Source organism: Gossypium hirsutum, chromosome A01 (assembly GCF_007990345.1).
Source record: "Gossypium hirsutum isolate 1008001.06 chromosome A01, Gossypium_hirsutum_v2.1, whole genome shotgun sequence".
Taxonomy (NCBI): domain Eukaryota; kingdom Viridiplantae; phylum Streptophyta; class Magnoliopsida; order Malvales; family Malvaceae; genus Gossypium; species Gossypium hirsutum.
The window spans coordinates 114738768-114810456 of NC_053424.1; the positions used below are offsets into that span (position 1 = coordinate 114738768).

General features: G+C 32.2%; 5 protein-coding genes and 1 pseudogene across 18 annotated transcripts in view; 4 read left to right on the forward strand and 2 right to left on the reverse strand.

The window, feature by feature from the left end:
- The window catches only part of LOC107922480 (target of rapamycin complex subunit LST8-1), a 5097-nt gene extending 2591 nt beyond the window's left edge, over nucleotides 1-2506 (forward strand). For 3 of the 11 annotated variants that reach the window (XM_016852544.2, XM_041114282.1, XM_041114285.1), the window contains exons 6-11: nucleotides 1-46; nucleotides 732-848; nucleotides 939-1033; nucleotides 1155-1234; nucleotides 1350-1409; nucleotides 2228-2506. The exon at nucleotides 1-46 is cut by the window's left edge and continues 32 nt beyond it. In XM_016852544.2, the coding sequence (XP_016708033.2) occupies nucleotides 1-46; nucleotides 732-848; nucleotides 939-1033; nucleotides 1155-1234; nucleotides 1350-1409; nucleotides 2228-2355 (526 nt within the window). In that variant the 3' untranslated portion in view covers nucleotides 2356-2506. Of the gene's footprint in view, nucleotides 47-731; nucleotides 849-938; nucleotides 1034-1154; nucleotides 1235-1313; nucleotides 1410-1797 lie in introns of all 11 variants that reach the window. The other 8 variants (XM_041114265.1, XM_041114269.1, XM_041114270.1 and 5 more) reach the window with 3 other exon arrangements.
- A 1729-nt stretch (nucleotides 2507-4235) lies between these two features.
- Nucleotides 4236-16042, reverse strand: LOC107922390 (1-acyl-sn-glycerol-3-phosphate acyltransferase 2). Of its 2 annotated transcripts, XM_016852407.2 has the most exons (11): nucleotides 15627-16039; nucleotides 14914-15036; nucleotides 14148-14187; nucleotides 13807-13880; nucleotides 13616-13675; nucleotides 11503-11580; nucleotides 11165-11323; nucleotides 10601-10726; nucleotides 10055-10147; nucleotides 4818-4904; nucleotides 4236-4695 (listed from the first exon to the last, which is right to left on the reverse strand). In XM_016852407.2, exons 1-11 carry the CDS (start codon nucleotides 15705-15707, stop codon nucleotides 4471-4473), a joined length of 1146 nt encoding a protein of 381 aa, XP_016707896.1. In that variant the 5' UTR covers nucleotides 15708-16039; the 3' UTR covers nucleotides 4236-4470. The 2 variants fall into 2 exon arrangements, with proteins under 2 accessions (XP_016707896.1, XP_016707897.1); XM_016852408.2 differs by lacking the exon at nucleotides 10055-10147 and having other exon boundaries at nucleotides 15627-16042.
- An 8002-nt stretch (nucleotides 16043-24044) lies between these two features.
- Nucleotides 24045-37680, reverse strand: LOC107922276 (uncharacterized). The gene is made up of 24 exons (XM_016852236.2): nucleotides 37264-37680; nucleotides 37071-37171; nucleotides 36614-36824; nucleotides 35841-35922; nucleotides 34223-34508; nucleotides 32901-32999; nucleotides 32665-32799; nucleotides 32207-32380; nucleotides 31804-32006; nucleotides 31569-31712; nucleotides 31404-31492; nucleotides 30619-30766; nucleotides 30342-30394; nucleotides 29858-29913; nucleotides 28227-28390; nucleotides 26967-27157; nucleotides 26651-26708; nucleotides 26495-26567; nucleotides 26273-26374; nucleotides 26051-26147; nucleotides 25806-25934; nucleotides 25499-25728; nucleotides 25241-25381; nucleotides 24045-24370 (listed from the first exon to the last, which is right to left on the reverse strand). The coding sequence occupies exons 1-24, from the start codon at nucleotides 37436-37438 to the stop codon at nucleotides 24188-24190; spliced, it is 3324 nt and encodes a 1107-aa protein (XP_016707725.2). The 5' UTR covers nucleotides 37439-37680; the 3' UTR covers nucleotides 24045-24187.
- Nucleotides 37681-38580: 900 nt separating this feature from the next.
- On the forward strand, nucleotides 38581-40392 carry LOC107921376 (putative pentatricopeptide repeat-containing protein At5g52630; annotated as a pseudogene).
- A 9458-nt stretch (nucleotides 40393-49850) lies between these two features.
- Nucleotides 49851-53775, forward strand: LOC121203046 (protein DETOXIFICATION 42). 3 transcript variants are annotated; one of them, XM_041114300.1, is made up of 14 exons: nucleotides 49851-50501; nucleotides 50593-50714; nucleotides 51183-51383; nucleotides 51516-51676; nucleotides 51759-51894; nucleotides 52011-52107; nucleotides 52199-52299; nucleotides 52475-52494; nucleotides 52588-52638; nucleotides 52759-52830; nucleotides 52903-53019; nucleotides 53125-53220; nucleotides 53328-53449; nucleotides 53585-53775. In XM_041114300.1, the coding sequence occupies exons 1-14, from the start codon at nucleotides 50425-50427 to the stop codon at nucleotides 53625-53627; spliced, it is 1416 nt and encodes a 471-aa protein (XP_040970234.1). In that variant the 5' UTR covers nucleotides 49851-50424; the 3' UTR covers nucleotides 53628-53775. The 3 variants fall into 3 exon arrangements, with proteins under 3 accessions (XP_040970234.1, XP_040970232.1, XP_040970231.1); XM_041114298.1 differs by having other exon boundaries at nucleotides 51192-51383; nucleotides 52475-52638; XM_041114297.1 differs by having other exon boundaries at nucleotides 49852-50501; nucleotides 52475-52638.
- A 4574-nt stretch (nucleotides 53776-58349) lies between these two features.
- On the forward strand, nucleotides 58350-58670 carry LOC107921761 (uncharacterized). Its single transcript, XM_016851577.1, has one exon. The coding sequence runs from the start codon at nucleotides 58350-58352 to the stop codon at nucleotides 58668-58670; it is 321 nt and encodes a 106-aa protein (XP_016707066.1).
- Nucleotides 58671-71689: the final 13019 nt, after the last annotated feature.

Sequence of the window (71689 nt, forward strand, 5' to 3'; positions counted from 1 at the left end):
CATTCGTGTATGGGATTTGACAGCTAATTCTTGCAGCTGTGAATTGGTATTGTGTTCTTTCTTCTATCTTCATTGTACTGTTTATTTCTTCTTATTTGATTTACCGTTTTCAATGAAGAACTTATATGTGAGATGTCTCTTGCATCAACATGAACTTTGTGCCTTTGTGGGCATCTACATTGGTATTTCTGTACCATATTTAAAAAATTGACTTTTGTAGAGGATTATTTTATTTCGTTTTTCATTGACAAAATTATCATAAAGTTAGAATATATCCATGCATTTATTAAAGATAACTGTTTTAAAGCTCTATGGATGAGCGTGGAAGCACTTGTAGCTAGATATTGTGGTCATCATATGAAGGAAAATAATTTATTGGATTTTAGACTGCAGTTTAGTAACTTGGACTAAGGAAATTGGTTGTTTTCTTTGTTGGGGCTGTTCATATGATATCCTACACTTAAACAGTTTGCATGTACTCCAAGCTAGCCAGAGAATCGACAGTACTTATTCCTGCCTCTTATATCCTTCAGAAATGCCTTGAATATTTATGCTTAGGCCTTGAATAATTGCATTGTCTGCTTCTTTCCTCATCCTCTCATCTACTTCTCTACTCCTCAATCTCCTTCCCCCCTCCCCCACCCCCCACAAAAAAAAAAAAAAAAGACTCGTTGATGAACCTGAGAACATGTATATTAAACTGTCAATTATTATCAATTTTGTAAATCTAGGTGCCCGAGGTTGATACAGCTGTGAGGTCTCTTACAGTCATGTGGGATGGAAGCTTGGTAGTTGCTGCAAATAATCACGGTACCTGTTATGTTTGGCGCCTATTAAGAGGAAACCAGGTTACAATTTTATCTAAGTTGTGTTATCAATGGTCTTTTATCAACTTATTATGTTTTTCCTTAAGAAGCATTATTTTTTTCTTCTTGCAGACTATGACCAACTTTGAACCACTTCACAAGCTACAAGCACATAATGGATACATACTCAAATGTCTCCTTTCTCCCGAGTTTTGTGAACCCCATAGGTTGTACTGGTTAAGATTAATCTTTTGATTTTTCTGTTCATTTTTTGGCTTCTTTCAGGATCCAATTAATTTTGTTTCTGCATTGTGATGCTAGTGTAATTACTGTTAACATATCATTCAGATATTTGGCTACTGCATCTTCTGACCACACTGTCAAGATATGGAATGTCGATGGCTTCACATTGGAGAAAACATTGATAGGTATGCACTGAAATCTCAACTTTAAGCCATGCTATAATTTCGTCCACATAAATTAGCCCAGCTATAAATTGATTTTCAGAGGTTTTTCTGTGTTTTATGTGTTATTACGTCTCAGGACATCAGCGCTGGGTATGGGACTGTGTTTTCTCTGTGGATGGTGCATATCTCATAACAGGTATTTGGCTTTAATATTTCATGTCTGGATCATACATCAGTTTTTCTAACCATTTCAGTGCCTTTAGTTTATTTCATCCACATTTATTTGGCTGTTCCTGAACACCCGTTACAGAATCACGTAGATTCTAGTATGACTATCATAACTTACTGACCCAAGTCATGATGGCATCTGTCTCCCTATATATTATTATGGCACTGTGGATGTTACATTAACTGTCATGGTTGTCAAAATAGTGATTTCTTTAAAACAACTCACATCTTCAAAATTAACTTATTTAGTTCTAATGTGATTTATTGATTCTAAACAATTGCATGAAGATTTTTGTATTGGATTAGAACTCACGAAACTCCAAGACATGCACCTTTCTTCCTCTCTCACTTTGCAGAAATGGTTAAGCTGCTCCATCCTTGGGTTTCCAAGCCTAATCCATGGTTCCCTTCCAAGATCAAAGAAAAGATATTCATATACCATCTTAGGCTCCCCTCCCCTCCCTGCCTCGCCCCGTTTTGCTCTCTATTTCTGTTCAATTGGAGCCATTTTGGTTGAATTGTGGAACTTTAATGCCATTGGGATCTTTTCATGCATTCATAATTGCGGATCAGGGAATGACAGACATGGACATTGGCCACCCTAAATCCATTATGAGATGGCTGCTACATTGCTCTAAAATGTTGAAGATTTTCTTTCTTCTTCTACTTCATTGCTCTGCTAGGCCTACTCCATAACTGAAAGTTCCTTCTTTCTTTCTAGAAAATGCAATATTTCCTAATTTAATTCGACCCCCAATATAAAGAATTGTGTGATATACCATGCAGCCTCTTCTGATACAACAGCTAAGCTTTGGTCCATGACAAGTGGTGAAGAGATAAAGACATATCAAGGACATCATAAAGCGACTGTCTGCTGTGCACTACATGATGGAGCTGAGCCTTCTCCATCTTAAACCTTGAATGAGGTATTTAACTGTTCACTTAAAGAGATGCGAAGTTTCTGTTCTTATCCTGTTTTGTACAGTGATCTTAACTTCATGGATGGTTACAGTGCCTGCTTTTTTACTTCAAAATTAGCTGTTTGATGATGCTGTATTTTATCTATTTCCATCTCTTTGAGCTTGTGCATTTTCATGAGCTGAAATCTCTCAGTTTTTAATTTAAAAGATTAAAAAAAAAAATTTGTTTAGCTGAAGCTGGTATATCAAATGGCTTTTGTTGCTGTAATGTTAGGTGAGCTGAAATAAATATATCGGGGTTATTCCTTGTGATCACCAAATGGGCATTTTCATTGATTTTGGGGAATATTGAACCACATTGGCCAGATTGGTTGATCTAAAATAGGTGCATATTGGTTCAATCGATTTTTTTTAATTTTTTAATGATTTATTTAATCAGATCAGATAGGGGAATGAATTTTTTAAATTGCCATGCAATTTGAACGAAACAATTGAATGGAATTGGGAATGGATTAGGGAGTAGGGAGTAGGGAGTAATTTGGCTGACCATTACAAGCCAATCAAAGACGTTGATATTTCTCGATACAAAACTTTATATTATTTATATGTATATTTGTTATAAAGCCTTTGATTAATTAGATATCTATTTAATTAAAAAAAGATAATATTTTTATTCTGTAAAGTAAATTGTATTATTTATGTTTTACCATTTTTAAATTGTTTTTCATAAATATATATGTTATATGATTTTATTTTCCATCTGTATTCTGGGTGTCGTAATATAAAATTTATTTTTTCCTTCACGCGCTGAAAACAATAAGCAGGGGTGTAGATACAGGATTGGCATTGGCATTAGTACTTCAAAAATGGTATATATGTCTATTAGTCTCTTTAAAGCTTTCAAGTTAGTTTAATAGCAAATTTACATTTTAACTCTAAAAATTTATTATTCATCTCTAGCCCCTTCTAAAGTAATTTTCTTGGTTTGTCCTTAAAGTTGTCATTTTTTTCCTTATTTGACACATCAGCATTTTTTTGTTCAATTTGGAACTTAAAATTTTCATATGTTATACAAATTAACTCTAAACACTAACAATGTTAGCTTTTTTATGGGGTAGAAATAGTCAAGGTATGACCAACATGTTTAATGATAGGAAATGGTGCATTTATTTGAAGTTTTATTTATTTTACTAATTGGGTAGAAATAGTGAGGTATGATTAACATGTTTAATGACAGGAAATAGTACATTTTTTTGAAGTTTTATTTGTTTTGCTCATTGGGGCTGAGATTATTTTAACTACTAATTCTAGGAATGATGGAAGTGGGACTACATGTTTAAAACATAGTTTCTTCAATTCCACAAAAATAGTTAGTAGCAGAGGAAATCTGTGTTCAAAAATAGATATTGAAGAAAACAAGTTTTAAAAATCCAAAATAAAACAAATTCAGCTTGAGTTAAAAAATCAATATAAAATAAATTAATTAAACAAAAATTAATTAAATGTTTAAAATAAAATAAAAAATAAAAAATCATGTCATCTATCATGGTCATACATTGATTAATCATGTCATCTATCATGGTCATACATTGATTATCTTTATTACCTCATAAAAGAATTAATATTGTTAATATATTGAAGTAATTTCTATAATTTCACAAGTTTAACAATCAAACTAGACAAAAAAAGAGCTTGGGAATCAAATTAAAAAAAGCTGTCTAATTCAAAAATTAAATTGGACCAAGAAAAAAAATACTTAATATCAAATTACAAATACCAAATGTTAATTTTAGTTAGGCTTAAACAAAACACAAAATTATCACCATCACAAAAAGAAAGTATGCGAATATGTCAAAGAATTAACATAACACGAATTACCCTAATTTTATCCTCATGTAAATATTGCTTCTACAGTCATTTTAACTGTCTATTACAGAAAATACCCTAATTTACCACCAAAAAAAGGCAAAGAATTGATAATGCATACGACCTTGTCTTTTCATGACCAAAAAAAAAATGCTTGAAAACATGTCTAAAATGAAAACAGACGAACGCAAATCAAAGTGATACAGACATAAGGTTACTGCCATTCAGAGGAGGGAGCTCGATCTATTGCTGCTGAACTCTCCCTGTCATTCTAGGCTTTCCCGCTGCAACCTTGGCAGGGGTTGAACGCTCGGACTGAGTGAAGAGAATCAATATTTGCATGAGGAAGGTGACGATGGCCAAGATGAATGCTGACAATGCAATACCCCTCCATGAGGATAAAAGCGAAGAACGTTGGAGAAACTTGAGAGCCCCGTAACCCACAATACACGCCCAAGAGCAAACAACCTGACCAAGTCATATTAGTTCCGGAAACAACTCTTAAAAACACCGAAATATCTAGAGAACGGCATGCTAACTGAAGAAAATCAATACAAAGATTAGTTTATTTGAGACAAAAAGAAACTCACCAGAAGAGGCTTAGCTGGCCGACCAATATCCTGCAATGGTTGGTCACTGAAAGTGTCCTCAGCTCTATGTTTGTCCAGCAACTTGTCCTATTTGAGAAATCAAACAGAAACAAAATAATAAGTAGGAAACTAAGGCATCAACTATTGCAAGCACAAGAACGAACATGGTTAATCGTTAGACATAAAAGCACAACGATACACAACCTGGTCAAAGCTTAGAGTAATTCTTCTATTCATTTTTAAGCATACGTTTTGTTGCGGAAGCGACGATAATATTAATAACAATATTATCAGAAATATTTAGATAATTATTATGCCAACAATTATACTAAGAAAATTCCCAGTTAAATTGGAGGGGTCACAAATGGTCCCGCTTAAAACCCAACAACTAGACAGAACTCACTTAGATATTTATAGCAATAATAACTAAATAAATATAACCAACATAAAGCTATTAAATATAAGCAAACAAATAAAAAATAAAATACCAGAGATTTAACAAGGTTCGGCCAATTTAGCTTACGTCCTCGGACACTACCAAATCAATATTTCTTCTAGAAATATTACAAAGGAGAAGATTTTGGGATGATACAACCAAAGGGGGAGGGGTTCTATATATAACAAACCAAACCCCCTCCCTTTCTATCTTTTCCTAATGTGGGATATTGCCAATATTCAACAAATCTCCACCTTGGCGATATTCCACATCTTCGAACATCTTCTCATAACACAAACTTCAATAGTGTCTTCAAATTTGCGCCAACGACGCCATATCAAATGTGTCGGACATTGATCAAGTCTAAACAATGTTCAAACTTGGCCCTTGTAACCACCTTAGTCAGCATATCTGCAGGATTCTCCGTAGTGTGAATCTTTTGGAGAAGTATCTCCTCTTCTTCGAGAATTTCCCGCACAAAGTGATAGCGAACGTCTATGTGCTTCGTTTGTGCATGAAAAACTTGATTCTTTGCTAAATGAATAGCACTCTGACTGTCAGAATATACCTTAAGTTGTTTCTGACCAACTTCCAAGCCTTTAAGCAATCCATGAAGCCAAATTGCTTCCTTCACAGCCTCTGTAATTGCCATATACTCTGCCTCTGTTGTAGACAAAGCCACCGTGGACTGTAAGGTAGATTTCCAACTAACTGGCGCTTTCGCTAAAGTAAACAAATAGCCAGTTGTAGACCGTCGCTTATCCAAATCACCTGCATAATTAGAATCACAATATCCAACTATGCATTGACCAAATGATTCATCCTGCTCGAATGCCAATCCGACATCTATGGTATTTTGGAGATACCGCAGAATCCATTTCACAGCTTGCCAATGACCCCTGCCCGGATCATGCATGTACCTGCTAACAACACTAACAGCCTGTGAAATATCTGGTCTCGTACATACCATTGCATACATCAAGCTTCCAACTGCATTTGCATATGGGACTTTTGCCATGTACTCTCGTTCTTCCTTAGTCGTTGGAGATAACTGGTTACTTAGTTTAAAATGAGGAGCAACTGGGGTACTTACAGGTTTTGTACCTTCAGACATACCGAAACGTTGTAGTACCTTCTCCAAATACTGTTTTTGTGACAGCCAAAGTTTGCCCCTCTTTCTATCCCGAGTTATTTCCATGCCGAGAATCTTCTTAGCTTCCCCTAAATCCTTCATCTCAAACTCTTTACTCAACTGAGCCTTCAGTCTATCAATCTCCATTTGGCTCTTTGCTGCAATCAGCATATCATCAACATACAATAGTAAGTAGATGTAGGAACTATCTTGAAGCTTGCGCAAATACACACAATGATCGTATTTGCTTCTTTTGTACTTCTGGTCCTTCATGAACCTGTCAAATCGTTTGTACCATTGTCTCGGAGATTGTTTCAATCCGTACAACGATTTGCTAAGTTTACACACCCAATTTTCTTTACCAGCAACCCTGTATCCATCTGGCTGAGTCATATAGATTTCCTCCTTCAAATCACCGTGTAGAAACGCGGTCTTCACATCAAGTTGAGCTAGCTCCAAATTCAACTGCGCTACCAAGGCCAACAAAATTCTAATGGAGGAATGTTTAACAACTGGAGAAAATACCTCATTATAGTCAATTCCCTCCTTCTGAGCATAGCCTTTAGCCACTAACCTTGCCTTGTAACGAACATCTTCTTTGTCGGGAAATCCTTCTTTCTTTGCAAATACCCATTTGCAACCAATCGCCTTCTTCCCTTTTGGTAGTTGTGCCAACTTCCACGTCTTGTTTTTCTCTAGAGATTGCATTTCCTCTTCTATTGCACCTAACCATCTATTATTCTCTAAACTCTGAATGGCTTCGGTGTAAGTGGATGGAATATTATCAACAACTAGAAGTGCATAAGCTACCATGTCAGTGAAACGAGCTGGTTTCTGAATTTCTCGTCTCTGCCTTCTGACTGCAATTGGCTCTGATTGCTGTTGAGGTTCTTGGGTAGAAACCTCTTCCTCATCTGACTCTGCATCTACCAATGACGAATCACTAGTGGTACCTTCTGCTGGAATTACCACACTCTGCTCAAACTCCACCTGCTGCGGAGTACTACTCACTCCTTCTGGATTTACCTTATTCAACATGGCAGATTCATGAAAGGTAACATCCCTACTGATTATCGTCTTCTTTGCCTCTAGACACCACAAACGATATCCCTTAACACCAGCATTGAAGCCCATGAATAGAGCCTTCTTTGCTCTTGGATCTAACTTTGATTCTTTCACATGATAATATGCAATAGAACCAAAAATGCGCAAGGTGTCATAATCAGTAGCAGGTTTTCCATACCATTTATCCAAAGGAGTCTTGTCATTTATAGCAGATGATGGCAAATGATTGATGAGATGTTGAGCGTACGTCACAGCCTCAGTCCAAAACTTTCTATCTAATTCAGCATTAGATAACATACATCGAACTTTCTCCACAAGCGTTCGATTCATACGCTCTGCCACCCCATTCTGTTGCGGTGTTCCACCTACGGTGAAGTGCCTTACTATGCCACAATCTTGGCATATCTTCAGGAAAGGATCGCTTTTATATTCTCCACCGTTGTCTGATCGGAGAACCTTAATCTTCCTTCCTGTCTAATTTTCAACTTTAGTTTTCCACTTAAGGAAAACTTCAAGCACCTCATCTTTGTTCTTCATAGGAAACACCCAAACTCGTTTGGAAAAATCATCAATAAAGGTGACAAAATAACGTCTTCCTCCAAGTGATGGAGTCTTGGACGGTCCCCATACATCAGAATGCACATAATCCAGAATACCTTTAGTATTGTGAATCCCAGTGCCAAATTTCACCCTTCTTTGTTTTCCCAGAACACAATGCTCGCAAAATTCAAGTTTGCAAGTCTTTGTACCTTTCAATAATCCTTGCTTGGCTAGAGTTTGCAAGGTTTTTTCACTAGCATGGCCCAAACGCATATGCCACAGCTGTGTTGCCTCAGCGTCCTTCTTGGTACTCGTAATTGCTGCTGCTGTTGTCCCGACCACTGTACTACCTTGGTAGTAATACAGATTGTTCTTTCTTATGCCTTTCAACATCACCAATGCTCCTGAAGTTGCTTTAAGAACTCCATCTCGTATTGTCACAACTAGGCCTTTAGATTCTAACGACCCCAAAGAGATGAGATTCTTCTTCAACTTTGGGACATATCGTACATCCCGCAAAATTCTAGTAGATCCATCATGACTCCTCAGTTTAATTGAACCTATCCCGGCTATTTTACATGTGTTATCATTACCCATGTAAACAACCCCTTCATCTAGTTTTTGAAATTCAAAGAACCATTCCCGAATGGGACACATATGATAGGAACAACCAGAATCCATGATCCACTCATCTGCATATAATGTTGAAGATGTCATACTAAGAGAAAAGTCTGACTCTGCTTCACTATTGCATTCTGCAACATTTGCATCTTGCGGAGTCTTCCCTTTTTTCTTCAATTTTGGACAATCTTTCTTCCAATGTCCTTTTTCTTTGCAAAAAGAACATTCATCTTTGGCAACAGCTCGACCTTTGGACTTTCTTCTCTTCCCCTTAGACTGACTTTGCTGACGACCTCTTGTTACCAATGCTTCCACTGCTGCTTCACCTGAACCTTTCAACTTATCCTTTCGGCGTAGTTCATAGCTATACAATGCAGCAGTTACTTCATTGAAAATTACTTCCGATTTTCCATGAAGTAGAGTAGTTTCAAGGTACTCAAACTCCTCAGGAAGCGATCCCAACAACATTAACGCCAAGTCTTCGTCTTCAAAAGTCACATCCAAATTCAACAAATCAGCCACCAGCTGATTAAAATTGGTAATGTGCTCGTTCATCGTGGTACCAGGAACATAATTGAAACGAAACAGTCTTTTCTTCATATGCAACTTATTTTGACTGTTCTTCTTCAAGAATTTCTCCTCCAATGCTTTCCACAATTTACTTGCAGAAGTCTCTTTACTGAATGTATACTTTTGCTCTCTGGAAAGACATGATCGAATTGTACCACATGTCAATCGGTTGATGGTCTTCCATTCTTTATCATGTGAAAGAATCAAAGTTAGATCCAAGAGCAAAGAAGGCTCTATTCATGGGCTTCAATGCTGGTGTTAAGGGATATCGTTTGTGGTGTCTAGAGGCAAAGAAGACGAAAATCAGTAGGGATGTTACTTTTCATGAATCTGCCATGTTGAATGAGGTAAATCCAGAAGGAGTGAGTAGTACTTCGCAGCAGGTGGAGTGTACTCCGCAGCAGGTGGAGTTTGAGCAGAGTGTGGTAATTCCAGCAGAAGGTACCACTAGTGATTCGTCATTGGCAGATGCAGAGTCAGATGAGGAAGAGGTTTCTACCCAAGAACCTCAACAGAACTCACTTAGATATTTATAGCAATAATAACTAAATAAATATAACCAACATAAAGCTATTAAATATAAGCAAACAAATAAGAAATAAAATACCAGAGATTTAACGAGGTTCGGCCAATTTAGCTTACGTCCTCGGACACTACCAAATCAATATTTCTTCTAGAAATATTACAAAGGAGAAGATTTTGGGATGATACAACCAAAGGGGGAGGGGTTCTATATATAACAAACCAAACCCCCTCCCTTTCTATCTTTTCCTAATGTGGGATATTGCCAATATTCAATACATTTATCTCAAACATGCATGAAAGACCATCTAGAACGGCGTCTTCCTACAACACTAGATGAGTAATACTCACCTTCTCCACAAACAGATCTTTACACCATTGTGCAACAGCCTCATCCATTTCAGGTAGTTCCTTCATGAGGCATCGTTTGATATGTACATGTACCTGTAAACGAGTGAAAGGAATGACATAAACCCAAAAGAAAGATCAATGATACTGGTAGGTTTTAATGATCACAGTTTCGGAATGACATAAATGTTTCAACCAAGGGAAAAGAAAGGGGAAAAGCAAATACTATTTCAGCAAGACCAACAAACTTGTTGGCCTTCACTCCTGGGATTCTAAAAGATCAGATAAAAGAAGTGAAGAAATTAAGAAGCAGGCCCTTCACTTCATGTTGTCATCAGAGATCTTTGACATCACTTTATACCTTTAAACTTGGCCTGAACTTCATGATAATGCAGAATTTAAAAGTGAAATCCTTTGAGGAGACACATCAAATTCTCCCCAAGGACATATCAATATTAGACAAAGAGAAAGCAATGTAAATATTCAAAACTGATACATAATTATGCACAGATAACTAACTTGCTTTACACAGGTTGAACTCTGACTTACCACAGAAGATTGCCCCTTGAAAAGTCTAAGCATTGTAGGTGAATGTGAGCTTTTGGGAATAGCCACTGTAATATCATAAATGGCTGGGACAAATGATCGCATATGACTTACAGCTGAAACAAAACCCTGAAGCAGGACAACGTAATATTGATATTTCAGACATAAGTTCTTCATATGGAATTAGATTTAGTAATGGCCTATAAGATCAGTGGCTATTAACAAAATAAAGAAGTTCAGTATTACAAGCAAAATAAGTAACTCCACGTCCAACATGATTAACTCTCAACTAGGACCAGGTCCATATGTGAGGGTGCACAGATGTATCACTGATGAGACTGGCTAACTATTGAACAACTGTGCTAAAGAAGCAAACTTGAGTTGGCCAGAAATTTAGTTTTTGGTGGACCTTGCAACAAAATCTACCTATAATTTAACAAAATGCTATATGCTAACTTTGAAATATTATGAACACTAAAAGAGTGCTACACATATTTATATATACACAAGGTACCCAGATAAAAGATGACAAGAAATTCAAGAAAACCAAAGCAGCAAGAATCCAACCTTTGTACGAGGAATCAAAACGTTTCTAGGTATTGGCAATCCTTGTGAGGTCGCATATTCTTGAGCTGCTACAAGCTTTGCTTGCGTAAAGCGAGTTCCTTCTACAAAAAGCGCCAACCAAAACGGCTGTGGATAGTCCCTTAAACGTTGAAGGCCTGCCTGCAAATATGATTCCACAAGAATTTGACAATATCAATAATGCAGTCTGAAATCAAGCATACACAAGCACTCACGTAAACACAGAAATATTTATGGTCATTATATCTGTATACCATATAGAGGCGGCATATGTAATTCTTGATACATATGCATCTACAATACTAAAAGCAAACTTCTACCTTTATCGTGTTTTCATCCTTGGCCCAGCTTCGTTCCAAAAACAGATACTCAGAAAACCACATTGACCAGCCTATGACCTGTACAATGAGACATCTTTTATTCTTCATAACTAGGCACAAGTAAGTCATACTTGTTTCTTTATAGAGAAACTTTAAAAATAACCTGCGGGATTCACTAGTATGCAGTAAAATCAAAAGACAGTAATATTCACAGATGGCAAGGCAGAAAAAAAGATCTTAGATTTGAATCACTTCATTGAGTGACCTATCACCAAAAAGACCGAATAACTCAATTCAATTATCTCAAAATTTGAAAAAAAAATCAATTTTTTCTAGTCTAATCAAATTTTATTCATCTCTAATTTTAAAAATAAAATTGAGTAAAATATCTTATTAATTACATAAAATAATATTATTCACTATTATAAATTAATAATGTTAATTTTTAAATATTATAATAATATTTTTCATGTTAATATAATTATTATTAAAGATTTTTATTAAACTATTAATTTTAGTATTAATATTTCAAAATGTAATATTTTAATAATAATATTCAAATTTCAAAGTATTAAATTAATATTAAGTACCTGAAATAATACTATTTAAAGTACAAAATGAATAATAATATTACATTAATCATATTAATATTTTGTAATATTAAATATTAATATTTTTATATTATAAAAAATTTCTTATTAAAATATCTATAAACTATAATTTACATATTTAGTATTAATATATTAAAGTAAAATGTTTTTTAAATAAAATATTAAGAGTACTATTTAAAATTTAAAATGATTAGTAAAGTTAAAATTTATTATTAATAACACTGTAATATTAAATAATACTGTTATTAAAATAGTAAATAGTATTAATTATATTAATAATTTATTATTAAAATAAGAATATTAATTATATATTATTAAAATATAAATATGCATGTTTAATATCATTAAAATTATAGTTTCTGAAATCAATAATTTAACCTTTTGAAAATATTTAAAAAAATTAAAATTTATTTTTAATATATAATAATTGACTTTATTCAAGTTAATTTTATTTAAAAATTATGTTACTTACAAGGAGCTCTTTTTTTCTTTTAAGAAGGGAAAGACAATTTCAAGAAAACATGTCTGATTTCCTTTGGCCTTCAATTCATTTTCCATTTACTAAGTTATTTTTTTGCGAAACCAATACAAAAAAATGTGTAAAACATTTTCCAAAAATCATTTTCCGAAAAACAAGTACACCCTAAGTTACGCATGATATCCACAATGACTGCAAAAGCATTTGTTATTTCCACTACAAACACACCCTACTCTTTAATTGCATTTCTAGATAGTTTCTATTCCTAAGACAATTCAGGAGACCTTGAGTCATCCCGATAGGTGTGATGTTAATCTCTACCGGACATGTGAAGACAAGTAATCAACTAGGTGACATCTTCACAAGGCTTTAATTGGACTCAATCGATTATCTTTGTAACAAGCTAGGCATGATTAACATCTATGCTCCAATTTGAGAAGTGTTACACAGTCGTATAACGTAATATTACTAATCAATAATGCATAATCTTAGGGAACATATTATTATGGATTTAATAGGTTATTATTTTTTGGTTTATTTCCTTCTGTAAACTATGATAACTTATATAAATAGCTACTTCTAAGAGGAATGGAAGTGTATAATTTCTCTCCCTACTCCAGGCAAACTCACTTAACACATGAAATGCAAGCCAAACTTTGAAATATGATAAAGGATACTAGATTTTCAAGTGAAGAATCCTGCTCCAGTTTTAATAGCATAAGCTAATAAAGCATAAAAAAGAAGTTGAGGAATATTTATTAGAATCTCACAATAATAATCTTAATTTTCTCTCTTATCTCATCAATTTCCTATTGCACTAATCACATGTAACACTTTACACATTAACTTGTGTTCTAGAGCATAGACAACTGTGTAATGAAAATGCCATGTACATAGAACTGTCATTAGCTATCGCCATTCATGGTTGAAGACAAACTACGAATTTTGAGACTAAAAGAACTCGTAGCAAACACAATCTCAAGATTGAAAGTTAAAACTTCAAAGGAATCACACCAACACATACCGGAAGGAATTTTGATGATTTCTTCATCACAGCTATTGAACTGCCAAGACAACCTGATCGCTGCCAGAAGCAAATTTAATTGAATCTTAGCCGCAGATAGTAATTTAATAGGAAAAAAGAGGTTAAAATGTCAAATAGAAAATTTAGAAGCACTGCAAATATTTTTTAGAATGCACATTTCAACTACAGACCTGAGCCAGAACCCATCCAACTAACCAATCAATATCACTTCTGTGATTGGGTAAGAGAAGGGCGTGTTCCTTACCTGGAAAAATTTACCATATCAGATGACAAAAACTCAAAAGATCTAGGATAGAACAATAACCATTATACATGTAACTCTTAAGTATTTGCTTGATACAAAGGATGGAAAGGAGTGAGGCTGGAAAATTTATTAATCAAATGGTTAAGATTCATAACTACTTTCGTACTTTGTAGCTTAACCATTAGATTAATAAATTTTTCATTCTTCATACCAAGCAGGGCCTAAAGACCAAGCCCTAAGTTTCTTAGTAGAGGAGATTGACGTTACCCATTAAATTGAAGCTTTCATTATCTGCAAAAACATTAATCTGCAAATAAAATGTATCAAAGATTGAAAGTTAATCTCCAGGAGACCCCTAGCGAGGTGACATTGATGGTACGAGTTATTTTCCCACATTAACAGAAGTTGGTTCAATAGTTAACAACTTTTTCATAAGAAGCCCTTAAAGAAAATAGGAAACTTCACAAGCTAGTTCAACTCATATTTACCTAATATCTAGAAGGATTGACAATGCAACAGTCTTTAAGCTTATGAAACCAGAAATAAGAGTTGGCAAACAGACTTCACCTAACTAATGCGTACCCATTAAATGGAATTAGCAGGTCCTTGGAGGAAAGTAAATTTTGCACCACACAACGATACAATTTTCTAATATCTTTGTGTAAGTACTAAGTAATCTGATATCAATTTGAGATTCGAAAATTTCAATCACAATCATTGACTGAAAGTACCAACACCACACTCGAAATTCCAAAGGACACAATGAAAACCTTTCACTGATTCTATATTATGGCACTTACAATGTAAAGATCATTTTTAAGACCTACCTTATTCGAGTTGGAAACTGAAATATAAAGCAATTAGGCATTTGATCATCATAAATTGTTGTCTCAGGTTTCAACATTAAACTATACTACGCCAGAAAGGATATCAGCAATTGACTATAATATCTTCAAAAATGCACCCAAAAAGTAATCTTCAGTGATTAAAACCATATTATCTTAAACAATGCAATAAAGGAGCTTATTAGCACCTTAACTCCTGCCCACCAATCAACAAGCCATACAAGTTGAAGCCACAACAACTCTGCCACAACACGATTGATCTTTCTATACGTCTTCTTGGACAGAGGCCGAATGAGAACAAAGCATACCGCCTTGAAAAAACACCAGAAGGTATAACATTGAAAATGGTCATTGACCATGATATTCAAAAAAAAAAAATTTACACATCAGCCAATGAAACAAACTGGATCAACTTATCTAACACAGTAAATTTTGATTACTACAAAAACAAAGGCAACAGAAATGGATTCTAAGTCCCATTTTTAGCATTAAGTTGGTATGGTGAAAAAAGAAGTCAGCAAACAAGGCAACACAAGAAGCAGCTTCTACAAGCTTAAATCAAATATCCCAATGTAATTTTCATTTGCTCCTAAATTTTATTATCTCAGAAGTGAAGTAGATTCAAAGCCCAAATGTACTTATGCAAACTCATTAATAATTCAGCTCAAAAGATGAAATTAAAAAAAAATCCCATTTACCGGCATTTTCCTTTCAATGCAACGACAACAAATTTGAAAACAAAAAGAAATAAAAAAAATGCAGAAGCAACATTCAACAAAGAAGAATAATATAAAACCAGAAAGCAATAATTACCAAAAAAAAAAAACTCAATCAAATCAAAAGATGAAGCAAATCCGTCATTGAATATATCAAAAATAAAAAATAAAACCCAAAAAGGAACCTGAATGAGATTGACAACAAGGCCAGAGATGAAGAAAAGAATGCCCAATGGGACGATGACGGTTGCTGCTGCAATCGCCATGGATCACAACTACTTGAGCTCTAGAGATTCGTGGCAAAAGGGTGGGTTTGTACTTTGTAGTAAGATTTTAGATTTGGGTTGATAACAAGAATTATATTTAAGATTTATTGGTTGATAAAAGAAGATTATTACTCCTTTCTTCAGTATGGGAGAATTGAATTCATTCAAGAAAGATTGTTCATACAAAAGAAAATATTTTTGAAAGAACAGTGACTGTTGTGAAACTGAGTGAATTGAAGAGATTGGAAAATCTTATATAAATAGAAAAAGAAGGGAGGAGAAACCGATGAACACACACACGCACAGACACAAAAAATAAACTTTCAATTCAAGGCAGTTTTCTCGTTTCAAGGAAAAACAAAATGACAGGTAAATTGGGGACCCATCAATTCACCCACCCCGTAATCATTTCCACATTAATTATTAGGTACCTATATTTTTTTAATAGTTAATTTGTTACTTCCAATTTTTTTTCTCAACTTTGTATCAAGTTTGGCTTCGATGTTTAATTTAGTACCTGAGTTTTTTTTTTCTAAATTGATACCTTGAGTTTTTCTTAGTCCCATACAAGTACTTAAGTTTAACTTTAATGTTTAATTTAATACCTGAATTTTTTTTTCTCTCAACTAAGTACCTATGGTTTTTTTACTAGAGCATAGATGTCAAATATTTATCGAACCAAATGATGTTTTTAATTTAAGTACCAAATTAAACGTTGAAGCCAAATATAAATACCAAATGATATGGTTTTAATTTAAGGCCTAAAAGGCTCGACCAGTTCAAATATTTCGCGTTGCCTACGTCGTGATGGTGTGTCCCCAACCTCGATGGGTTTAGATTTGCACCCCGCTGTGCGTGAGAGAGAGTATTAATTTAGTCATTCAATTATATATTGAGCTGATTGAATATTAGTTTATTTGGCATCGACATTGTTACTAGTATAGGAGACTGTGGATTCAAGCACACTGAAACGTGTTTATCCTCCTAAATAAGATTTGGAGGGATTATGAGTAGTTATAAACATTATATAAAAAAAATTAAATTTCTATACTAAATTTAAAATTACGTATTTTTCATTTTTAATTTAATGCCTTACAAATTCGTATTATCTTTTATAAAAAAAATTGTAATTTCTATTTTTATAATAATAAAAATATTTTTTAATATTTGGAAAGATATTTATTTCTACTTTTAATATTTAGTAGTTGGGTTTTAGAGTTTCTTTCAATGGTCATGTTTATCTCACCTAAGAAAGTAATTTATTTCATTCTAATATTTCGAGATCAATGCAGGTTGCAAGCATCCATTGAAATAAAATTATGACATTTTTGTGGCAGTCTTGTGATCAGTGATCAAAGTTAGAAAATCTTTTTGGAATCAAAATTAAATTGTATATTTTTAAGATAATAAAAATATAATTTCATTATTTTAATAATTTATATATTTATAATTTTTAAAAAATTAAATTAATTTTTTATATTTTTTAAAAGACTAAAATATAATTTTATTATTACTAATTTAAAATTCAAATTATATTTTAGGAGGATATCATAACAATTATTTCATCATTGATCCATATTTGAGAAGAGGATAATATGGTTGCAAAAACTTGTCTAATCTTTCCGTTGTAGTAGGCATATACAAATTTATTACCCGCAATTAACATTGAGGGCTCTGGATTTTGTTATTATTATAATATCGAAGGAGTGGAAAAGAGATCGTATAATTTATTTATCTAATAGAAGTAGTGGTTCAAACTCTCTCATCTCTTTCTTCTTCTCCAATATCGTAATGATAAAAAAATTTAAAGAGTCTTAGAATCGCAATAGCCAGCAGTAAAACTACAACAAAGAGGTTCCATTGACAATTATATTTTAAAATATTTCCATAAAACAAATCAATCCAATAACATTTCGCATTGAATCTAACTAAATCAAAGTTCCAACTTTTTAGAAATTTTATTTTAAAGATTTTTTTAATTATAACATCAATCATAATGTAATCTTTTGACATGTGACAATTTATAATTGATGCGTTCGATTGATTATTTGTTCGGGTCAAATTATAGAGTAAAATTTTGAAAGTTAAAACATGTTTTGAGTTCCTATACGTTTCTTACATTCAAAATTTAGTCCATTTTACTTTTATTTTCAAGATTTTAGTCCCTCTATTTTTTTATTTAAAAATGCAAGTCAATTGTTACTACCGTTAAAAATTTTCCATTGAATTCACTATTGAGATATTTTAAAATTAAAAAGATTCACCTAGTAATCAAGTAATAATAAAAAAAAATTAATGAAAAATTTGGTCACTAACATTTACATGTTTTGTTAAAATAACATTAATTATATTTTTGAACCTTTCTTGGCAATCAACATTTGTTTTGAAACATTTTTTAGATAATTATATTTGTTTTATTTAAATTAAAAGTTATCTTTTGAATTTCATGTATGATTTATTTATTTTATTATTTTTCACATGTAATTATCTTATTAAATTTTTAAGTAATAAATTACATCTCATTAAAAATATTCAACATCATCACCGTTAATTTTTTTAACAGTATTTTACTATATTAATTATTTTAACTAATCAAAATATTATAAAAACCTAGAAATAAAATTATTTTAAATATTAATTATAAAATTTAAATTTAGATATAATAGAGGGATAAAACTAAAATTTAACTATTTTTATAATAATAATAATAATAACCCACACCAACGTGTCAGTACAAGAACCCTGACTTTTACATACACCAACGTGTCCACAAACCAAATACCCAAATCAAATCAGATTAAATATAAAAAATTACTTTTTATCATGCCCAAAAACCAGAATCCAATGGAGAAAATCAAATCCAAAAGGGCCAAAAAGAGAAGGAATCTTTAGTCTAAACAGCAATGGCCAACCAATAGCATAATTTTTTTCCCCAACCACAAACAAATAATCAAATTATTTGGATTTTTTTTCTTTCTATAAAATATAAGGAAGCAATCGATGATAAGATGAACATTGCTAATAATAATAATAATAATCAAATTTACCCAACAGAAGAAAATTTGTTTCATTCATCAACAATAAACTTAAACAAAGACAACAAGTTAATCAGAAAAGTTGGGGTTCTTTTAAAGAACCCCAATTTCATAAATGGCAAACAACAATCGTAGGTTTGTATACCAGACCGTATCATCTCCAAAAACATCCAAATTTCACAGCAAGAAAACAAAACTAAAAAAAAAAAGAAAATAAAAGAAAAAAAGGAATCTACCTAGACAAGCGAAAAATGGAGTGGAAGATCCGAGAGAACCCAAGGCGAATACGAGGATAAACCCTAAGCGTATACAAGGTAGTCTGTCGTAGCATATCTTCGATTGTCTCTACGAATAGACTTAGACTTCGAATCGGCGGTACATAAAGGGTTAATGGCACCGCCGAGAAAGCTACCGTGAAAAAGAGTTGCAGCATCTGCTTTCTCTTCGTTTGGTCTTTCGAATACCACTCTGGAAGTTTGAAGAAGAGAAGGTTGAATGTGGTGAGGGAGATTTGAACAGTAGTTGGGGGCAAAAGCGAATTTGTGGATGCCAACTCCTGGCTCATGGTACAAGTTGACCTCTATATAGGTGGTTGAATTACCTTCCCTTTTCATTTTGTTGTATGCTGTTTAGAGATGTGCATGGGCCAGGCCTAAAAATTTGCTCAAGTTTGACTTTAAATAAAATTGTTAAGCTTGAGTTAGTCCATATTAAATTTTTTTAACTTATTTTATGAAATAAAAAATTTTAAAATATATTAAATAATCAAATACATTTAAAACAAATATTAAAACAAGAAACAAATAAAAAATATATTAAAACAATTCTTAAAATAATACACAAAAAATATAATAAAAATTGATTATATTAAAATTAAAATTAAAATATAAATATAATTAAAAATAAAAAATATATTTTTTTTATATAATTTGGGTCGGGCCGGGCTGGGCCCGGGCCAAAAAAATTTACCTGAGCCCGACCTATTTTCTAAACGGGCCTCGTTTTTGTGCCCAAACTCATATTTCGAGCCTATATTTTTACCCAAACTCTCTTATTTTTCGAGTGGGCCTTCGGGCCGGACCGGGTAGCCCGGCCCATGCACACCTCTAATGCTGTCCCTCTTTTTTTTTTTTAGGTTGTAAACCTCGAATCTCAACTTGTTTTAAACATGATTCGGGTTTAAGTCACACTAATCGTAATATTGATCGATTTTATCTTTCTTTTATAATTTACTAAAATACTAATCGTAGATTTTAGCTTTCTTTTGTAATTCACTAAAATTAATACATGTAAATCGATGTATTTATTAGAAATAACAATTGATTCGTATACATGCATTGGAGCTTAATTTTATGTTTTTTCCTTAATTAATATTCCATTTATTTTGGATTTGTGCTGTACAATTCTTTTTTTAGTATAATACCAAAATTTTAGTAGTAATATTACAGATAGATCGATATGGAAGTTTTAAAATTTTACTATAAAAATATATATAATATAAATAAAAGCACGAGTTTGAATAAATTTTTAAACCGATAAAAATATAATTTATTATTCAATATATTATTAAATTAATATTTAATTTTTTATAATAAAATTTTATTCCATTGAATTATATAATTTGAGTTCAATCTATTAAGAATAAATAATATTAATTAAATTATTAATAATAGGTAAAATTTTATCAATATTATTTTTTTTATTTTTTTATAAAAATCTGGTTAAAATTATTAAGAATAAGTAATGTTAATTAATTTTTAATAATAGATAAAATTTTATTAATAATATATTTATTTTATGTTTTTATATAATTGAATTTTTATTCATTTGAATTATATAATTGATTTGAACAAGAAGTAATATTTAATTAATTATTATTAATAGATGTTATTTTATATTAATATCAATTAGTTATATACCAACTCAAACTAATGTAACATCTGTGTTATGTCTTGGAGTCGGGTATAGGGAGGAATCGAGTTAGGATTTAGTGGAGAATTTTTGAAATAGACTAAATGGGAATTTTGATTATTAAATTAGAAAGTAATAAGAGCCAATAGGAAATTAAAAATTACTCTTTAGATAAGAAATATTTAAATAGAAGCATTGACTAAATTGTAAGAGTATAGAAATTATTGTGGCAGAAGTAGGAAATTATGAAGTTATGTGAATATATAGAAAAGATGACGAAAACAAGGAAGGATTAATAGGAAATTTACTTAGTAAAAATATGAGTCACCTATGGGATTATTAAAGATGATGAGGGATAAAATAATAATTAGCACATAATGATTAGGGGTTGTAGTGTAAAGATGTAAGGTAAAAGGGTTATTTAGCAATTTGACCATTTTTAGGTAAAAATAATGAGATTTTTTTCATGGAATTGTGTAGAAGAGTGAAGAACAGATGAAAGTTTTCATCTCTTCACATTGTCAAACCTTCATCCACCCCCAAGCCTCCATCAAACTGTTTTTTGTTATTCCAAACAAGTTCTTCCACCATCGTTGATCAAACCAAGTTCAAACCATTGTATTTCTTTGATATTTCTTTAGTAAAAACACTAGATAAAGCTAATAGGTATCTTAGTTTTGTGAGGAGAGCTTCGATAGAGGAGTAGGAGAGAGAAAGTTAGGGTTTAGTTGTAATCTCAAGTATTTAAGTAAAAGAAAAGCAGGGAGAGGATCAAATTGAAGGAAAAGAAAAGGAGAAGGCCAAGGATTGAAGGAAGAAGAAAATACATCATCTCAACTATTTTATTATAAGTACTACAAGGGTTTAAATTATTTTCTTCAAATGTTTATAGAAGTTACTTAGGATAAAAATGTAAAATATATATGTATTAAATAAAGAACTAAATGGTGAAATTATGAAATATGTTAAAGAAGAATATAGATGAAGAATATGAAATGGTATATTTAGTTGAATGTTAAATAACGATGTTGAGAAAAAAGAAGTATGAATGAAATAGATATTATACATGTAATTTATAAGTTAGGGACTAAATTTGGAAAGATGAAAATGTGGAACCTTTTTCAAAATATATACATAATGCAAGTAATTGTACGAAATTCAGCTTCAATACTCAAGTAGATAGAATTATAATTATTAAAATATTAGTAGTATGTCATTAACGATTTTTAGTGCGCTCTCTATTTCTTAATACGTTAATGTTCTTTGTATTAACACCTCGATGCTCTCAACTATGTGGAGAGCCCAAATGAGGAGTGTTTCAAAAAGAAAATGTAACCATTTTCTATTGATAAGTTTTAAATCCCATACCTATAATAGTAATTTTTTTTTACACATGTTTTAGTTTATAAGTTAGTAATAAAGTAATTTAATTCATAATATTTAATCACTTCAATGACTTATTTTTAGAAAAAAATAATGAAAAATTTTACTGATTTTGAAGAGATCTTATTTTTATAAGAGTTTTTACTCATATTTCTGAAATTAAATTTAAATTTGTACTAACTATTTTTTATTTTATATTTAAGTATTATAATACATATATAATAAATAAATTTTTCCCCGTATTACATTAATAACAAAAAGAAAAATTTATAAAAAAAATATGTAATTGCTTGGAACATTAGTTGCCAATAAAAAAAAACTTTCCCGATTTTTCAATAACCTAAACGTGAAATGAGATAAATGGCAAACTATATAATTCTTTTGTTTTATTAAGGGTATGCTTGGAAAAAACCCTCCTAAAACTAATGATGTTAATTTACATTTTTATACAAAACCTACTTTTATTTATTACATTCAAACATTTAAATTCAAAGAAAATATGCATTTAAACAAATTTAAATTTATGTCCTTTTAATTATTACAATAGCAAGTACTAAAAAATTAAAACTCAATCGACAATAAAGTAAAAATATTATAAAAGCTTTTGTATTAGGAACAAGACTATATTTTGCTACCTCTACTAAAAGAATGAACAAATGAATCCCAATATTTAAATCAAAAAATAAATTGATCTATTTGTTTAAAATTTCATCCAATTTCTACTATTAAAAATTAGTCTTTATATTATCAACATAAAATATACATGCTACGTTACATATTATTTTTTAGTTATTTGTCAACCACGCTAATTTTTAACAATATAAATAGATGATTTTTTTTAACAGAAAAAACTAACTAACTCTAATTTAACGTATAAAAATAAATTTACTCATAATTTAGTAGAGGTAAAATGCATTTTTAATAAGAAACCTTCGTCCTATCTTTACCCATATATTGAAGAAAAAAGGAAATTTCCCTTCCCTTTAATATAATGAGATCAGATGACTTTCTTTTTTTTTTTAAATATTTTGAGGGTAGGTCACATGACTAGTTAATATTTAATAAATGGGATGAGCTAATTTTACAACCAAACAATGTGTTTTAAAAGGAAATAAATTCTCTTACCATTAAAAAATTAAAATTTAATTTCCACAAAATTATAAATGAGAAAATAATAGATTGATTCTGGAATTATGGCCATGAACGTGCACCAATAAAATCCGCATGTGTCATTCGTGTCCAGACACTGATTAATCTTTGAAATTTCATTTAAGCTTTTTTTGCCTGACGTCTGTCTATTGGACCACCTTCGCAAATTTAGGAAACTAAATTGCTGGATAAATTTGGATTATATGACCACACAATAAAAATAAAATATAAAAATAATTAAAATATATTAAAATACTTTATATTATTTTTTAAAACAATTAAAGAGTTTACAAGTAATATATATTATAACATTGTAACCACAAAAAAATACAAATATGAATATGAAATTCATTTTTTTTCTTTTAAATTAAAAGAAAATAGAACTTTTAAATGCCCAAAATAAACCCATCAAACTCCTTAATATCATTGCTTTATCGTTCTCAAAACACTCAATGAGGGATAACTTGGTATTACAGATGTTCACCAAATTGATTGTTTTCAACTACTTTTAACACATTTATGCCATTCATGTTTAGATGGTTAAAAGGCAATACGTATACATACACATACACATACACATACACATACACATACACATACATATATATATACATATACATATACATATACATATAAAGACGATACATCTACAGATTGCTAGGGCTGCAGATGTTATTGAATGATATGTAATTTTTCTGCACATAAATGTACACCTATGAACAAAGGATAACTCTAGTTCATAATATAATATGGAGATGTATGGTTTTCCTAGTCAAGGAGAAGCTATGTAGAAGTAATGCAGGTTGCCAACTTTTTACAAAGTTGTTGAATGTCAAATGATGGATCATTCAAAGCTATATCAGAAAGTACAGATTGTTAGGGCTGCAGATGTTATTGAATGATATGTAATTTTTCTGCTCATAAATTTACACCTATGAACCAAGGATAACTCTAGTTCATAATATAATATGGAGATGTATGCTTTTCCTAGTCAAGGAGAAGCTATGTAGAAGTAATGCATGTTGCCAACTTTTTACAAAGTTGTTGAATGTCAAATGATGGATCATTCAAAGCTATATCAGAAAGTACAGACCTCGCTTCTACTAATCCATGAGATATACTCTCCAAAATTGGATCTTCACTTGCCATAAGTGAAGCCATAAGCTTTGCAGCAGCCATCCTTTCCTGATGATGATAATCAAGCGGCCAATCAGCACATAGGAAGAATCAACCATCTTCCATCATTAGCATAAAAACAAATAATTCCAATTTGGAGAGAAAACAAGATAGATGCAAGTAATATAAAATTAAGTATTTTTTAAAGTTTTCATTTTCTTTCCCATCATTTTTCAATGAAATGGAAAAAAGATACCTCTTCTTTCAAAATTTCCACCTTTACTACCAAATTTTTTACTATACTTTCAATTTTCCATCTTTCCTATTTTCTATCTAACCAAACAAAGCCTAAGTCCTAACGATGCAGCATGGAAAGAAAGAAAGAACACCTGTCGGGGTGATCAGACTGAAAAAGAAAGTGAAGGTCTAAGAATTTTTGTTTTTCATTGTCCTTCCTATTGTTTAGTTCTAATTCACCATCACATTTCCTTTTTGAATTAAGTAGAAAATAATTAAAATGTATGAATACCATCATGGAAATAACTAAGGAGGGATTCAGAGTTCAAATCAATCACTCAAAATTAATGTTCTTATACTTGAAAATAGTTCTAATTTTTTCCCATATTTTAATTCATTTAAATGAACATTTTCACTTTGCAACTAAGATTTTCATTTAATATAAGAATCCTAATTTCATGAAATAATGTTTCTTAATATTTAAGGATGTGGGTAGATTGTTACAATCACTTATTAATTATAAGTTTATTTATATTTTATTATAATAATTTGAAAATATTTGAAAATATATCAATAACAAATATTTAAAAGAATATATACCACATGCAATGCACATGACCATATACTAGAATCTAAAAACAGTTAACAAAAGCGAGGTTATGATACTTTCTACAAAAAATTAAATAGAGAGGTAATGAATACCTGTTCTGATCTCTTTCCAAGAAATTTCAGAGAAAGTTTGAGGAGGTCACAGGAATACGGAAGAACTGCCAACTTCAGATGATACACCGCAGAGAACATAACCTGGATGAATGCAGCTCTAATCTCTGGTTGAGTTTCTACCTGCAAAATTTGATCCCACGTAGGCAAAAGAATTTGTTAGAATACCAGCTTCGGTCGTTGAAACTAAAAGAAATTAAAATTTACCGGATACATGAATGAATTTAGTGACAGAAGTACCTCAACTGAATCAATTAAACATGGAAGAATCGTCTTTGCTAGGGGTTCTTTCCCATAGTCAGATATCTTTTGACAAGCACTGATGAGAACATTAGCCATGCACAGACGAAAAGGAACAGGAACTGGTTCACAGTTTTCATATGGCAACTTGGACCCAGAGATATCACTTTCATCATTTATTAACTGGCTGATCACATTTCTGAGGGCACAGAATTCTGTGATAGCATTCCCTACAATTTATGCCCAAGAGGTCATATCTTGCCCATTGTATTAACATAATCATTCATAGCAAGAACAAAATACCAACCACGATTGCCTTTCTTCCCAGCAATGTTTCTCCTCCATGAGGTGCAATCTTCAAACGATTCAGGAGCTTGTAACTCGGCACATGTCATCAGCGCCAGACAATCAATGCAACCATGTTGTGCTTTGGAAACTGTGACAACAAAAAGAATAATGTAGAAATGTTTTAAGTATTAAGCTAAGGATCCTAGACATTTCCAGCATGGGGTGAGGGAGGAAGGAGAATTAATTGGTTGCATGGTTAAGTACCTTGATCTCCATCTGATGATGGCCATAACAGAATCACTTTAATAGTTCTCCAGATTTGAAGAATAAAGGGATGCACAAGGGACTCCTTTCCTCGCACCTAGAAACAAGAAGAAAGATGCATTAACTACAGCTTGAATGGAAAAGCTGAGCTCACAATCATTGCAGAAGCACTGGAATAAACCAGACGGTAAGAGGTATCTACTAAGTGGAGGAGGTGATCACCACAAGGGATGTACAGACTGAAAATAGGCAAGCTATAATCTTCAATATATCCCGGGATTCGGTGGCATGTTCTAATTGTGAGCAAACAAGTGGAAGCAGAACCTAAGGAACCATGAGGCAAATAAGACAAAATCCCTATATAAGGATTATGAAAATATTTGTGAAATTTCAGAAAATGTCAAGGAAAGACAAGTTATAACAAATTAAGTCATTTCTGGGTACTTGAGGATGGATGCGCCCACAAAGCTCAGCAGCAAGTTTTCTTGCATCTTCAAACTCGAACTTACTAAATGCTCTGAAAAGGGGAAAGTAACAAGACATCAGGAGAATGCAAATCAGTGTACAGAAGTTGGATAATACTCATTGTCAAGGATTGACCTATTTACAAGGAAAGCAACAACACTATCATCAACAGTGACGCTGACATCTCCATATTCTGCAATAGAATAGAATAATAGATATATCAAAAGTTATATTCATGACATTATTTTATTTTTCTTCTTTTTAAAGAAAAAAGGGCTATCAATCATTTAAATTTATATTAACGAATCACATTTTCATGAAAGAAATGGAAAAGGCAGAGTTTAATATTTGTAACATGCATAACAAAGCAATGGAGTCAAGCAGATCTTCAATCCACAAAAAGAGTTGAGTGGAACAACTTGGATTGTCACAGTAAAGGAAGAAAAGATACCATGCATAAAAGGCGCATTACGAAGCTGACCATACACGACAGAGGAATTGAGATCATTAAATACTCTCAATGGAAGTAGCCTAACTATGAGTAAAGGGCAAAGTCGCTCAAACAAAGATTGCTGCATTCTCATGGAGTCATCACTTGGACAAGTTTTAGTCTCCCATCTAGAGAAGAAATCTTCATCAATCCTACAAGAGGGGAAATTTGATGGTTCATACAAAAACAAAAAAAAAAAAAACAGTGAGATCAACCATTGAACTAATACAAGGTTTATCTTATACATAAATTAATCTTCTTGATGACCTGCAATTGGAAAAGAAAACATTATATTGACAAGTAGAATATCCTAACCTCTTGGCATCTAGAAATTAATACCATTGTTTAAATAAGCTAATGAGTGAAAGTTTACAATATAAGTTCAGAAGAAAATCAATTACAAGCTCATAAAGCTGGAACAAACCAGTGGGTTACAAGAGGTTTTGCCCCTGTAAACCTTGTTTAAAATAAAAAATGTAACCAAAATATACCGTAATTATTGCATGAATAAATGATGGTTGGTCAAGGAAATTTCAGATCTCTCTGTATCACACACATGCACACCTCCTTTCTTAAAGTGTCCATGCTACTTAGTTTAACAGTTAACTACCAAAACAGTAACTAACTCGGAGATTTAGCAAATTATTTTCTGCAGCCAACCTTAAGAGATGGCATTCAGTAAGTCTAGAGTACAAATCCCAACCAGTGGCCTCTTTTGTACCAATAAAATTTTCACATAATATGTAATCAAAACATTAAAGTAGGTCAACTGGCAAACTTTTTTGTCTTATGCACCCAAACTTTCTATGTCCTGGTGGTCGCATCAAGTATTCTCATTTGTGTTGCCAAGACATTATAAAGAAAACTAATTAGTTAGATTGCCCAGTAACTATACGCATATCTCCTTAAAATTCACAAGATGACTTTTATTTCTCTCTTGAACATTCTTCTACAAATAATACTCTCCTGCACCCCAGCCGTGCCTTCCCTAACTGCTATGATACCTAACGTCTGTGGTAACATTCTCTTCTCATACACATGCCTTTCCTGTCATATTTATATATATTTGCCTTTTTCAGCAATGCTTCTGAGCAGCACGCACGTACTCATGGCTCCAGTGCCATCAGCCTTATACAAGACTTTGACTCCTTTTAAAGTTAAAACAGAACTTAAAAAGCTAAGACAAGAAACATGTTATAGGATGGTATATTATGTGCTTACCCTTTCTGACCTTTCATTTGAAAAACAACACGAGAAAGGACTACATCTGCAGCTTCAGCTAACTGTTCATTTATGTAGCTCAAAAACCTGACAATAGTAGCATTTGATGGCTCTGCAAACATCTTGTCAATCAGGGGTCCAATCAATGTATTCCAGTCCTGAACCTAAAACATTTCAGATGAACAAGAAATTTAAATAATTCAAATACTGGCACCAAAATTGGAGCTCCAACGATCTAATTTCATGGCTCGCATACAGGAAATAGATCAACAAGATAAATGCATGTGGAGGGGAATGAATGTATCAGGCAATTGTCTTAGTTCTCAGATAGTACAGAACCAACAAAAAGAAGATAACATCTTCCACATTTGAATAAACAACCGGACTAACTCAACCAACCACATTAAATTATTTCAAACAAGTTGTGTTAACCATGCACATCTCAACCCAGTCCATGGCCATGCTTTCTACAATCAGCAAGGCAAACAAACTATTTTAGCTTCAAGAAGTATTAAACTTCATCATCCAAAAAAATAGTTTTGCTTGATTGAGTGCCAAAGTAACCTTAGTTATCATCATGTGCATGAATCTTTTGTTGCATTTATTCTGCACTGTATGTGCATGCATTTCGTCTATACGCCTCCATGTGTGTGCATGAAAGAGAGAGAGAGAGAGTTCTCAAATTCTAGGACTTCATATCATCCTCATCTCATTAATGGTTATGATGCAAAAACATGTTGCAATTTGCAAGAAGTAAGCATGTCAGAAAATTGCTTTGCAAGTCCAGTTAACATTAAGTCAAGTTCTCATATTGGGAATAAAAAGGATAAACACAAAAGAAATTAAAAAAAAATTAATGGCATTAGAAGACCAGTTTTTTCATCATAAAGATATTCAGCCCAAACAATGAAAACAAAGAGAGATAATTTCTTGCTACCAGGCTAGCAACAGTAGAATATTACCAGAAAAAATGTTCCCGAGCTCAAACAAAGCCTGTTAAAAGATACTCCAATAGAATGCACACAAATATGCTAAAGGATATACATTAAGATACTTTAAAATTAGAAAAAGGTCAAATAAGAAAGAAGTCTGAATGTATCCCCACTCCACCCTCCCCAAGAATTGTAGAAATTAGGTTCAGTTTTAAGGAGGCCAGGAATGAGTAACTCAAACAGTCTCGATCATACAAAGTTCTTACCTCGAAGAGTACTCAAGTTCATAGTTAAACACACTGTTTCTTTTGTCTCACACTTTATCTCTTCATCTTCCCATTGTTCAGAAAACAAGAATTCACTATAAATTTATCCATACAGCTAGAACTAATATTAGTATGTATGAAAGGAAGTATGCATGTAGGTTAACAGGAAGATGAATTTATGCACATATGTATTTTTATGTATATACTATGCATGTCTGTGCATGGATAAAAAATTCTGAAATATGAATTTATGCACCTATATATTTGTTAACATTTCATTGCAATTTCAGATCATGTGTTCTTGAGAAAACGTGTAACTCAAAATTCTAGCACTTCACATATACTGTCTATCATTCCAATGCATCGGAAAAGGGAAACATGATGGTAAATTATACATCTGATGCAGGGTAGTATTATCATTCTCAGTTCTTACAGTTTTTGACCACTCTGGGATCAGCCTTAGCACTCGATTGCAGTCGAAGTTTGATCCTGCCACAATAGTACAAAGAGATTACACGAATCCAAGATTGTATTATAGTCAAAAGAAACTAATGAGATTCACAAAAAAATAGAAAGCTCAAAGTTTGAATTCTTGATGCTTAATCAAAAAGGAGGATAAAAGAATAACAAAACAAGGAGAGAGAAAACAAAAAGAAAAGAGAAGGGAAGGGAAGCTTCAAACATCCCTGTTAATTTAGAAATGGAAAAGTCTGCTATAAAACAAGAAAAAGGCATCGGTCAGAATACTAAAGAAATACATCACAATAAATAAACAGATATCCATACAAATATTAAACGAATAGATACTGCATAAAAGACAGTGAGAGCAGTCCACAAAACACATCCAAAGCACTTTGTTTCAGCAACAAAATTGGGAAGAAGAATAGCCTAAGGCTGTGTAACAGTAAGAGGCCCACCTTTCCCTATACATACTCCAGCTTCTGCATCAGCTTGGTCCTGACTGAGGTTTCTGCAAGGATTGGTGGAGACAAATGTTAAATAAAAGCAAAAACTGTTTAACTTAGCACTATACAAAGTAGAACCTGCACGTTATGAGAAACTCCCTAACCACATGTATGCATTCCAACATTCTTGCACGTCTAAATGCACACATTCATGAACAAAAGAATACTTTTCTTGGTCCTGATCGGAAATCAAGCTGAATATTGGGAGTAAAAGACGAAAGCAACATACCTAAGACTGTCAAGCATCATGCATATAACTTCAGGTTTCTGGTTATGGTGTTTGAGCACTCTAAATAAAGCTTCACTAGCTGCTGGTCGTGCTTTTTCCTCTGATAAGCAAACAAGATGAACTAATGCAGGTAACACAAATGATGGGTCTGCAAAAAATAAATAATTCGGTCAAGTTCATTCAAATAATTAATGTTCAATAAAAAAGGTTTAATGACAAAGGAACATCATCAATAAGGATGTTGAAGTATGTGCTTAATTGCATAAAACACCACAATACTCTACAACAGCTTATACCCAAACCAGTTCTAGAATATAAAAGTAGCATTACAAATGATGGGTCTGCAAAAATAAATAGTTCATTCATACAGCAAGTTCATTCAAATAATCAATGTTCAATAAAACAACATTTATCAAGATCTTGAAAATATGTGATTATTCGCATAAAGAAACAAGACCTAGGAAGCACGGACAGATAATACAGGTACCACACATACGGACACATATGGCCATGTCGGATGCCAGTACGACACTGGTACAAGGGGGTTTTCCTTGTGTCGGTGCTTCATAGAACAAGACTCTACAACTTATACCCAAACCAGTTGTAGAAAATAAAAATAGCACTATAGAAAGAAAAAAAAACGTATATGGTCCTCGAGAATTTCTTGATTTCAGGAAATGCAGTAAAGATATGTAAATCCATATGCCTTTTGCTAAAGTGATAAACTATTGAAGTCACACACAATAAAATACACACTTAGCACTGTATAATAAGTTAAACCTAACCAATCAGTGGAAGCAAATTGTGTGTTTGCTCCTGGATAGCAGTTTCTTCATCTTCAAGACACCCCAGTAAGTGATTTGCTATAACTTGCCTGTAATATAAACAGGGAAAGATCAATGAAAACTCAAGAACCACAAAAGTTTAGCAGATAAATTAAAATAACATACCAGGTTGAGTGATGAGCTTTATGTGATGAATCTTTTGATATCTGAACCAGTTCTGATATAACATCAAAAGCGTTCCTTCTTTTAATAGCATTGCCAGAATCTAGCCGCTTAAGAACTTCCTCAAGGCAGTGACCATCAGTACTTCTGGTGGACCAATAATTTGGGTCAGGTTCAAACAGAGGCCGTTAAATTATTGTTGCTGTCAAAAACTAGTGAATGAAAAATTATAGTTTACATGGAGCAGTATTCTGCAATGAGCTTAACAACAGCTCTAGCTGCAGCATCTCGCTCATCAAGAAGGTGAAGCAGCAATGGTACCATAGAGTCCATTTGATTGGTGTCAGTTACAGTGCTTCCAGATGAATTATTTGTCTTAAAAATGATAACCTTGAATATGTGGACAACCCCATCTATTACATCTTCATCATTGCAATGAAGCTTGCCAAAATGCAGCAACAGTACAATTATGTCAACATTGAGACACAAACCACAACTGTATAACTAAGACATTGTATATTATACAGAATGACAACGACAATGTATGATAGCTACTTAAATCTAGAGAATCATGAATACTGATTGAGTACAATCAATCTACTCATTTCCACACATACTTCAAAAATGCCACACATACTTACCTGCGATAAAAGCACATGTGATATCTGCTTTCCATAATCTAACAATACGCATTCAAGTTGTTTCCCATCAAAACGCCCAAGCAGAAGGCATAAGCAATTTATGAAAAATTTTCTGGTCTCTATACCACCGTCTTTACTCTCAGCATGCCCCTCAACATGGTTATTTGTATAGTACTGCATTTTTATTTGTTTTCTTAGCATTAGCAACTTGAAAGATTCATGAAATCAAACAAGACTTAAATAAAATAATCAATAACAATACATAATTATGATACCACAAAAATACTGGATTACATGTATGTTATCCCATCAAACAAAGTAAAGTATTCAAGCATACATTTCACACGAACAAAATCCATCATCAAAATATAAATTATAATTAGAGGTGATCATTCAACAAGCATAAAGCCATAGAACCATAATTATCATAGTTTGAATATAATAATGATATATCTGACCTGGATGCCCGACAAGTACTGGTCCAATAATTCCTTGTACTGCTTATTAAAATTTTTATCTTCCAAGTGTAATAGCATGCCATAATGCTTCCAGCATGAAGAGAGTAGCAATGCTCTTGTTTTTAGAATCTGAGCCTGCCTTGGATATTTGCAAATGAGCAAATCATGTTCAACAAACAGTAGACGCGATAAAAGGTAGATATGCTTAAGAAAGACAATTAAAGTACAGGACTTGCCTCTTCTTGAAGGCCACCATAATGCACTTGTATCTCCTGCAACCACTTAAGCACTTGCTCCAATCCTTTAGCGTGCAATGGACGACTTTTTCTGCTCCACTGTAACGCATGATAATGCATCAACATCCTATTTTCATTTTTACGCATGATAATGCATCAACATCCTATTTTCATTTCTACGCATGATAATGCATCAACATCCTATTTTCATTTTTGGGACTATAGAGCAAATCCTTCATTAGACTTTAAGAAAAGAAGGAAATGAAGATATTTACATGCACGAGTGATATTCAGATAACAATTAGTCATCAGAACTTTCTTTTGAAACTTCGAAGTATCTGATAAAACATTTGTTGTAGAATGACTCTGGTTTAATGTTCATCAACAGTTGTTTTAGAAATATATTTAACAGTTAGAAAATATTACTTTTGAAGCCTAACGGGGAAATGTACTAGTTAATATCTATGAAACAAGCAGCAAAAGAAGAGAATTGTCAAACAGGTGGATACTTTTTACATGAATTAGAAGCTAACTTCGCTTTCTCTAACTTCCTATCAGAAAGAATGCGGTGTAACCTATTCTAAAGAATGCCACAGCCTAATAAGATAAGAGCAATCATTTTCCAATGTACCGAAATAGTTTCTTCAAATATTTAAATTTTCATCACAAAACTAATTTCAATACCAGTTTTATGACCCTTATCCTAAAAGGTTCAAGTCCATTTCTTCCCATAATGCTTAAAAATCAAACCATAATTTAGAGGAAGATCAACCTTTTCAAGCAATGGTAGCTCAAATTTCATTTTGGTAACTTGTTAACATTTAATTTCATACTATAATGGGTATTAGCAGCCTGCTTTTCCAGTTTAATAGCTTTTCTTGTTCCGTATTTGGGAAGTCATTCTTGACTCCCAAAACGTGAGATATTCTAAAGAACACCTTTAACTTTTTCCTACTCCCTAGTTGCTTTAAATAAGTCTGTAGGATACACAGTAAGACCGCAGCCTCAATTCTAAGCAACTTTTTCATTTCTCCAATCCCTTTTGGCTAGGCTCTTCTCTCCAATAGGTAAAACTAATATAACCGCAAAAAAAAAAAAAAAATCCATCCATGAAACCATGCACAAGGTGAATAAAAGCTCTTCAGAACACTCACCCTCGACAAATCTAATGTAAAATTACACTATATAAATTTTTGTAGACCCTCATATGCTAAAAACTGAATAATAAAATGAAAATGTTCTGATGAGTGAAAAGATATAGAAAGCAGATAAATAAGGGTAGGCATTAGACAAAAAGAAAAAAACCAACTTAGAACACTTACAGCAAGAAGTCTCTCCACTAGGTAAATGAGATCCTGTAGATAATCCCAAAACAAATCTTCCATGCCCATGTTTAAGACTTCAGAAGATTTATGAACTGCGCTTATTTTTCTCTCATCAATGCTTGATGCTAATAGACTAACTGGCGGATTGGATTCACTGGATTTCAACGATTTAGTTCTGCTACTTAGCATAGGTTTTTTTGTCAGCCCTTCAGTTAATGTCAACAAACAATCTGCAGCAGCCACTGAAAGGCGTGAAGGGAGCTCAAATTTATCCTGCAAAATGCTGTAGTAACAAATGGCAATTGTGAGACAAATTGGTTAAACATAAAATCAGAATGCTTTCTACAATAAAAGACCATTAAGAACTTATAAAAGTGTAAACTGACAAACTAGTCAAACATAGTGGCAAAATTTTATCATTCTACATAGTACTCAATATTCTCAAGTTGCAAATATAGCCTGAACAATATGAACACAACAAACCAATAAAGTAGATGTAATGTCAATCTCTCATCTAAGGGCATTTAAAAAAGAAAAAGAAAAAAAACTCCAAGAAACCAGGAAACTGTATACAGATGAAGCCATGAAGCACCCGTTCACATTACGAGAAGAAAAATGCTATTAGCATTAGCAACAATAATCAGATAATGCCCGCAGGGAGCAGAGACAAGGTCAACATCTGGGTATCATTCCTATTTGTGGGGAAATTTAGTCACATGGAAGAGCAGAAAACAATCAGTGGTCACTTGGAGCAGTGCGAGGGCTGAATTTTGAGCCCTAGCTCATGGAATCTGTGAAGGAATGTGGCAAAGAAAACTTCTAAGAAAACTTCATTTTCTAATTCAAGTCTTTATGAAGTTGTTTAGTGACAATTAAACAGCAATCTATACTATTATTCAGCCCCTGACTGAATTGGTGTCGTGAGTCAACCAAGGCACAGGCACCAACTTGATTAGGAAATCACCAAAAATCCATGTTTTTTACAAAGTTTTATTATTTTCGAGGTGTTTTAGTCTTTTTATATTTTATATACAATCAATAAAAACAAACACATGGTAAGATTTGAACCTAAAACAGTCTAATTTTTAAATCTTCAACTTTACCATTTCAACCAAAGCTTCATTTGATTTTTGTATGAACTTTTAATATATATATTTTACATAATTTTTTTCACCCAAGTGTGCCATAATCTACTCAGTATTTCGAGAAACTTAGTGCATCACAATCACACAAAGCATGCAGAGATTTTAGTTTTAATGGTGAGATTCGTTTTTCTTATATAGTTCACTTTTCTATGTATATAAGGCTGGAAAGTAAGGCTGTAAAATTCAAATTTATCTGTTCTTCAGCTCAATTTCTCTTAGAAAGCTTCACTTAAATCTTCATAATTTTTAATTTAGAATTTCTTCAAAAAGAAAAGATGAAAAAGTCTAGCTAACATGATGGCTAATTTACAATCCAACATATCTAAAATAAAGTTCAAGACCTTTGGTTGACAGACCAAAAGCTTAATGAAAGGCAAACTAGTTCAAATAATTTGCATATAAACAACCGCTAATAACCACTTAGTCACATCAGGAATACTTATTCAACATCTATGACATTTGGATACTACCTTCCTTTACGGGCAATACATGATAAGTGCGGAATACAAGTGCAAACCATCTTCAACAAAGCACTATACTTCTCCTTTATTCCTGAAATAAGATATTCAAAAAGAAAACCATCAGTTTTCAATGCCAATGAGTGAAAGCACAATTTTTAATTACTAAAGATTATTTAACAAACTTCCCAACAGAATATAAACCGGTAACTTGAAATTTGGTAAGAAAAATCAACTCTACCAGGACACAAATATAGAATATAAGTATGTTTTTGGATGTTCCTTTTTCTACTTTCTTTTTATACTCTTGAAGATTTGCTATAAAGCAAAAACAAGCAGAAGTAACCATAATTAATTAAAAGTGAACAAATTAATAAAATGCAACACCATTTCTAACACAATAGTTCCACATAAAACTAAAATTATGCATTTTCTTATTAAAAGAATCATATTTCCAAGTTAAAGCAAAAAAAAAATGTTGATACCAAAACATTTAGAACTTCCGGTAGAGGACTTTGACATAAGGTTCAACATTCTTAGAAACATTATCTACACTGTATAAACTTAGGCTTCATGCTTTGAAAAATGTAGTGCAAGCCCCAATTCATGCTTTGTATGCACATATCAGCTTATATAAAGATAGAATAGGGAATTCTAACATAAGTTTTCTGATACCGTAAAAATAAAATAGCAATCTTAACATAACAGTTTCACATACATAGACACATTATCTACACCATAGAGACAACTAATATAGAAATAGAATAGGGAATCCATCCTTGTACCATTAAACAAATATTGATCCATAACTTTTTCGTACTCCATGAGCCCTCGCACAAGAGTACACCAACCAAAAGCTATATACCGGTCATCTTTCCTTGTAATTATATTTGCAAGATTCATTGCAACTGCTTGAAAAAGGAACTCATCTTGGAAGAGCCAATTGAGAAGTATCATAGGTTGATTGTCATGCTTTGAGTCCTTATACTTCAATGACTGGTAACAATCGAGCAAACACATAAACCTCCATACTAATTTCAGTATTTCTCATTTTTTTATATGCAATACACACATATATTGAATACGAAATTCAACTCAAATTTTGAATGTTTGAAGTTAATATTTATATTTTTGTGAAAAATAACATGCCGCAGAATTCATTTGAAAGGACACAAAGGTCAAGCATAAAAAAAAAGAAAAAAAAACTAAAGGAAAAGAAAAAATAAGCATAGGTTAGATTACGTGCTGAATTATGGGAACGAGAATCTCATCCAAATTCCCGTCTCTCTGAGCTGCATCTCGAACGTACTTGTGAAGAAACCAGAGCGAATAATCCAAAGAATCTGCAAATTTAACATTTAAAAGAATGGTCAAGTGTTTATTGGAAATAAAGTAGAAAATTTCAGAAACTTAGTCATTTGAAAGCGTCAGCTACCAAGCGAGGATTTGATGGAGGAGTCAGGCGAGAGGCGAGAAATGGAGTGGTGGAGTTTCTTGGGACGGGCGGCCAGGACAGTAGCCATGGTTCTGCCGATTGTGACCGAAACCATTGATTCCGGCTCCGATTTCCATATCAACTGTTTTTGTTCTTTCTCTTCTCGTCGCTCCATTTCTGGTTAAATTTACAGAGAGTGGAAAACTAGGGCTTGCACTTGAAGTGTACGGACCGTTTCTAGCTAGCAACCCTGGAGATTCAGGGTTTCTATTTCAATCTAGAAGGTTTTATACGATTCCATTCGACCGTTGGCATGTTCTGGGCCTCTCTCCACTGGAGATCTCCTTTAGTAAGTTTTATTTTTACGAGTACCACAGTGCAATATCTTTTCTAAGAAAACGTCCAGTGAAATGTACTTTACTAAAAATCCCTATTTTAAGTTTAATATTTAATTTTTTTCAAATTAAAAGGAAAATAAATAAAGATATATGTATTTTGAAAATATTTAAGCGATATTTAAATTATTTTATTATGATATTTATATTTTTATAAAATATTTAATGTAAAATGTTTAATATGATACTTTAATTATAAATATTTAACTTTATATGTATAAAATGTAAGGATGACTAAAATTCGATTTGATTAATTAAAAAATTAAAAAAATTTGATTAATTCGAATAAAAGATTGATGTAAATACCCCTTCGATCTATATCAATCTTAAAAATAAGGAAACTGACCTCTCTCTCAAACCAATAAATATAAAATAATTCAAAATAATTTTTAAAAATTCAAAATACTTTTAAAATTTTGAAAATTTATAAAAAAATCTAAAATTTATATTTTTAAAAAATTATAAATAATATATAAAGAAAATTAAAATTTTAAAAATTTTCTAAAATAATATTTGAAGTATATCTTATTTTTTTATTATTTTTCTTTGACAAAATTTTCAAATATATATATATAGTTTGAAGTTCATGCTTTCTAATATTAAATTAATTATATTGTAACATAGTTTTAATTGAATATATTTAACTTTTTAATTTAACTCAAATAATTTTACTTTATTTAACTCAACTTGATTTAAAAAAAATTTAAATTAAATTAAAATAATAAAATAAAAATTATCATCTCAATTAATTCGAATTTTTTTTAAGTCGAGTGGTTGCCCTACTAAAATCTACTTGAAATGAACAAAGTGTTTAGTTTATTTTAGTTTAGGGGTAAGTATGCAAATGGCACAAGCAATCGGCAGTAGGACTATAAATTAGTAAGTTTTCACTCCAGATCTCCAAAATCGCGGAACCGATCTAATGCTCCTCCCTCAATCCGTGGAAACCCCAAAACCTCCCCTAAACCCTTTAAACCAACTCTTCTTCGAGCAAAAACTACAGAAACATCTGCAACGTCCTCTCTGTAACCCACACAAGGTCCCTCCCAAAGGGTCTCCAACTCCATGCCCACATCATTAAATCAGGCATTCAAACCATCCCTCTCATATCTCCTCACCTCATCAACTTCTATTCCAAAACCCAACTCCCTCTCTTCTCCCTTCAATTCTTCTTCGAAGCTCCACATAAAAGCCCACTACGTGGAGCTCTGTTATCTCCTCTTTCGCTCAAAATGAATTCCCTTCCCTTGCAATCCAGTTTTTCCGTACAATGCTTGTTAATAACATTAGGCCCGATGATCATATCTACCCTAGCGCTACTAAGTCATGTGCGATTCTGGGAAGATCTGATATCGGCCAATCGATACATTGCTTGGTTTTGAAAACTGGGTATGATAGGGATGTAGTCGTGGCGAGTTCTTTGGTTGACATGTATGATAAATGCGGGAAAATTAAGGATGCAAGGAACTTGTTTGATGAAATGCCTTAAAGAAATGTTGTTTCTTGGAGTGGGATGATATATGGGTATGCTTAGTTAGGTGAGTTTGAGGAAGCTTTGACATTGTTCAAACAAGCCTATGTTAAGAATCTTGGGATGTGGAATGCAATGCTGATTGCATTTGCTCAGCATTCACAAACAGAGAAAGTGTTTGATTTGTTTAAGCAGATGGAAGGCCTTGGGATCAAACCGAATTTTATTACCTTTTTGTGTGTGCTCTATGCTTGTAGCCATACCGGGCTTGTTGAGAAGGGACAACATTACTTTGAGTTAATGAAGGAGTATGGAATTGAGCCAGGTGATCAACATTATGCTTCTTTGGTTGATTTATTTGGCCGTGCTGTTAAACTGCAGGAGGCACTTTCAATCATCAGGGAGATGCCTATTCGGCCAACAGAGTCTGTCTGGAAAGCTTTTTTAACAGGGTGTCGACTTCATGGGAACACTGAATTGGCAGATTATGCTGCTAGGATTTTTGAGTTGGGACCCGAGCTCAGGTTTGCATGTGTTATTATCTAATGCTTATGCTGCTGCTGGGAGATACGAGGATGCAGCCAAAGCTAGGAAGATGCTTAGAGACCGAGGGATTAAGAAAGAGACAGGTTTGAGTTGGGTTGAGGAGGGAAATAAGGTTCACACATTTGCTGCTGGGGATAGGTCCCATGCCAAAGCAAAAGAAATTTACAGAAAATTAGAGGAATTAGGAGACAAAATGGAACGAGCTGGTTACATTGCAGACACAAGTTTTGTGTTGAGAGAAGTAAATGGCGAAGAAAAGAATCAGACAATCAGATATCATAGTGAAAGAGAGCTGTTGCATTTGGGCTCATTACCTTTCCATCAGATAGGGCAATTAGAGTTATGAAGAACTTGCGCATATGTGGTGATTGTCATACAGCAATCAAGTTTATGTCCAAGTGTACTGGAAGAGTAATTAGTGTTAGGGATAGCAATGGGTTTCATCATTTTGAGGATGGAAAATGTTCCTGTGGTGACTATTGGTAAATGAAGTATAAGATACCATAATTGTATCCTAACAAAATTCTGAAACAAGTGGGCAAAGAATTTCATTGAAAGACTATAGTGTGAGATAAACAAGTGCCCCATAGGTTTGATGATGGCAATATGCTTCTATGATGACACTATTGATGAACAAAATGTAAGATAATATAATTATTGTACCCTAACAAAATTTTGAAATGAGAAGGGGAAAATTACAACCAAAGAAGACTTTAACTTTTATTAAATATCTCCTTTTATCTTTTTTCTTTATGTGATGCTTGATGCTCAAGGATTACTAAGACACTCTGAATCTATTTGCTTTTAATGTGCTACTATGGTACTTACCATCCTATGTTTAAATTTGTAATGTTTGTAAAATTGATCAGTGATGGAGCTTGATGTACTCCATATTTATCTCCTTTCTCTCCGGCATAATTAGTAATCAGGCATGCTAGAGTCAGGCAACCACTTTCCTATTTATGCCACCATTTAAGTGTTATTCAATAGATGGTAGGCAGCATTTATCTAATCTCTGCTCAGTTTTGCTATATATATATATACACACATGGGAGAAACCATGGCAAGAGGGGATCAGTCATTACTATGGACGGTAGATACCTTGATTACAACCAAAAAAAAAAATTATTGGTAGTCTTCATGACCAAAAATAAATAAATACTATTCATTCATTTTGTATTTTATTCAATTTAGTCCCTAAAATTGAAATAGTTATAACTTTCAAATTTGAGCTTTGGTTTCAAAATCGACCTCAATCATATTCATAATAGACCCTATAATATCTATTGTTACAGAAATTTCACATCAATTTTTTAATTTATTCACTTTGGTCCTTCTAAACAAAACTAACAATTAATCTCGACAATCTAGTCATTTTTCACAACTAAGCTTAAAATCTATCAATTTAACACCAATTTCTTTAAGAAATCATCAATGAGAACTTTTAAAAATTTTAAAAATTTTACAAATTGGTACATAGGCTAGTTAAATCAAGCTCCCATGACCTCAAAAATATTAAAATGACTTGAAATTACCTATTAATTCTTAGCCGAAAGCTTGAAGGAATTCAAAGTTTTTTCCTTGTGTTTTTCTTCTAAATGGGACCGTGGAAAGATGAAGATGACAATGGTTGTCAACTCACTAATTTGCTCATATAGCATAATTAAGGATTAGTTTAAATAATTAATCATAATGTTAATTAATATTAAATAAGCTTATAGGAATCTTATCATTTACCGTCCAGTATAGCTTATTCATGATAGTTTATTTTCCATTTTAGACATTGGATTAATTTCAATTTGAATCCCTAAACCTTTGGCCAATTTAAAAAACTATAGCTATAAACTTTTACAATTTAGTTTTTATACCTTAATTAACTATCAATTCGACAAAATTACAAGACCAAACTTTAATATATATCTACATTAGCTTCGTAAATATTAAATATTAATATTTACAGACTTGGTTTACAAAAATAGGGTTTTGAAAATGTCATAATATTAATATTAAATATTAATATTTACAGGCTTGGTTTACAAAAATAGGGTTTTGAAAATGTCATTTTCAGCACTATTGAAAATCGATTTGTTACACATTGTCTCTCTCAAACACAAACACAGATAAATCTCTTCGTCCAAAAATTTCAACACTCAACAAAAAAAAACAATTTAGGAGAAAAAATTTTATTTTGTAAGGGATGGTGGCTGATCTGCCACAAACTAATGTGGCAAATTAGGCTTTCCCGATATGCTTAAGAGCTTATTCACGAGCAAAATAATTTTGCATAGTTTTTTTGTAATTTTTAAATTTTAAGTCAATGAGTGAAAATGTCTCGTTTTCGCTCATTTTGTGACCCAATTTGGCCTATGATGCTGTTGAGGGGCCTAACGTGTGATTGAGTGGTTTAGGGACGTGTTGGAGGTTGAAAATGAATGAGAATGACACCAAAGGAAAGGGTGTCATGATATCCACACCTTAGAATCGCGATACCTCCAATAGTATGGAAGATTGAAGACACCATTCGGTTGTATTGCGATATCTATTTTGGGTATCGTGATATCCACCTTTTTAAGAAGACCCCAAGGCTTGACACTGCCCGAGGTATCGCGATATCTTCTTTCGAGTTTCACAAAATCGATATTCTCAATAGGACAAAATTAGACAAAAAGGGTAGTTTTTGTCCACCTGGTCCACCAATCACCCAAGGCCCATATAGCGGCAATTTTAGCAACGGAAATCCATCAAAATTCCGCCTAAAACAGCCAAAATTGGCCGAGGCAGAGAGACACACACATTAGTTTAGTTTTAGCCTTAGTTTTCTATAGGTTTTCTCTTATTTTTCTACATTTTTTCTAGGGTTTTCATTTTCTCTTATTCTTTCTTAATTTTAGAGTTCATTTTTTCTGCGTTTACTTCTTGCTCTTGTTGTTCTTAGTGTTAAATTAAGTTAGTTATCATTGTAGCTTAGGTTTATTTACACTTTCAGTCCCTATACCTTATTTATAAGACATTTTTAACTTTAGTTTAATGTATTTCATTTTTTTCAACTTTAAATCTATTAAAGTCAGTTCCTTTTTATGTTTATTACTTTAGATTTCTTTGTTAAATGTTTTTGGGTTCATGTTCTTTAAGTTTTCTTAAATAAAAATCTCAACTTTTATATTTTTCTTAAGCTTTACTTTAATGGCTTCTTTGCTTTTTCATTTCCATATTCATTCACTTTATTTTCAGCTAAAAGGGGATTGGTTGATGGAGATGTGGGTAAGTTGATTTTTGAACAAATGACTAAATCGTAATAAATTGGACTAAATTGAATAGACCTAAAAACTTAGAAAGTGATACCCCTAAAGGAATATCTAGGCAAGTGAGACCGAAATTTAATCTTGTTGTGCACCCATTCATTAGCTTCAGATTAACCGGTGAGATCGAGAGATAAATTAGAATTAATTCGTCTAAGTCGATAAAAGTAAAATCGAAAGATAAAATGGAGCCACTTAGTAATTTAAGCGATTTAAGTTTTTTGTCCGAGAATTGGTGAACCACATTGAAATCAACCAACCACCGCTAGTCATTTATTTGGTTAAATTCTTAGTTTTATACTCTTAGCAATTTAGTCTCTAGATTAGAATATTTAATTTTCTTGCAAAAATTCATTGTTATGATTTTGCATAATATAAAATAGTATTAGTAGTAGCTTAGACTCTATCATGTATGCTATTTATTGCTCAATCGCCATCACCTTTAGGTTCAATCCTTGAAACACTCCGGTGTTCCATTGTAACACTATAAATATTACAATTGACCTGTATACTTACAGTAAAGCCGCGCTTATAATTTTTTTTAAAATAGTTTGTTTTATGCACTCGTGAGAACGTGTGTAGTAGCTGAGAGATTTGATGAAGTAGGGGGAGCAAACCCCCCTTTATATAGGCAACTAAGGGAAGAAATTGAAAAAAATAACAACATGGAAGCCTAATCTGAAAATTATCCCAAGATTCCCAGGTTCTGGATTTTTTCACGGGTTTGGGGTTAGAGTTGAAAATGGGAGAGAAGAAAATACGTCCTACGGGATACGTTTTCAACCGAGGTGGCAAAATGTTCTCTAAAAGTGCACTTCGTAGGACACACTTTCAGCTTGTATAGCAGCCAAGTCACCTGAAAACTATAGTACGAAATTAAAATTTTATTATCGATCTAATACTAAATTTCAAATTCTTACATAAATTTTATATAATTTAAAAATTCAAAAACTAACCTTAGCTTTCAATTGTTGATCTAATAGTAGCCAGATATCTTTTAGCTCGTCCGCTATACCAACATAACTCGCCTCATTGTTCCACTTAATCAAATATGTTATTTAAAAAATAAAAGAATGAAAAAAACTTATGATAAGGGGTGTTTATTCGGGAATGCAAAAATGGTAGCTAGTACCATGCCCATGACTGCAGGAGTATGCAACCACTAATGTTAATTTTTTTGTGGTTGCGTCACCCGACACATATCTCGGTATAATGTGGCCAACACAATTGATCTCCGACTGAGTCGCCTATTTTCTTTCAAGTTGACGAGTTGTAGTAGCCACCTTAAATGTATCAACTATTGAGATTTATCAGGCATTAGAAGACCCCTAATTAACCTCAAGATGAATGCTCGAGCATATTGTTCTCTTTCAAAGGCACTTGGGGAGTTGTCAATATAATTGAAATTTTCTTCCAACCATTTTAGCTCTATCTGATCACCAAAAAACTTGTTTGGCACATTGCCTAATAGTTGTTCGCAAATTGTGCTCCAATCGCTAATGATCACTACCCCCATAACGACTGGCCCATCCACCGATAAATTGAATTGTAAAGTTACGTTCTCAAGTGTAATTGTACACTTACCGCACAAAAGATGGAATGTATATGTCTTAAGTGTAACACCCCTAACCTATATCCGTTCCCGAAATAGGATTACGAAGCATTACCGAGATTTACAGATTAAATACAGATATTATTATTATTCATATCAGAAATCAATCTTATACAATCATATTGTCCATTATATGAACCCTCAAACCCCAATTATGCATTAGTAACAAGTCAGGACTAAATCGGGAACTTAGAGAATTTTTCGGAAAAAATCAAAATTTTTCCAAGGTGCAAGAGACACACGCCCATATGGTCAGGCCGTGTGTCTCAGGCCATGTGGGCATTCAAAATAAGGACACATGATTGTGTCCCTGTTCATGTCCAAATTAGGGAGTTTTCTGACTTGGGTCACACAGCCAAGCCGTATGCCCGTGTGCTAGGTCGTGTGAATAATTATGAGCATTTTATTTTGCAAATTTAAAGATGCAGGGGACACACGGCCAAACTACACGCCCATGTACTAGGTCATGTGTCACAAACGACTGAGACACACACACGGCTGAGACACACGCCCGAGTCTCTGCCCGTGTAGACGAAAATAGGTCATTTCTAAACCACATTTCTTACCTAATTTGTTTTCCACCTACATTAACATTTTAACACATTCACAAACCAATACAAGTCATTCAAACCAATCTAAAACTAAGTCTTAAGCATGGCATATTTTCACATTATCTTATCATTCAAATTACCCTATTGATCAAAATATATATTTACTTATACCAAATGTACTATCTCAATTTAATATTCCCAATTAATGGCTCTTTGTGAGCTTCTTGTTATATGGCTTGAGAGGATTTCCCAATTATGTGCTTTAAAGAGCACTCCTGAATATGAATTGATGGATTTCTGATTTGTACACTTCAAGTGTACTACCTGTGTATCCATCAATGTTTTCAATGATTCAATGGGCAAAATCCTGACATGAGAAAAAATGAACACAAAATGAATTATTACACATATCTGCTTGAAATACATGAAAATGATAATACATGATATATGGAAATATGAGATAACGCTATATGAACATGGAATTTGTTTGATGAATATGTTTATCTATGATTATATATTTGTATATCTCGATCATACTACCTGTGTAACCATCGACACTTTGATTGATTTAATGGGCAAAGTTTCGACATGAAATAGTCTGAACTCGAGACAAATTATTATGAAAATATACTTGAAATACAAGGATATGATTTGTATCTGTTGTATGAATACATGATGTGAAAAATATATGTACATGGAAATCTAATTATTATTGAGCCCATATATGTTTCTTGATATTTATATGAAATATATGACTAACAATGGTGCTGAGAATATGTGTTAGGGCTCGTGATCAAGTTGATTGAATGTGCCTTGTATGTTTATATTGAATTTAAATGAGTGGTAAGTTAATTACCATGTTATACAAAATTACTAAGCATTTCATGCTTACTCTGTTTTATTTTTCCCTATTCTATAGTAATTTGGAGGCTCGTTGGATTGGAAGCTTGGCGGAGATCACTCACACTATCCATCAGCCTATTTTGGTATATATATGGTAAATCAATTATGGTTGTAATGGCATGTATAGGTTAATTGGCCAATATCGGCATATAAATGCTTTAATTGTAACCAACCATTGGAATGGCTTGTGATGGATATGTTTGGTATGTGTTTGAAATAGTTGATTGATAGAAATTATATTGGTATATTGATGATTGAATTAAGTTAGAATATTTGATAAGATATGCATATATGTGAACTTGGCAATTTAAGTAAGTGTGTATACTTGATTATATGAGGTATTATATCATGTATAAGACTTGATTTCGAGTTGGGTTAAATGACTTATAATAGCTTGTGAATGTATTAAAGTGTTGGTATAGGAGGATGATAAAATGGGGTGAGAAATATGGCTTGAAAAATAGCCTATTTTCGTCCACACGGATATAGACATAGGTGTGTCTCAGCCGCGTGTGACACACGGCCTAGCACATGGGCATGTGATATGGCCTTGTGTCCCCTGCATCTTTAAAACTTCAAAACAGAATGCATATGTATTTGTACACGACCTAGCACATGGACGTATGGCTTGGCCGTATGACCCAAGTTAGAGAGTTACACGGCCTAAGACACGGGCGTGTCTCTTGGCTGTGTGAACCACACGGCCTGACCATACGAGCGTATAACCCCTGCACCTAGGAAAAATTTTAATATTTTACGAAAAATTCTCTGAGTACCCGGTTTAGTCCCGACTCGTTTTTAATGCATGTTTTGGACTCAAGGGTTCATATAAGGGATTTTATGTTTGATTTCTGATATGAATATTGTATGGTGTGGAATATCATTTCTTTGTTCTGTAAATTTTGGTAATGCTCTATAACCCTATTTCGACAACGGATTCAGGTTTGAAGTGCTACATAACAGCTGAGAAAAGCATCGTGCTATTAGCCCTCTCGAGCTTCCCGTTATATGGTTCTTGCGAGCTTTCTGTTAATAGCTCTTCGGAGCATCCCGATCGGTTGTGATCCTGCATGTGTTGTGGACACACCGCAACTCTTATCAGCGTCCTGATAAATGGCTCTTCATAAGCTTTCCGATTAAAGGCTTTTTGTGAGCTTCCTGATTAATGGCTCCCGGAGCTTCCCGATATGACTCGCTTGAACTTCTCAATACATGGCTATCCGGAGCTTCCTGTTTAATAGCTCTTCAGAGCTACCCGTTATTGGCTCACATGAGCTTTTCGATTTTGGCTCTTATGAGCTTCCTGTTATATAGCCCGAATAAGCTTTTCGTTACATGGCTCACATGAGTTTCCCATTATATAGCTCAAGAGAGGGCTTCCCGATTATGTGCTTTAATGAGCACTCCCGAATATGAATTGACGGATTACAGATTCATACACTTCGTGTGTATTATCGTGTATCCATCGATATTTCAAATTGTTCAACGAATAAAGTTTTGATATAAGTTAAGGTGAATTTTGAATGAGATATTACCTATATACACCTGAAAATACATGGAAATATGATATTTGATGAACTCATCCCTGATTCTTGATGTTCACATGAAATACATGACTAACATGTTGATGAAGTTGTGTGTTTAGGCTATTAGCCAAATTGCTTGGATGCATTTTGTATGCTTACCTTAAATGTAAATGAATGGTAAGTTTATTTCCTGTTATACGGACTTACTAAGCATTAAATGCTTACTTTTTTTTTATTTTCTTTGTTTTATAGTAGCTTGAAAGCTCGTTTAAGTTGGAAGCTAGTCGGAGACACATCAAACTATTCATCAACTCATTTTGGTATAAATAGTAAATTAATTTCTGATTATAATGGCATGTATAGGTTTAAATAGCCAATGTTGGCATATAAATGTTTTGGTTGTAATTAGCCATAGGTATGGCTTGTAATAAATGTGTTTTGATATATATATATATATATTTGAGATAATGTCATGTTTGATATGAGTGTTAAGTATGGGCAATTGATAGTAAATTTCATAAGTATGTCTAAATGTATTTTTGGTCAAATAGGTAAGTTTGGATATATGGATTTATGAAGTAATATGTCATGCATAAGACTTGATTTTTGGCTTGGTTTAAATGTCTTGGATTGGCTTGTGTATGTGTTAAAGTGTTTATGCAGGTAAAAGACTAATTGGGTGAGAAAAGTAACCTTGAAAATGGCCTTGAAAATGGTCTATTTTCATCTATACTGGTAGAGACACGGACGTGTGTCTCAGTCGTGTGTGACACACGGCCTAGCACATGGGTGTGTGGTTTTGCCGTGTGTCCCCTGCATCTTTAAAATTGAGAAACAGAAGGCCCAAGTATTTTTTACACTGCCTGGCACACGGCCGTGTAGCTTGGTCGTGTGACCCCTGCACTTACACACAGGTGTGTGACTTGGCCGTGTGACTTAAGTTAGAGAGTTACATGGGAGTTGGGACACGGCTGTGTGCCCTATTTCGAATGCACACACGACTTGTGACACGAGCATGTTTACACGGCCTGACCACATGGGCGTGTGTACCTTGCACCTAGGAAAAATTTTAAAATTTAGCGAAAAATTCTCTGAGTACCCAAATTAGTCCCGACTTATTTCTATTACATATTTTGGGTTTAGAGAGCTCATATAAGGGACTTTATGAATAATATCTGACATGAATGTTAAATAATATGAAATGTTTGCATTTGATCTGTTTGTTCCGGTAATGCATTGTAACCCTGTTCCGATGACGGATACGGGTTAAGGGTGTTACATAAAATCTCTTCCCCGGATTTAAATCGCTTCATGAAGTGTCTCTTGGAGCTAACTTATTGCAGTGACATTTTACTGCTGGTCCATTGTAGAAATACTCCCTCTGCGATGAAGTAACAATATTTGCATATGACGATTTTTTCTTCGAACCATGCGTTACCCAACCTCTAGACTGACTATTCGAACTATGTGAATCCATGATTTCAAACGACAAGGAAGAAAAATAAAAATTTCTGGAAAGATTATGGATTTCACGATTTGGTTCTAAGGGATTAAGGATGTAGAAAAATCCCTTAATCAATGAGTCAAAAAGGAGATTGTTGAAGAATTTAGGGATTCAATAAAAATTTCAGATGTTATGGATTTGGGGAATTTCATGATTTGGGTATTTTAGAATTTAGGAAAAAATTTTGAATTTGGGGTTTGAGATGATTTAGAGATTTATAGTTTTTTTTTTGTTTTATATTTATTAAATTTGTTTAATTTTTTGCCACGTCACGTTATTATTTTAATGTTTGCCATGTCATCAGTCAACTAGAACACCACATAGACCAATTTTTTTGACTGGCTATTGACTAACGGTTAGCTGACGGTTACCATTTTAACTAGATTGATGTCTGAAAAATCCATTATGTTGAGGACCGATTTCAGAAAATCAAAAGGTTAGGGGTATATATTCGAAAGCTCCCAAAGGATGTAGGCTTTTTTTGCAATTATGCCCTAATTTTTTTCTAAAATCGGCATATATATCAAATCTAGTTATAATTTTTTAACTGAATTTTTACGTAAGCTGAAAATAAGGAAAAATAGTAATAAAATTACGATGACGCAAATCCCAAACCCTGTGAACTATCGTTTTTTAAGGAAGACTGGATCAAAATTTCTTTTCTTAGAAAAAAAGAATCCTTTGAGACGGACATGTTGGTAGAATGTATGTTGAACGAGAGAGTTGGCTGTTTATCCTCCATGACATGCATACTTATATATGTATAATAGTTTCCCCTGTTTGTAAAATGCAATAGGCACCCGTATTAATTTCTATCATAAGTCATTGCTGAAGACCATGGTGCATGAAACTCATCAGTGTACCCTGTTGAGAACCAAGACAGATGGCGCCCATGGTCCTTGAGCAATTTCTTTTGATTATGTAGATTTCTTGTTGTACTGTTTTCTTTTGTTTATTTTTCGGCTACCCTAGGTTGATGAATAATATATAATTATTTAATTACCTTGGTGGGATATCTGGGACTTGTTTATCTAAGGAAGGTTTATGCAATACCTGGTCCTTACAACTTGTTAAAAAATTGGAAACATCTAGCCATTTTGAATTTGCATAAACCTTATTCACCTTGAATTTCTGTAAAATCATTTTGATCCCTTTAAATTCTTTCCCATTATTGAATTCGAATTGCAGGTTGGGGGTTGACCACTTCCTGTTTTTCTTTTGGCTTTGTCCCAATAAAAAACCAAAAGTTGGATAAATTTATATAATTACTTTTTTTTTCTTTTTAGATAAATTTTTTTTAGGAAGTTTGAACTTGCTACTCACCAGTTGCTTGTTGAGTAGCCACAGTGTATTCATGGGAGTTGGTGCCATTTTAAGTTTTTGGAGCAATATGGGAAAGTTACCCCTTTTAATGTTCTTCAAAGATTCAAGGTATTCTTCATCTTCCAATCAGTATGATTATTATTATTTTAAATTTTCTTTTTTATTATAATACCTTATAGTTTGATAATAATTTTGCCAGAAATGTTTTGAAGAGGGATGAACTAGGCTCAGAAATAGTAAATATCGCAGTACCAGCAACACTTGCTTTATTGGCAGACCCTATTGCTTCTCTAATTGACACGGCATTCATTGGCCGTATAGGTTTGTGCTCACTTGCTTCTCCCCTTGTTATCATTATAAGGACTTAATATGAGTGCGTATGTATTCGACATGACTATCTCACCTTTTTTTCATATATTATTAGGATTATACCTCTATTCATACACATGTTCAAATATGTATCAAGATTATGGAAGTTTGAATATTTCATGCATAAGCAAATATTTTGTTTTAATTACAATTTGGAAATAGAAGCTAGGCATCACACAGAAGATATCCATCCTACAGGGTTTGCCAATTTACAAGTCATTTAATATAGTTTCTGTATCATCAGTGGCTTGATCTGTTTGCCGTATATGTAGCTAATGTTTGTGATTCTCAAAAACCATTTGGTTTCTCTACATGATTATGCATCCATGAGATTTCTTCATAAATAAAATGTTTTCTTTAATGATTTGATTACAGAGCTAATACTGAATCAGTTATAATATATATATCTCTTTTCGTTAGGTGCTGTAGAGTTAGCTTCTGTAGGAGTTTCGGTTGCAATTTTTAATCAAATATCAAGAATTACCATGTTCCCACTAGTCAGTATTACTACTTCTTTTGTTGCTGAGGAAGAAGCTACCAGCAAACCGACTACCGAAGCAGAGCAAGATGCAAACCCGGAAAGGGAAAGTGATGTCAACCAGGAATTGGTGCCTCTAACTGGTATGCTTTCCACATACTCTCTCCCTGGTTTTGTTCAAGTTCTTTACAAGTGTTGATTATTTCTGTTACATATAGCATTTTTCTGCTTTATCTATAATTTTAATAGTGATAGCATAAATGTCTCATTTGTAGGCAACGGTAACGTGAAAAAAAGCCAGCCTGATGGCAACAGTAAAAAGCATGTACCATCAGCATCTTCAGCTCTGGTTATTGGTAGCATGCTTGGGATACTTCAAACTTTATTCCTCATTTTCGCTGCTAAACCTCTCTTAGGTTATATGGGTGTAAATTCTGTGAGTGTTCATTTAGCAATTCCCTTGTAGCATTTTAAACACTGTTTCTCTGGTTATTGATACTACTTTTGCTTTTTTCCAGGAATCTCCTATGCTCAATATAGCCCAACAGTACTTAACATTAAGATCACTCGGTGCTCCAGCTATTCTTCTCTCATTAGCTGCACAAGGGGTTTTCCGGGGATTAAAGGATACTAAAACTCCCTTATATGCTATCAGTAAGCAAGATTTCTATTATCGGCTGCCATTGTGAAACCAGTTTTAAGGAATCTTATTATTCATCACATTTTGTGAGTAAACTACCTCTCATAGTTGTTTGCAATTGCCAATGCAGTCATAGGAGACTCGATGAATGTTATTTTGGACCCTATATTGATGTTCGTACTTCGTCTTGGTGTCAAAGGTGCAGGCATTGCTCATGTAGTTTCTCAGTAAGTTATTTTCTGGTTCATTGGCTGTCAACTGTCTGGTCTTTTAATGCCTCTTCATCTGGTTTAATCACTTAATGCATCATATTTCTAGGTATTTAATCTTTCTCATACTTCTTTGGAGATTAGCCGGTAAAATCGAGTTGTGCCCGCCAAACTTTAAAGAGCTACAATTTAGTCGATTCCTTAAAAGTGGTGAGTGGTTTACTTATGGTACTTAACAAACTCAAAAAGAATGTTTAATTGTTTAAAGTAAAATCAAATTTAGTGGTTCAGCTTTTGCCAACTGATTTACCTTAACTTCTGCGAGAAAGAAAATGATATAGAACACTTGCAGGACTATGATATCTGTGTGCTGTCACTACTTCAGGATTTCAGCTATTGATTAAGGTAATATCTACAACATCCTGTGTGACCGTCGCAGCATCATTAGCAGCTCGGCAGGGATCAAACTCAATGGCTGCATTTCAAGTTTGCTTGCAGATTTGGCTGGCAACCTCTTTGCTTGCTGATGGATTGGCTGTTGCAGGACAAGTAAGCTTTCATTTCAATTCAATCAGTTGCCTATGCATGATGTTTTCCCCTCTGCCTTGCCTTCATCTCTAACCCCATAAAAACGAGCTGCAATTTACATACTTCCCACGTTTTTTCCAGGCAATCCTTGCAAGTTCATTCGCAAAGAAAGATTACGAGAAGATAGTCGCTACCGCTTCCCGTGTGCTGCAGGTTCTAACATTAAACTTCACTTGTTTCACTTTCTTACAAACTCTATATTCTGCTTACAATTTCTATCTGCAGATTGGTGTTCTGTTGGGGTTTCTGCTATCATGTACTCTAGCAGCTCTATCACAATTTGCTGCTCAACTATTTACGAACGACAGGGATGTTATGCAACTCATGAACCTCAGCTTTCCTGTATTGCTCTCTTCCTTCCTAAAAGTTTCTACAAAAAAAAAAAACATTTTTATCTTTCTTCAAATGCTAACTTGTTCGATCATCAACATTTTCTTGCCAATATAGTTCATTGCAGTAACTCAACCTATTAATACTTTAGCCTTTGTTTTCGATGGAGTTAACTATGGAGCTTCAGATTTTGCCTATTCAGCTTACTCCATGGTTAGTTCAATTATAACCCACTTCTGCATGTGAATCAAAAAGTAATATCCAACAAAGTTAAAAGCTTTTTTCTCTGTCTTCATACAATTTTCTTGTCATTTTCTTAGGTTTTGGTTGCTGTTGTGAGCATCTTTTGCTTGTTCATACTGTCCTCCAGCAGTGGCTATATTGGTATCTGGATTGCTTTGACCATCTTTATGAATTTGCGTGTATTTGCCGGTCTTTTGAGGTAATATAATTCATCTATGGTTTCATTTATCTTCCATGGTGTTTTCTGATCAACCAAACAGAAAATTTCACTTGGTTTTTTATTTGGGAAAGTTCTGTATGATTCTAATACTTCTCCATTAACATTGTTCATCAGGGTAGGCACTGGTACGGGGCCTTGGAGTTTTCTTCGAAACTGACTGCTACAACCCTGCATTTTTTGTGGTGTAACATCCAATTATTCCGAAGTTGATCAGGGTTGGACTCCAAATTGTGACAACTTATGTTCTTTATTTGAAAGATTCAATTCATTACTTAATGGAGTAAAAAAATTGCTATTGACTTTAATTCCTATAATTTTTTTTTTGAAGTTTTACCATTTATTAATATACCCTAATTAAAGGCCAAGAAGGAAAGAATAATTGTATTATAATTTAAAATCAATTATTAACCTTATTTGATAAATCCATGATATTTTTTTTTGACAAAAAAATAAAGCTAAGTTAATTACATAGCGACATTCTCAGCAGAAGGATTACCCTTAGACTTATCCATATCAATAAAGGTGCGAACCATCGTGGGGGAGATCAAACACTTGCAAGTTGTCTTTCTCAATCAAGGCTTATTTAGCTAAGCAATCCACAATATTTGATAAAAGAATAATCATATTACATGTGGGTGTTTGTTATGATATAAGAGTTTCATTTAATATTTTATTTAATTAGGCCGATTGAGTCTTGGCTCAGTTGGCATTGGTATTGTTCTCTATATATGAAGACGTGGGTTCAAGTGGTGCGCTGAAGTGTATTATCCTCCTATTTATAGGTTGAGGAGAGGTTATGGGTAGTTCTAGGCATTGAGTGAAAAAAAAAAGAAAAGAAAGAATAATCATATTACATGTGGGTGTTTGTTATGATATAAGAGTTTCATTTAATATTTTATTTAATTAGGCCGATTGAGTCTTGGCTCAGTTGGTATTGGTATTGTTGTCTATACAGGAAGACGTGGGTTCAAGTGGTGCGCTGAAGTGTATTATCCTCCTATTTATAGGTTGAGGAGAGGTTATGGGTAGTTCTAGGCATTGAGTGAAAAAAAAGAAAAGAAAGATATGATTAGAACATATAATAAAATTATTCATATATATATATTTAATTCAATTGTAGATGAAAGACATAATGATTTATTTAGTCCTCTAATTTTATATAAAAAAGTTTATTTTAGTTCATCTAATTTTTTGTCTTTTATAATTATTAAACTTATATTTTTTTTGTCAAATCACTTCAAAATAAAAGGAAAAAATTAATGGTTTTTAACTTTGCTGATATGGCATATATGTGGACTGCCATGTGGATAACATGTCAGCATTTAATTAATTTTTTAAATTTTAAAAATTCAAAAAAAAATTATAAAAACTATTTTTAAAATAAAAATCATTAAAATTATAAAAATATTTTTAAAATTTAATTAAATTTAACGTGTTATCTACGTGATAATCCACATATATGCTAAGTTAGTGTGATTTGCCAAACAAACAAGTTTAAAACTTAAAAAATGAAAAATAAAATGAAGAACCAAAATGATTTTTTTATATATAATATAAAATCAACTCCATATAAAATCTTTAAAATTAATAGAGTAATTTAAGTATTTAAAAAAAATATTTAATTAGATTGGTATAATTTTATAATTTTAATTAAATCTTTTCATTGAATAAATTATTTAAATTTGTTCACATACAATTAATTTGACAATTGTTTCAAGTAATCTATAAATTTCCAAACTCTAATTAATAAACACTATGATAGAATATTTTACCTTGTTTTATTATCATCAAAATTTCATCAATAATCTCTTCTATTTTTGAACCCCTAGAACTTAGATTATGTGTAATATATATTTTTAATTCTTAAAAGAGCCTTATGAAATAAATAGTGTCAAATTGTACCATTTTATTTTTATTAATATTTAAATTAACAGGGTTTTAAGAATGTATTAAAAAAATTATTGTATTTAATTTTATATATTAAATTCTTTGAAGGTTATGCATGTAGATCTGATCATGGACCAGATTAATGCAAATTTTTAGGTCTGTTTTCTAGGTTAGGCTGAAAAAAATGGGTCTAAAATTTTATTCAAGTTCAATCTAAATAAAAATACTAAACTCGAGCCTGGCCCGACCTGTTCATATTAATTTTTTATATAAAAAAAATTTAAAAAAAATATAATAAATCAAATAATCAAATACACTACAAAATTAAAATACAAATTAAAAATAGTAGCAAATTTAACAATAAATCAAGAGTTATACAATATCCAAACAATAACAACAAAATAATAGAAATATAATAATAAAAAAACAACAAAACAAAAAAAAACATATAGACAAATTTAGGCCTGACCCGGGAAAAAAACTTATATTTTAGGTTTGATTTTCTTTTTTCATTTTGTAGCAACCCTTTTAAATAAGAATTCTCAACCCTTTTAAATGAGAATTCTTCTTCTTTCTTTTTATTTTTTTAATTTTTAATTTTAATTATATTTTAGGTTTGATTGTACTATTTTTTACAATGACAATAGTTTATTTATTTTTCTTTTGTTTATTTATGGAATAGTGACAATAATATTTTCATTATTTTCGTGGTAATGCATTAGTATTTTAGAGATTTTTTATGTAAAATAAACAGAATAATTTAATGAAATTATCTAGAAATCTTCAGCGGATATTCTACAAACAGCTGTAGTCTTTCATTCCTGTCGAAAGTTGAAAGTCAGTTCAGCGATACCATCTACTTCTACGTTCTCTTTTCTAGAAATATGTTCAAATTCTCAAAGACTTATTTTCAACAAAAGTTGTTTAATACGTCTGATTAGAGTTGAATGATATGCCTTTGAAGATATAAGTGCATAATTTCTCAAACCTTGTGAGTTTATAGGTTACTTTTATTTTTTCTTATAATCTTTATTATTGATGTAAGTGATACGTTATTGAAATTTTCATTCTAATTTAAAATAATAGGTTGCATTATCCACTCATATTTGTTTTAACCTCAAGCTTATTGCCTATTCTACACGTGGGTGTAAAATTATTCTTATACTACATGTGGTTCGGCTTGACTCGAAGGCCCACTTAAAAAGTAGGAGAATTTGGGTAAAAAATAAGGTCTGTTTAAAAAACGGGTCGAGCCTCAGATAAGGTTTTTGTTAGTTCGGCCCGATCCAAATTTGCAAAAAAAAAAACTAATGTTTTGCTGTCATTTCACTATTATATTGCTAGTATTTTATTGTTATTATTTGGATATTGTATAACTCTTATTTTATTGTTAATTTTACTACTATTTTAGAGGCATTTACTTGTTAACTTGCACTTATCTTTGTGATATTTAAGTATAAAGATTTTTTTTAAAATTTTTTTTAATTTATTAGGAAACATTTATTTTAATATTTTGTATATATATATATTTTAAAATAATATAAAAAATTTAATACGGTCGGGCCTGACCAAACTCAGGTTTAGCATTTTTATCTAGGTCGAGTTTGGACAAAATTTTAAACCAAATTTTTGAACCTAACCTATCAAATACACCTAAAATTTTATCAAGACCTCTCCCAACCTGACCCAAATCTAACTACATGTGATACTATTAAAATACTAACTTTTGAAAACTGTGAAACTTTCATAATGAATTTTTCTTATTATGTATCTATTTAATTTTAAACTAATTAAATTTTGGTTAAGATAATTATGGATAATAAAAAATAACTATAATATTTTTTGAAATTGAAACAATTTTGAATCAATTTTAAATTTAAGATTTTATTTCATAAAACATTAAAATAAAATTTAATAGATTTAAAAATAATTTTTTATAATTACTATCAAATGATGGAAATGATTCTATTTTTTTAATATATAAAAAATTAACAATGTAATAATTAAAATTAAAATTAAAAAATGGCCAAAAAAATAAAAATATTTTGAGATTTTGATTAGTTAATCTAATATATCTTAAACTCAATACATTATATAATCACATTGCATTACTGGTATATAACTTAACTTCAAAATGTGCAATACATTGCATGATGAAGGCAAGTTGGATAATTTAGGAAAAAAATTACTTAGTGTTATTGACTTATCATTTTGCAAATGCCTCGAAAATGCAACCACTAATTTTCTTGAGAGGTCATAGTTATTGTGAACAAACACTTTAATTGAATGACGAATAGCACATTTTTCTATGCTATTAATACTTGTACTTACTCTTTTAGGATTTGATAATATGTTTTAGGTTGTTTGGATAATAAATGTCATTTCTTTAGGGATATTTTTTTATTTGATTTATTCAAAGTTGTTGAGTCATGGATTCCTTTCCTTTCTCTTTTTAGTTGTGATGTACGACTATAAAAATCTATTTTCTCTTTCAGTAATTGATATTCAATTCTTTTCAAAATTCTCTTTACCTTACATTTGGTATCAGCGCTTCCTCACGGGACCTGATTGATTTAGAAGTGGCAGCTCTTTACATGATATTTCAGGTGATTGAAGATGGCAACAGAAAGTTCATTTGTGCAGCTTGCTGTTCCAAAATTTGATGGACACTATGACCATTGGACAATGCACATGGAAATCTTTCTGTGATCAAAAGAATATTGGATCATAGTGGAAAATGGGGTACATACAGCAGCAGAAGGTAGAGCCCTAACAAAGGTAGAGAAGAAACAAGTCGAGGATCGGAAGCTGAAAGATTTGAAAGAAAAAGAACTATCTATTTTAAGCATTAGATCGTTCAATCCTTAAGACAATCCTTAATAAGAATACATCCAAAAGTATATGGGATTCTATGAAACAAAAATTTCAAGATGTAAAAAGAGTAAAATATGCACACCTACGGGCTCTGCCAAAGGAATTTGAGATTCTTGAAATGAAGACTGGTGAACCTGTCAATGAATATTTTGCTCGAACTCTCACAATAGTCAACAAGATGAAAACAAATGGTGAAAACAAGACAAATGCTAAAGTGGTCTCAAAAATTCTGAGATCAATGACTTTCAAGTTTAACTATGTTGTGTGTTCCATTGAGGAATCTAAAGACACAAGCATCTTGACTATTGATGAATTACAAAGCAGCTTGTTGGTGCATAAGCAACGCATCAACATGAGTTCTTTAGTTGAGGAAGCACAAGCGTTGAAGATTTCTTCTATGGAACAGTTTGGTTCAAGAGGTCGAGGCCGATGTAGTTAAATAGAAATAGAAAGGGGGAGAGGCAGGTGGAGTCTTGATAAAGTCACTATGGAATGCTACAAATGTCACAAATTAGGACATTTTCAATGTGACTGCTCAAGCAAGAGGCAAACTATGTAAAAACTCGGGAAGAAATACTGTTGATGGCATTTTTAGATGCAAAAGATGATAATAAAGAGGATACATGATTCCTTGATTTGAGATATAGCAATCACATGTGTGGAAAGAAGGAATATTTCGTCAATGATGATGAAAATTATAAAGATACGGTGAAGCTAGGCAATAATACAAGCTTGGTTGTAACACAAAAGAGCAATGTAAGATTTACAGTGGATAGAATGGTGCAGATCATCACAGGAGTTTTTTATGTGCCAAAATTGAAGAATAATTTGTTGAGTGTAGGGCAATTGCAAGAGAAAGGGATGGTTGTTCTATTTCAACATGATAGGTGTAGGGTATATCACGCTAAGAAAGGGATGATCATGGATACAAAGATGGCTATAAATCGAATGTTCAAGCTACATGTTGTTACTACACTACCGTTTTGTTTTAGCATAACTATAGAAGAAAAAGTTCAGCAGCTCTGGCATTACAGATATGGGCATTTGAGTTATAAAGGTCTGAAAATGCTTCGGCAGAAGAAGAAGATCAATGGCTTACCAGAACTCAAGTCTTCATCAAAGCTTTGCAAGGAATGTATAGTGGGAAAGCAACACAGAGCACCATTTCAAAGAAAAGCACTTGGAGGGCAGCACAAATTCTTCAATTAATTCATGTTGATATCTATGGACCAATCACACTTGCTTCAAATAGTGGGAAAAGGTATCTGATTACTTTTATTGATGACTTCAGTATAAAAACTTGGGTTTATTTCTAACAGAAAAAGCAGAGACTTTTGTTATTTTTCAAAATTTTAAAGTTCGTGTTGAGAAACATTCAGATTCGATTATCAAATGTTTGTGAACTAATCGTGGAGGAGAATTTACGTCATATGAATTCACAAAATTTTGTGATGACAATGGCATTCAAAGAAAACTGATAGCTACATATACACCGTAGCAAAACGGAGTAGCAGAATGTAAGATCAGAACCATTATGAATATGGTACGCAGCATGCTCTTCGCAAAGAACATTCTGAAAACCCTTTGGCCTGAAGCAGTCAATTGGACAATACATGTTCTAAATTGAAGCCCAACTCTTGTTGTCAAAGATCAGGCACTAGAAAAAGCATGGAGCGAAGTCAAACCCTCAGTTGAGCATTTTCGTGTTTTTAGTTACGTTTCTCATGTTCATGTGTTTGATTCTAAAATAACCAAATTAAATGATAAAAGCATTAAATGTGTTTTATTGTGGGGTTAGTGAGGAGTCAAAGGATTATAGACTTTACAATCTAACTCAAAAAAATTATAATAAGTAGGGATGTTGTGTTCAAAGAAATAAGGCATGGGATTGGGATGAAAAGTATGAAAACACTGTTGTGTGTGACTTAAAATGGGGAGATCAGGAAAATACAGTGACTGGAATTAATGAGACTGAAGAGGAAGGCGAATCTGAAGTTGATGCAGACATAGGGAATCCTTCCTCTGATGTTTCAACTGGAGATGATGCTTATAGTACAGATGAAAAGAGAAACAGGGCACCGCTGGCTTGGACGAGAGATTATGAGACTGGAAAAGAGCATTCTGAATAAGATAATGAAGCTTATTTGGTGATGTCTACAGCTGACGATCCTGTTCAGTTTGAGGAAGTTGTTAAAAGTGAAAATTGGAGGAGAGCAACGAAAACAGATAATACATGGGAATTGACAGAATTACCAAAGAGAGCAAAAAAGGTAAGAGTGAAGTGGGTTTATAAAACCAAATTTAATGATATTGAAGAGGTGGATAACTTCAAGGCTAGACTTGTTGTGAAAGGGTATTTGCAATGGTATGGAGTAAATTATACTAAAGTATTTGCCCCTATTTCTCGTATAGAAACTGTAACATCCCAATTTTGGTCTTAGTAGGAACAGTGTTTTCGGGACCACAAATTCGATGAGAAAAATTTCATTTTCATTATATTTTGTTGGTCTACGATTTCACGAAATGATTTCGTGAAAATTTCGTTCGAAAATTTCGACATTTGGGCACTCAATTTAGTAAAAAAGACTAAATTGTAAAAAGTGCAAAAGTTGAGTTTTATATGTTAGAGGTGTCTAATTATCATGAAATTTTAAATGAGAGGTCCTTAAATAATAATTAAACCATTGTATAACTTGTTGGACAAAAATGGCTTTGGTTGGGTAAAATTTGAAAGAATAGTAAAAAGGGATTTTGGTCATTTAGGGGTAAAATAAATTAAAAGACAAATTTTAAACCCCAAATGTGTCCCTTTCTTCTTGCTACAGCAAAATGTACCAAGAGCAGCCATGGTTGGGGTTTGGCCAAGCTTCCAAGCTTAATAGTGTAACAGCCTAATTTTCAGTGGTGTTGAAAATGGTGATTTGAGATCACTAAATTTGACAAGTAAGATTAAACAAGATAGTAATTTAACATTTATGAGTCAAGTAAGAATTTAGAAGAATTTGTGAATTGGTGAATTTAGTGAATTAAAAGAATTTATTAGGTCAAACGGGTCAAAAAAAGAGGTATCGAGACCTCGAATTTGAAAATCAAGCCATAAATATTTTTATAAATATTTATGGAGTGTTATTTAGTTAGTATTAAAGTTTGGTTGAAAAATTTTAATGTTTGGGCTGTCAATTAAATAAAAGGAACTAAATTGTAACAAATGTAAAATTTGCTAGAAGGATTAAATAGCTCAAGTGTTAAAATAAAGAGGATTTAAAGGGCAATTAAGCCTAAAAGTGAATAGGCTGGATGGCAAGGGCAAGAAAATCAGCAGAAAAATAAGGGAAATAAGGGCAAAATTAGAAATTTTACAATTTTAACGTATAAAATAAGGACAAAATTGAAAAATCTAGAGATCTCTTCATATTTTCTCAGCCAAAACGCCATAGAAGGTCTGGAGAAAGCTGGTTTTTCATATTTTTACATCATGTGAGTTTAATTCTTGCTTTTTCTTGATAATTTTATATTTCTTATGACTTTTACAATTAGGTCCACTTATAGAATTCATTAGTTTTTGATTTTATGGGCGAAATTGGAAGTTACCCTGGATGGGTAAGGGAAATTTATGATGAATTATTATGAAATTTAAGTTCTAATTTCATATTAAGTTGGTTTTATTAATTAATTTTGATAGAAAATAGTATTTAGGACCTAATTGTGAAAAAGTTGTAAATTGAAGGTTGGTGTTGAAATTAAGAATATAAAAGGTTTTGAAATAGTTTATAATGATAAAATAAAATGTTAATTGAGAGAAAATAGTTCAATTGATGGGTGAATTAAGTAGGGACTAAATTGTAAAAATTATAAAATTTAGGGTAAAAGTGCAATTTCAAAAATTGAAGAGTATAAATTGTGAAGTGAAATAGAAATCAAATAAATGCTAATGAGTGGAAATATTTTATATTATAGATCAAGAATCCAAAGAAGAACGAGGAAAAGAAAAAGTTACGGAATAGTCCCTAAATTTCAATATCTTCTACAAATCAGCAGGGTAAGTTCATATGGTTGAATTTAGATGTTTATTTGTGAATGATTGAATGATATAATGTGTTATTATATATGAATTTGTTGTGGGATTGTGAAAATTTTGTTAATGAAAAAATAAATGTGGAAAATGCAAATTAGGAAAAAATGTAGGAATTGAGTACGTTCGTATCGTGACATGTGATGAATTGACGGATAAGACCATGGTTGTTCCATGGAAAAGTGTGAAATGTAGGTATGGTATCATCCATACTGAGTTGTGAAATGTAGGTATGGTATTATCAAATCCATACTGAGTTAAGAAATGTAGGTATGGCATTTCCCATACCGAGTTGTAAAATGTAGGTATGGTATTTCAATGAGAAAAACCATACTGATTTTATGAATCGTGGCACTGAACAATGACGTACTCAATGTAGCGACGTAAAAATTTCACTTAGTCGCTAATTGTGGCGATTTAGTGAAAACTTGACAAATTGAAATTTGATTTTAAAATAACGAAGGGAGTCGCCACTAATCCTTTTTTCCAGGTGTGATCGGACACCTAATGAATCATCTTCTTTTGAAAGAAAATTCATTTTTTAAATAAAAAGAAGGCCGAGTTTAGGTCTACGTCAAAAGCCAGAGAAAAATTAGGGTTCGGGAGTCGGTTACGCACGAGGAAGGTATTAGCACCCTCATGACGCCCAAAATTGGTATCTTGTAAAACACGTGTTGTCTTGATTTTCAAGAATACGAGTTCAATGTAAGATTTAATCGTGATCTGATTGAAAAAATGAGAAATTTTAGTTTTTCGGTTTTTTAGAAGGGTGTTCCGTCTTTAACACAAGCCGACAAATTCCATCCAACATAGCGATGAAATATATGGCTTAATGTTAAATTGATACATTGCCTTACTTATTAAAAAACAAGAATAAAATTTTCGAAATAATGCAAAGCAAATTGATATGAAATAAAAATAAATAATAGAAGGAGTTAGAAATATATTGAAGCAAATATAAGTGTGACAATAATATTAAAAAACATAAAGATATATGCGATATTAAACGTAATACTAGAATTAAACATGAAATGGAAACAATGAATGTATATACATAATAATGATATTAAGAGTATGTACGTAATATATATATATATATAAATAGTAATAGTGTTAGAAATATACCATATATAGTGTTTGAAGTACACACCTAAGATAGTAAAAATATAACTAGTAATGTTAAAATATATACATAATATATACATATATACATAAAACAGATATTGAAAAACGTATGTACATGACATATATGAAAAATATATACATAATAATATTAAAATAAAATAATAAGTGATAATAATGAAAATAATAGGTATAATAAATAATATAATGATATATGGGAATAATACTATATAAAAAGTATATATATAACACGCATAATAAAATATATGTACTAACATTGATAATAAATGTAATAGGGATAAAATAGATATAATAAATATATATGTAACATAGTATTCAAGAATATGTACATAAGATAATATGTAAAAAAAAATATAATATAGTATTCGAAATATATACATGATAGGATATAAAAATATAAAAATATATACATAGACTAGTAAAGAAATATATAACTAATAACATTAAACATATATACATATATACATATAATGTATAAAAAATATATAATATATACACATATAAAAAAACGAATAATAATAATACTACATAAATATATACATATATATATAATAAAAAATTAAAAGTATATACGTAACATATATAATAGAAATAATAGTAGTAACTATAGTAATAAGATATTGATAACAAATGATAAAAGGAATAAAAATAACGGTAATAATAAAAATATTGATAATGATAGTTATAGGAATAATATAAATAATATTTAAAATAAAATAAAATAGAAAAGATAATAGAAAAATCAACTTAAATCTAAAAAAGACTAAATTTGGAACAAAAACGAAGTTTTGGGGCAATTTTAAAAAGAAACAAAGTGAAAAGGACTAAAAAGCGATAAGCGCGTAACCTGGGGGGACCAAAAGTGCAATATTCCCTTCTCCCTAAACGCAACGCATGGCATAGGACCAGATCACAAAGGGCAACAAATTTCGGGGCCAAATTAAGAAATATTAAAACTCAATTTCGAAAATAGGAAAAGGCGGAAGGGTTAAAAGCACAATTAGCCATTCCAAACAAAACACACGGATCCTGAGACTGACAGGTCGGGTTGCGGGTCGACCCCCCAAAACGACACCGTTTTGGGCGCGTTGGGGGCCTAATGAAACGGTGTCGTTTCATATGTATTATAAATGTAAAATTTTTTTAACAAAAGCCCATTTTTCTTTGCTCTTAAAAAAAACTCACACTCTCTCATTTCTCTCTTTTCTCTGCAGGTCTCCACATCCGGCAAGGGCTCCGGTCTCCGGGCCGATCGCCTTCCGCTGCGTCGGCCGCCGTGCCGGCCACCGTACACGGTGGCCGAAAATCTCCAAAGGTAATTTTTTTTGTTTTTTTTTATTTTTTTGTACTTTTAATATACATGCATATATAAGAAAGATAACTTAAAAAAAGGAAGGAAAAAAATAGAATAAGAATCACCTTGGATTTTTTGGTTTTTTACTTTGGATCTCTTAGTTTTCCACTTTGGTGGTGTTCTTATTCTTCTGTTTTTGGGTATTTTTAGGATTTCTATTTTGTTTTAATGTTTATGTTTTTTCCATAGAAAAAAAGAAAATCTCCCCTTTACAAACTGATTTCTAAGCTTATATATCTATTTTTACAAACTTTCAATATTTTATGCATATTGTCTTTTCTTTTGTAGGTGAACGGCGATGCTGCAGAGCTGGTGGCGCAAAGGGCAGTTGGCCGACAGTCAGGGGGTGGTTGCAGCTAGCAGTTTTATGGGGGCTAGGGTTTCTTGTGTTTAATTTAGTGGGTTGGGCTGTTAGGTTTTTTAAATTTTGGGTTTGGGTAGTTAGGTTTAGGTTATTTATTTGGGCTGAAGGTGTAAAATGGGTTTATTGGGCTAATGGTTGTAACTGGGTTTGAATGTAATGGGTTTGGGTTTTGTGGGCAAATTTTTGGGCTTCTACACTCAATTTCGTAAGCCGTTTCCTAATTTGATAATAAGAAATACAAGAGAAGTGAACCAAATGAAAGAGATTGAGTAGTTGTTAGTGTTGAGCTCAACTATGTGAAGTATTATAACAGTGGCTGTGAATGGCAGAAAACTTGGTAAACGTTTTGGTATTGTTTGGAAATATTATGTTTGGTAAGCATTACTTTTAAACCTATGAACTTACTAAGCTTCAATAAGCTTACTTGTGTGTGTTTGATATTTTTATATAGATTGAATTGAAGTAAAGTTGGTAGATCGGATCAACACAACAAGGCACACTATCCAGATCAATTCCGGTAGCTTTTGTTTTATGTTTAAAGATTTATATGGCATGTATAGAGTTTAAATGAATTGAAGTAAAGATGTTATAAACTAGTTAACAATATTTTGTACTAAAACAGTTTTTGGTTAGTAGCAGTAGTTTGACTTTGAAAATTCACCATAAATTATGAAAATCTAATTAGAGGTTGAATAAGATATTAAATTAAATTCTATTGAATCTAGCTTCATAGAGAAGAAACGGTGTAAGCAAAAGACTTTCATATCAGGAGATATTTGAACTTTTGTGAGATAAGGTCAGAGTGATTTCAAGCTCTCCTGTTCTGACTTGTAAAAATCATTAAAAATTGTAAAAAAAATAATTATGGGACATAATTTATATTTTTAGATTCCTTAATGAGTCTATTTTTAGGAGAAACAACCGATAACATTATTTGAATTCTGTACAGAGAGATAATTAAATTTTAGTGAAGAGTGGTCAAAACTGTCGAGCAGTGAAACATACGAGAATTTAAAGAATAAACTGTACTTATTGGCTAAACCAAAAATTCTGAAAATTCTATGGTAGGAAAATACGTGAGTCTAGTTTCAGATAAAATTAGCGGATCTTAATTTGGAGTTCCGTAGCTCTAGATATAAATATTTAATGACTATGACTCAAGTGGACAGCTTTGATGTGAATATAGGTAAATAATGGGATTTTTGTATAATTATTCCGTAAACTTCGGTAACATCTTATAACCCTGTTCCGAAGAAGGATGTGCGTTAGGGGTGTTACAAATAGTAAGTGATTTTGAGCTCTGTTTTTAATGTTCTATGTATTTTTGAAATCCCGGTAACATGATTTGCTCATTTCTACCATTATTTTGAGTTAGGATTTATGTTTAAAAATTAACCCATGAATGATATGCATGTATTTTGATGTTTAATGGTAGAATATGAAGCTTAAAATTGTGTTAAACAACTTTTGCTAAGCGATTTTACGTGAAAACAAGTAAAACGACATAATCGATAAAAATACCTAATGTTCATAAGTACATGTTAGAGTGAGAATTTGATGTTTCCATAGAAGGGAAAAATGATCAGCATGTCATAAAACATAAGAAAATGGGAAGAAGTTTAATTTCCGAACCTTGGGGCAAAAGTGAAAATATGCAAAAGTTTAGGGGGCAAAATGAAAATTTGTAAAAATATAATTTTTATACCCGTATGAATAGTGTGACTAATTAGTAGGCTAAATGTGATATTATAGATCAAGGAAATCGAGATTTGGGCTTAAATCAGGAAAATACAAGGTTTTAGACTGGAATGGTAAATTGCCATTTCTAGATCTGAGGTAAGTTCGTACGGTTAAATTATTAAATTTTAATATTATTTTATGAATAGTGATTAATATTTATGTATGTTAATTTTTGAAAATAAGTAAATTATTTACAAAAGTTACGAAATTGAACTGAGTATTTCGGAGGAACAGAACGCAGGAAATGAGTATGATGGTTCAGTGAAAAGATGAATTGATGGTAAATTACCCAAGTAAACCGAGTGTAACACCCCTAACTCGTATTCGCTGCCAGAATAGGGTTTCAGAGTATTACTACCATTTGCAGATCACTTAAAAAATTTCACTTAAATACTTACCGATTCAATGCATCAATAAATATATTACCATTCAATCAATGGCTTGGCACTTGCCTAAGCATCAACAACACTTGGTAGTGTACTTACACATATTTCATATAAATTCTTATTTTCTCAATATGTCATATTTGAATTTAATACTCGTCTTAACTTACATATTTTCCTTATATTAACATATAAAAGACAATCTCATATGTACATGTCATGATACATATCATTCTCTTACCGTTTCTTTAATAACATATATATATCATTCATTTCATTATATCAACATTTCATGTACCATATATTTTCCACACCATGTGTCTATATAATATGTACAAATCATAATATAAATTCAATACAAAGATAAATGATTGATGAGCTCATTAATTCCATAATTTTCATGTTCTTCCATTTCTCATATTTATCCCGTTGAATTTCTCGGAATTTCGATGGATTTTTAGAGGCACACTTTTAGTGTACAATTTCGGGTCCGTCAATTCGTACACATATGGATATACCCTTTTTCCAGAGAGCACACTCTCGTGAACCTCATCCATACAGCGGGATTACTAGTCCAGGCTAAATCCTCTGTAATATAAACTCATAGAGTATTGTCGGGATTACCAGTCCAGGCTAAATCCCCTGGAACGACAATTACTCTAATGAGCTTGGATCTGAATTACCAGTCCAGGCTAAATTCAGACCCTAATTCAGATTTACCCATCTGGGCTAAATCCATTTTTCACATATTCTTCGGGAAGGCTATATCAGGATAGGATCACCCGTTCGGGCTAGATCTTTTTTATCGTCTCGAGCTATTTAACGGGAAACTCATAAAGAGCAATATCAGGAAGCTAATCCGGGCTATAACGGGAAGCTTAATAGAGCCGAAATCGGGTAGTTCACAAAGAACCATATCGAGAAGCTCACGAAGAGCCTATCGAGAAGCTCACGAAGAGCCATATATCGGGACGCTCTTAAGAGCTACGATGTGTCCACAACACATGCGGATCACAATCTATCGGGATGCTCCAAAGAGCTATAACGGGAAGCTCGCAAGAACCATATAACGGGAAGCTCAAGAGGGCTAATATCGGGACGCTCTTTCGAGCTATGGTGTGTCTGCAACATATGCAGAACTACAACCAATTCGGGAAACTTACATCCATTGATTTTCCTTTGTTCAACGGGATTTATCATTTTATCGGACATTATCAAATATATCCATATCAATTTCATATGCATGACAAAAATACAATTCACAAGTATAATCATGAATTTCATTCCATTCAACCGTGATTTATTTTTAATTTATATCGAGTATTATTAATATTTCATCAATTATCATGAATTGAACATTCAAATCATATTTTCATCACATAACCACATATTTCAAGTGTTTAAAAATACAATTCAAGGTACACAAACTTACCTCATTGATTGTTTGTGTTTATAATTTCATTAATCTGATATCTTTTCTTTTCCACGATTAAGTCTCGTATTTGTGTCGTCCGGATCTTTAAAAATAAACTTGATCATCATTTTCATTCATTTCATATTCTAATGCATTTAATTAATGCTCTAGGCAAAATTACCATTTTACCCTTAAACTTTTAATTAATGACGATTTCATCCTTAGGGTCAGGAAAATAAATTCTTGCAATTTAATCCTTATTTCTAGCTATTATTATCATACATATCGATAACAGTCCATGAATTCTATAAAATATCAGAAATTTTCTATAATTTCGACACTTTTCAATTTAATCCTTAAAACATGTTTTCCTCCGATCTTGAACTAAATTAATAATTTCATTAAATTTTATAATTTAAATAATAAAATAATCCACTTCATGCAATTTGGTCATTTCTGACATTTTTATAAAATTGCCTATAAAGTTTTACTTTTATTCAATTTAGTCCTTGAGCCTAAAACATGCAAATTAGCCATGCTAAATGAATATTCATATATATTTTCCTCCTCCTCCTCTCCATTCCACCTCCTTAATGTATATAACACACTTGTAAGTAACATTATCTACAATCTTTATTATTTACTTTTATGAATATTCAAGCTATCCATCTATGTCATAGTCACTAAATTATTTATATCTGGAGCTATATAACTCCAAATTAAGATCCATAAATTTTATGAGAAACTAGACTCATATGTCTTCTTACCATAAAAATTTCATAATTTTTGGTTGGGCCAATTAATACAGTTTATTCATTGAAGTCTCCCCTGTTCTGCTGTCTGACAGTTCCGACCCTTCTTTACTAAAAATTAATTATCTCCTTGTACAGAATTCGAATGATGTTCCCGTTTATTTCTTTTGAAAATAGACTCATTTAGGATTCTAAAAATATAAATTTAAGCACATAATTATTTTTATCCATTTTTTTATGGGGAACCCAAAATCATTCTGACCTTGTCTCACAAAATTCATCATATCTCATGATTTACAACTCCATTGCTTACATAATTTCTTCTATAAGAAACTAGACTTAATAAGATTTAATTTCATATTTTATTCATCCTTTAATTAGATTTTTACATTTTTTTATGATTTTTCAAAGTTAGACTACTGCTGCTGTCCAAAACTGTTTTAGTACAAGATATTAATTGCCATGTTATAACACCCTTATTTTCTTTTTCTACACTATTTCTCATCATTTTCTCTTATTTTCTCTTCACTAATATATCAAGAACATAGGACCTTATGTAAGAAAACTCTACTATAACATTATTTCCATGCTTTGTCAATAATAACAAACTTAAAAACATATTTGAAATCTTGATATACTTACCTTGTTCTATTGATACTAATCTTATTTTCTCTCTCCTCCAGTTCTATTTCTTAAATCCAACTTGATATTCTAACTCTCCATGGTCTCCTTAACATTTTTCTCTCTTAGTAGCTATGGAAATTCTTTTGATTTCTAAGTGAAAATGGTGAATTTTTTATGGAAGGACCAAATTGTAAAGAAAAGAAAATTTCTTTTTTTTTTCCTTCTCTTCTAACGTTGGTTGCATGCATGGAAAGATGATGAAAATTTTTCATCTTTCCTTCCTTTTATACTAAATAATTAATAATAAAATAATAAAATATCTCATTAAAATAATATATATCTAATTAAATAATCATAAAATATCATCAACATCATCATTACTTTCTAGATTTCTCTCTCTTCCAATTGACCATTTTTTCCTTTATTATCTTTTAAAATTTCATCCTTGAGTCATCATTTAATTTAGTAAAATTACAATTTAGTTCCTCATAGTTCTTCACCGATTCAATTTGGTCCTAATTCATCCATTTTCCTTAGTTTCTAGATCATTCCACTCTTAAAATATTTACACTATTGGTCCTTCAACTTTTTCATATTTACACTTTAACCCCTCAAATTTTGAGTATTTACTCTTGTGCAACAAAACTTTTCTCACTTTTAAAATTTAGTCCTTTCTTGAATTAATATATCATAATATACTTTTCAATATTGACATAATTCAAAATTTCTCTTTTTGTCACTTTATTTCCTTATTTTACTATATCAAGGATAATATCTTACTGTAAAAATTTTTAAGGTATTACACCGAGATTCAGCATTTATTGCGAATTCTCGTGTTTGCTTTCCGTTTAGCTCTTACGAGCTTCCGTTAACTCATATGAGTTTCAGTTTTAGCTCTTACGAGCTTCCGTTAACTCATATGAGTTTCAGTTAACCCTTTTGGGGTTTCAGTTCAGCTCTGATAAGCTTCAGTTAGCCTTCGGGCTTCCGTTTAGCACTTGTGTGCTTCAGTTAGCCTTCGGACTTCCGTTTAACACTTGTGTGCTTCAGTTAGCCTTCGGGCTTCCGTTTAACACTTATGTGCTTCAGCTAGACTTCGGGCTTCAGATCATGATGTACTCAAATCCGTAAGCCATTCCTTGAATGGACAAGTTGGTAAGTCGTAAATGTAACGTGTGGAGAAAGAAATGTAAGTAATGTTATCATTATTATTATTAAGCTACATTGTGAAAAATGAGTAAGGGATCCATGAAATGGTAAGTTCATGATAGTTGGAAATGATCTTATGATAGTGATCATTATATTATACCAAAACAGATTTGGACAGTAGCATTGGTCCAACTTTGAAAATCCACTAAAAATAGTGGAAGTTTAGTTAGAAGCTTAATAGAATATGAAATTAAAGATTAATGAGCCTAGTTTCACATAAAGGAAACGGTGAAAGCAAAAGTATCATGAGATATTTGAATTCTTGTGAGACAGAGTCGGAGTGATTCTAGACTTCCCTATCTCAACTTTGGAAAATCACTAGAAATTGTAAAAAAATAATTATGAGTTAAAATTCAGATGAATGAAATACTTAGTGAGTCTAATTTTAGGAGAAAGAGACAAG

Coding starts and splice junctions, on each gene's coding strand:
- LOC107922276 (XM_016852236.2), bottom strand. CDS start 37,438: ATGGAGCGACGAGAAGAGAAAGAACAAAAACAGTTGATATGGAAATCG. Junction 28,391..29,857: donor TCCCAGAGTGGTCAAAAACT/GTAAGAACTGAG, acceptor GAAATGTTTTAG/GTTCAGGACTGGAATACATT. Junction 26,148..26,272: donor CAGTCTGTACATCCCTTGTG/GTGATCACCTCC, acceptor TCTTGTTTCTAG/GTGCGAGGAAAGGAGTCCCT.
- LOC107921761 (XM_016851577.1), top strand. CDS start 58,350: ATGAAGACTGGTGAACCTGTCAATGAATATTTTGCTCGAACTCTCACA.
- LOC121203046 (XM_041114297.1), top strand. CDS start 50,425: ATGGGAGTTGGTGCCATTTTAAGTTTTTGGAGCAATATGGGAAAGTTA. Junction 50,502..50,592: donor ATGTTCTTCAAAGATTCAAG/GTATTCTTCATC, acceptor TAATTTTGCCAG/AAATGTTTTGAAGAGGGATG. Junction 51,384..51,515: donor GGAATTGGTGCCTCTAACTG/GTATGCTTTCCA, acceptor TCTCATTTGTAG/GCAACGGTAACGTGAAAAAA.
- LOC107922390 (XM_016852407.2), bottom strand. CDS start 15,707: ATGGCGATTGCAGCAGCAACCGTCATCGTCCCATTGGGCATTCTTTTC. Junction 15,037..15,626: donor TTGTTGTCAATCTCATTCAG/GTTCCTTTTTGG, acceptor TGTTTTTTCAAG/GCGGTATGCTTTGTTCTCAT. Junction 10,727..11,164: donor TTTTGATTCCTCGTACAAAG/GTTGGATTCTTG, acceptor GTCCTGCTTCAG/GGTTTTGTTTCAGCTGTAAG.